Source organism: Cyprinodon tularosa, unplaced genomic scaffold, assembly GCF_016077235.1.
Source record: "Cyprinodon tularosa strain WSP-4 unplaced genomic scaffold, ASM1607723v1 ctg136, whole genome shotgun sequence".
NCBI lineage: Eukaryota > Metazoa > Chordata > Actinopteri > Cyprinodontiformes > Cyprinodontidae > Cyprinodon > Cyprinodon tularosa.
Window position 1 is genome coordinate 385,682 of NW_024038178.1, and position 72,089 is coordinate 457,770.

Sequence of the window (72,089 nt, forward strand, 5' to 3'; positions counted from 1 at the left end):
CTAAATACTGAGTGCTGTACATGCTCATACTTTTCATGTTCATACTTTTCAGTTGGCCAACATTTCTATAAATCCTTTGTTTTTATTGGTCTTCAGTAATATTCTAATTTTCTGATATGATGAATTTGAGATTTTCATTTGTTGTCATTTGTAATCATCAAAATTAAACAAAATAAACATCTGAAATATATGAGTTTGTATGTAATGTATGAATATAATATACAAGTTTCACTTTTTAAATGGAATTACTGAAATCAATCTACTTTTTCATGATATTCTAATTTTATGACCAGCACCTGTATATATATATATATATATATATATATATATATATATATATATATATATATATATATATATATATATATATATATATATATATATGTGAAGGACAGAGCAATAACGACAATCAGGCACAGGTGTAGTTTAAAAAAACTGGGTATATATATATATATATATATATATATATACATATATTTATCATTTACGTCATCAATTTAGCCACTTTTGTGACATCTTGATTGTCTATGTGAGCACGTGGGTGTGTAATAAACTTAATATCTGACTACAGTATTATTATGTTCCATTAACACACTAATTTTGTTGTGATGGATTTGTACAATGTTATATTACATGATTTATAGATTTCATGGACTTCATACTGAATATGTAATGTGATGTGCCTCTTTTTACCTTAAATTAAATTAATTTACAGATGCTATAAAAAAGCGTGTGTGTAAAAGTAATGACTTTTTTTGTATTAAAAGTCTTACGCTCACCTGAAAATGAGAACATCATTGTTGTTTGATGCTGTAGTGAACGTATTGTTAACAACCGGTCTTACTAGAGAGAACCAAAATGGCAGGTGGTGACCTCAAAGCACCGGTAACTACCAACGGCCTATCGGCAATGCAGTGAATAAATAGAGACCAGTGTGACATGCTGTAAAAATACTATATCAGGAAAAATGTAAAATACTGCTTTAAATAGTATTTTTTTTAATCTATAGAAGCAAAATTCATTTTATTTTATTGGAATTTGATGTGATGGGTTGAACAGTAAGTAATACAAGGGAAAAATATGTGCAGTTTCTTTAGTCTTTAAAAGGTACTTAAACTGATGCAATGCTTTGAACTTTGACCTCATTACTCTAAGCCAAAATACAATTTTATTGTCTGCTTTACCTGCCTGTACTGCACTTTGTTTAGAAGTGCTATATAGATAAATATATTATGAAATGATTACTACTCAGCTGGTCCAGTCAAAGTTCAGTACAAATGTGCACTCATGTCTTGGGTATAGAGGATCTTTGGCTCAGCACTCTGCATCATTTTTTTAATTTGGAAAAGGTATCTTTAACCTTTAGAAAGGGGCTTTTAAAGTCGTGCTCACAATCTCACCCAGCAGTTGAGTACAGATCATCTTAAGGCAATGTTTCAATAATTAAAAACAGCAGTTTTTTACGTCAAAAATCCTGTTTCTGATAAAGTCTCAAGAGTTTGAAAAAATCTCTTTTTCTCAGAACTAAACCTTGAGTCATCTGAGTTAATACCTGGTTCCTTTCTCCGAGACTCTTCTAACGGATGTAATTGTAGGGATTTATTCCCCATGAATGGCAGCGTGAAGTTTTGGCAGCATCGCTCAGTTCCACCCACTCTTCTTTCTACGTGTCGTCGACTGACAGTTTTTGGACGGAAGATTCAGAAGTAGCTGCAGCAGCCGGACTTCTCCTTCTGTGACTCAATATATTCATGAATTTGGAACTTGGATTCATTGGGATGCCGGGCAGCGCGATGCTTCAGTTCCCTAAAGGACAGAAATGGGGAACTGCTATAAAAATGACAAATGAAATGTCCCAGTTACAGCTAGGAAATCTAAACACTGTTAAAATTAACATGCACTCATTGTTAGAAAGTTATTCCAGAAATGCTTCTCCAGGATCTGAGAAATACAGCAGAAGTTTCAAGATATAAACTGACTTCAGTTCAAAAAGTTAAAGCATAAAAATGGAAAACAGCAAGCTGCATAAAACGATCATAGCACTGGAAAGAAGTTATACCAGGATTTAAAAAAAGGCAACCTATTAAAGGGATTTCCCATCTGAGAATTATAGTTCAAAAAAGCATTCCTCTCCCAAAACTAAAACATTGTTAAAAAATTATGTAAGATATGACATATTTTCATGTGCAACAGATTTTGCAAAATCAAACAAACAAGGTTGAAAATCTTTGTAACTTTGAGTCTGGAAACTGAAATTTGGGGCAAGTTCAATTTGAGGCAATTTAAAATCCCACAGAAACTTTGATGTCACAATAGTTCTTACATCACTTCACTCTATGCCTGTTTGTCCAACAATAAATGTAAAAATGTATATAGCTCTATAAGGTGAAAAGCACTAAGAGGTCTTGAGAGAAAATTAATTTATTTTCTTGTCCGTCTTCTTGTGCTAACTGAGTGCTTCCAGGAGTAAAAGCTAAGAAAAAATTCCAAGACTTTGAACAAAAAATCTGATTAATAAATGATTCAATCCATTTGCTTCTTCTGTTCTATGAAAGGTGCCTTTTATCTTAATTCGCCTTGTTTGTTTGTTTAATTTGTTGTTAGATTATTTGTCAAAATGACCAGATGCATAATTCATGACAAGCAGTTTGCTTAAAAACCTGATTGGAAAAAAAAAAAACTTTCTGAGAAAATATCTTAGTCTAATTAAGGAGCTAACTACTATCCTGGCTTTGCATGTAAAAAAAGAAGAATTTGAAGTGGCCTAGTTAAAGTCACACCTTAAGCAGGTTGTCCATAGATTAAAACTAGTGCAGCTGTATAAAGATATGGTGGAGAGGATTCAATGTCCATCTTCACAGGTGCAAAACAACAAAAAAAGCAGCTGAATGCCAAAAAGATGAAGGCATTAAGGAGTAAACCTGCACAGAAGATGTAATAGAAAACAACAAAATTGGAAACACACAAACAAAGCAGGTAACCAATGTGGAAGGGGGATGCATAAAATGTAAGAACATTTAAGAGAAAAACAGAAAGGCAGTGCAGCTGAGGGAAAATTGACTACTTACCCCAGGGACTAAACACAAAAAACACTTTATCCAAAGGCTCAAAAAAAAAAAATAAGTTAAAGATCTAAAAACTGGCTTGTGTATCGAACACTGGGAGTGACGTAAAAAAAAAAAAAAAAAAAAAAAAAAAAAAAGACATCTCAGAAAGAACCACAAAAAAAACAAAAAACAAATAAAAAAAACAATCCCAGCTGGTTCCTATGTTTAGAAAGCAATCCCCTTTGCTTAGAACGGCAGCTTAGTTTGGATTTGGTTTTTCACTGAATCTCAAAAATGCATTTTAGATTGACTCAGTTTTTTTTGCCTGATGTTAAAGACATTTTGGTGTTCTGAAATGCTCAATATATGAAGAGCGACAGCAGAAAAAACATGTATGGTCTTAAATACTTTTTCACAGCAATGCACTGTAATAAACAGTTACTCTGTCAGCATTAGGTTATTATTGTGTAATAAACGGTGTCATACTTGGCTACAGCTGTGAAGGCAAGCTCTACGTTGACTCCCGTCTTTGCGCTAGTCTCCATGAAAGGAACCGAATACTCCTGCAGGGAAGAAGAGGAACGGACAGCAGTAAGTAACAAACCTCAACCACATCAGTCGTGTTAGTACAGTTTGGTGTGAAGCCGACTCACTCTGGCCAGCCTTTCTCCTTCATCTCTCCTGATCGCTCGCTCACTGCTCATATCAGCCTGAAATATCAACACATCACAGAGACGCTCAAATTAAAGCAGGTTTAGATTCATTTCCAAATATTCTGCACAGCTCCTCTGGTAATTAATTTAAAAATGTATTAAGAATTTTTTGTATCGTCATCTTTCTACACACAGTACTTTGGTCTTAAGTTGACAGGTTATTTCCAACTAAATTGATTATAATTAAACTAATTATTATAATGTTGTGTTCTTCTCTCTCATCTGTTGATTTGTCCACTCAAAGAACCTCTTAAACCTCTAGTTAAATTCCCAAAAATATGCTAAATTTTCAACATTCCTCAAAAACTTTTCAGTTATGGGAAAGGTGTATCATAATGTGTCAGTTATTTCACCAACTCATATTTCTGTGCAGAATTATTGAAATCATATAGACTGAAGTTAACTCTAAGTTATTATTTTTAATTTGTCCAAGAGGTCAATAAAGTGAGACAGACATCCCTGATTGCAAAAGGAAGAACTGAAAAAAAAAAATCTGTTTTTATGTGTATCAATTAAACATTACATGTAAAAAATAATATATGTTCTTTGTAATTGGTGGTCAGCCTGTTACAAGTAGGTATTGAATGGTTATAATCAAGACCCATGGTTTAACTTTGAAATCATCAACAGGTCCTAATGACCCCTGAAACATTAATGATAATAAGTATTAAAAATTCAACTTGAATCAGAAAATCAAGACAAGTCATAAGTAATTCAGTCAAAGACAAGATGCAATTCTTTTCTAATGTAACCAAGTCTAGTCTGAAGTCATCAAATCAGAGACTGGAATCTGAATGGAGTTTTCTCAAGTGAACATAAACACCTCTGGCTTGGAAGGCCTCTATGCCATCACCCTTATCCTCAGATTAGGATTTAAATTGAGCTCAATGTTAAGTGAATGTTGATTTTAAACCAAAAATTGCCAGAAAAATTAATTTTGATCATATGGTCAGTCATTCAATTTTTAATCTCTTACTCAAATTTTACTTAAAATTTGAAAAGCAGTTAAATGTTAGTTAAAGCAAAAATTTTTTTAGAGTAAACATGACTCCCCCTGGTGGTTGCAGAGGGTAGTGGAGGGTAGGCACAGAATTGCTAATTGCTTCAAACACATACTGAGATTTTTTTTTTTTTTTTTTTTTTTTTGCACTTAGAAACCATTAAACTGATTAACACAATATTATTTTAACATAACTGAACTGATAAAACAAACAACAACAACAAAAAGTTATGAAATAATGTGCCAAAAAAATCAATTTAAAAATGATTTAATCACAATAGAATAACTGGTTCACTTGTAGCTGAGATCAGTGATGCTACTGCATGCTAGCTACAGCTAAAAAAAAATGCACCAATGAAGATTTAACAACAAAGTTACAGATCTATATGACTGCAACTTCTGCAGCAGTTGATGGGCAACAATTCAGCTGGTGCAACAGCAGAACCCCCAATCCTTTATATCACAATCTTCTCAAGATCATTAGAAACTGAAACTCACTCTTTTCAGATACTAAAACCAGTTTAGAGATCTTAACTAAATGATAAGTTAGTAATCTTAGGAACATTATGTAAAAAATATTTATAGCATGTGTGATATATTTTTTCTCAACTTCTGATTTGGTTTATATTTTTCAAACTATAAAAGTCAATCTATCTGATGTGTATTTTTGGAATGCCACAGTGCCTAAAGTGCATAGACAATTTCTTAATAACTGGTATTGTATGGAGCTAAATTTGGGCCATAAAGTTTGTTCATACACAAAAAAAGTAAATCTGAAAAAAAAAAAGACTTTGTTCAATAGGAAAAAATATATATCTGGAAAAAAAAAGGTTTGTTCAAAAGAAAAGAATATATACCTGGAACAGTTTGTTCAAAAAAGAAAATCAAAACTGAAAATCAAAGTCTGTTCTTGCCGCTATTTTAAGATTTTAGTCATGATTCTAAGGCCCTGTCCCCCAGGCTAACACAGGGACAAAAAAAAAACAAAAACAAACAAACAAAAACAAAACAAAAAATGAATTATCAAGCTCGAGATAAAAATCTCCAAGTTCAAAAAGAAAAAAAGAAAAAAAAAAGAATCTGACACGTCTTTGAAATTTACATTTTTTTGGGTATAACTTTTTTTTTTTGAACAAACTTCATGTTTCCAATTTATCTCCATAGAATGTTTAATAACTTTTTCTTAGACTTACACAGCATTTATTGTCATTTTGTATACACTTTGTGTATACGAAATTACATTTTTGTATAAATCTTCACTCAATATGAATATTATATTGCAAACAATTTATACTGTATGTCTTTAAGTGAAGCACAAATTCTTAGATTCACTTTTAATAGGTCATTGTTAGTCCAAACATCCATCTATTGCATGAACTGGCACAACATTTTTGAGATGATACTAAATATTGATTTTAGTTTCTAAACTTCTGTAAGCAGAGAACCAAGCTGAATTTGTCTCCTACAACATTCCTAGTTAATTAAAACATATGAAAACCATGTCTACTTCTGGAAGCTCACTCAGCATCAGTGTAGTTCACTAAAGACAGTAAACCATCTTTTTCTTCTAAGCCTTTTTTACATTAAATACTGAGGTCTGAAAACATCTCACCTTGTTGCCGAGCAACATGATGACTACATCAGTCTGTGCGTACTCATGGATTTCTGTTAACCATGCCTGGAGAAGAAAACACATGTGAGATTGTGGTTTTGTTACATCTTGCAGCCCCCTGCTGAGTTTTGACCTCAGATGCTGCAGGTAGGAACCACTCAGGATTTATACAACCCACTTTAACTCATGCAATGATGACCTCACTAATTTATTTTAGTTTAACTTTCCTGTCATCAGTTTCCTTTTTAAAACCAATGAGGGAAAAAACAGAGGTTGGTTTAGGTTTAACAGTGACCTAAGCTGTATAGGTAACAGTGGGAGAAGACAACAATGAAACTTACCCTAATATTGTCAAACGACGATTTGTTGGTGATGTCATACAAAAGCAGCAAGGCTTTGAAAAAAGAAAAAAAAAGAAAAGAAACAGACAAATTACATATATACCGAATGCATCACATCCTGGACGCAGAGCACAAGCGGAACTTTGTAATTTATGTTCTGATTCATTGGTTCTCACCATGCGCATCTCGGTAATATGCATGAGTCACACTCCTGAACCGTTCCTGTCCTGCTGTGTCCCAAATCTGTAACAGAAAACACCATGATCTGCTTCTAATCAGCTGTTATCTTCACTTGCAAAGCAAAGGAGACTAAAAAGAATCTCATGAAGTAAATCAGCCTCTCATTGAAAAAACGTGCACACTTACCTGTAGTTTGACTTTCACATTATCAACAGTTACTTCTTTATTCTGTGGAAAATACAAAGGAGACAATTATTGCAAAAGGACAAGGTTATTAAAATCATATATATATAGATATATATATATACTGTATATGGTGCCATTTTGAGAGACATAATCTAAAAAGAAAACCAGGAAATCACAATCTATAATTTTAAAACTATTTATCTCTATGATACAGCTGCAAATAAGTATTCAAACACATGTCTATCAGCTAGAATTCTTCTTCTTCTTCTCTTCTATTATGGCGGATCACAAGCAACTTTAAGGTGCATACCGCCACCTACTGTACATGAGTGTGTAGCAGCGTTACTTCACATCTACAGGTGCTGGTCATAAAATTAGAATATCATGAAAAAGTATATTGATTTCAGTAATTCCATTTAAAAAGTGAAACTTGTATATTATATTCATACATTACATACAAACTCATATATTTCAGATGTTTATTTTGTTTAATTTTGATGATTACAAATGACAACAAATGAAAATCTCAAATTCATCATATCAGAAAATTAGAATATTGTGAAAAGGTTCAAAATTGATGGCCCCTGGTGCCACACTCTAATCAGCTAATTAACTCAAACCACCTGCAAAAGCCTTTAAATGGTCTTTCAGTCTAGTTCTATAGGCTACACAATCATGGGGAAGACTGCTGACTTGACAGTTGTCCAAAAGACGACCATCGACACCTTGCACAAGGAGGGCAAGACACAAAAGGTCATCGCTAAAGAGGCTGGCTGTTCACAGAGCTCAGTGTCCAAGCACATTAATAGAGAGGCGAAGGGAAGGAAAAGATGTGGTCGAAAAAAGTGTACAAGCAAGAGAGATAACCGCACCCTGGAGAGGATTGTGAAACAAAACCCATTCAAAAATGTGGGGGAGATTCACAAAGAGTGGACTGCAGCTGGAGTGAGTGCTTCAAGAACCACCACACACAGACGTATGAAAGACATGGGTTTCTGCTGTCGCATTCCTTGTGTCAAGCCACTCTTGAACCACAGACAGCGTCAGAAGCGTCTTGCCTGGGCTAAAGAGAAACAGGACTGGACTGCTGGTGAGTGGTCCAAAGTCATGTTCTCTGATGAAAGTAAATTTTGCATTTCCTTTGGAAATCAAGGTCCCAGAGTCTGGAGGAAAAGAAGAGAGGCACTTCATCCACGTTGCTTGAAGTCCAGTGTAAAGTTTCCACAGTCAGTGATGGTTTGGGGTGCCATGTCATCTGCTGGTGTTGGTCCATTGTGTTTTCTGAGGTCCAGGGTCAACGCAGCCACATACCAGGAAGTTTTAGAGCACTTCATGCTTCCTGCAGCTGACCAACTTTTTGGAGATGCAGATTTCATTTTCCAACAGGACTTGGCACCTGCACACAGTGCCAAAGCTACCAGTACCTGGTGGAAGGACCATGGTATCCCTGTTCTTAATTGGCCAGCAAACTCTCCTGACCTTAACCCCATAGAAAATCTATGGGGTATTGTGAAGAAGAAGATGCAATACACCAGACCCAACAATTCAGAAGAGCTAAAAGCCACTATTAGAGCAACCTGGGCTATCATAACACCTGAGCAGTGCCACAGACTGATCGACTCCATGCCACGCCGCATTGCTGCAGTAATACAGGCCAAAGGAGGCCCAACTAAATACTGAGTGCTGTACATGCTCATACTTTTCATGTTCATACTTTTCAGTTGGCCAACATTTCTATAAATCCTTTGTTTTTATTGGTCTTCAGTAATATTCTAATTTTCTGATATGATGAATTTGAGATTTTCATTTGTTGTCATTTGTAATCATCAAAATTAAACAAAATAAACATCTGAAATATATGAGTTTGTATGTAATGTATGAATATAATATACAAGTTTCACTTTTTAAATGGAATTACTGAAATCAATCTACTTTTTCATGATATTCTAATTTTATGACCAGCACCTGTATTAGATTCTATTTTTTAATTTTGAATTCTTAAGATACATAAACAATGCTTTCCTTAGTTTATGAATATCTGTTATGTTTCCTTCATTTCCTAATATTCCTTTAAGATTCCATTCATGCCCTATACTTCTAACTATTCTCTTTAATTTTTCCCTTTCGTGTTCATATAACTTACAGTTCATCAGTATGTGTTCTACATTTTCTTTTTCACCACATTTCTCACATTTATCACTATTTTTCCTCCCTATTAAATAAAGCATGTCATTTAAGTAGGTATGACCTATTCTTAATCTACTAACTATTATTTCTTCTCTTGTTTCTTTCATTAATGTTTCGAATTCGAACTGACTTTTGCACTTCATATAATCTTCTTACTTTCCTATCTTCGTTCCATATTTTTTGCCCATTCCTCCATTTCTTTACTTTTAATAAGTGATTTCCCTTCCCCTTTTCCAAAAGGAATTGAAATCGTTATTTCCCCCTCTAAAGCCCTTTTAGCTAATTTATCTGCCTTTTCATTGCCTTTTACTCCTTCATGTGCTGGCCTGGCACCCAACAAAACCAAACATCAATGCCACCCCTATATAATCTAAGTAAAATATGATGAATTTCTAATACCAAATCTTTTCTATTATTTCCTTCTCCCTTAATACTTTCCACTACTGCTTTAGAATCTGTGCACACCACCACCCTGATTGGTCGAATCTCCTCCACCCATTGCAAGCCTAATATAACTGCCACCATTTCTGCTGTAAAAACCGACAATTGATCTGATATTCTTTTATGAATACATTTTTTAAACTCTGGGATATATATTCCTATACCCACATAACCTTTTAGATTCTTAGAACCATCTGTATAAATTTTAAGGTAATTATTATATGTAGTTCTTAAATAAATATCAGTTTTTATCCCTATTTCATTTATATTCCAATCATTTTTCATTGTATTGATTTGCAAATCTACATTAACCTCAGGTATTAGCCATGGAGGAATAACGCTAATTGGGTTAAATTGAGCTATTTCCTTGTCTTCTAATCTATACTTTTTAATCCATTTCCTAACCATCCATCCAAATCCATTACTTTGGAACTTCACATATTCCCAACAATTTTGCAGAATAGTTGAATTCACATGATCATCTATATTACTTTTAATTTTCATCCAATATGCTAAAGCTAATTTAATTCTCCTCATTTCAAGTGGAGTTCCCCCACTTTCAATTAATAGAGCATTAATAGGTGTTGTTTTTATTGCTCCTGTACATATTCGTAAAGCCCTACACTGTAATCTTTCTATTTTTTGTAATGATGTTTTAGCTGCTGCTCCATATATAATGCTGCCATAATCTATTATTGCTCTCATTAGAGCCCCAGCTAGAATTCTGACCCTCAAACACCTGTTAGTCTGCCTTCAAAATTTCCACCTCCACTCCATGTATTATCCTAAATTAGATGCACCTGTTTGAGGTCGTTAGCTGTATAAAGACACCTGCCACCCCATACAATCAGTAAGAATCCAACTACTAACATGACCAAGACCAAAGAGTCGTCCAAAGACACTAGAGACAAAATTGTGCACCTCCCTAAGGCTGGAAAGGGCTAAGGGGGAAATTACCAAGCAGCTCGTTGAAAAAAGGACCCCTGTTGAAGCAATCATTAGGAAATGGGCTATTAAGCTAAATATGACTGTCAATCTCCCTTGGACTGGGGCTCCATGAAAGATCTCACCTCGTGGGGTCTCAATAATCCAAAGAAAGGTGAAAAATCACCCCAGACCTACACAGGAGGAGCTGGTCAATTACCTTAAAAAATCCGGGACCACTGTTTCCAAGGTTACTGTTGGTAATCCACTTTTCTAAATTATGCTTCTCACAGTGGACATGCGCCTACGATGACAACTTCAGACCACTCCGTGATTTCTAAGTGGGAATACTTGCAAAATGGCATGGTGCTCAAATACATATTTTCCTCACTGTATATATAGGGCTTTTTCAGCATATTTCTACAGCCCATGCTCATTGTTGCAGACCCTCACTCCATTTCAACAGACTGTCATGCTCCTCAGCCGCTGACTGTAAAGCCATTGCTCCTTGCAAATCAAAACATCACAAAATTGCAAACAACTCAATTTCTTCTGTTGTTTTTGGTTTTTAATTTATATGTTTGATGAAATTTTATAAATCTAAAGGAAGAAATCTTTTTTAAGCCGGTGGATTCTGCTGTCTGCATGCGTATGCACTACATCCCAAACGTACCGTAAATCCGATTCCAACTGTGGCAGAAAAGGAGCCCGGGATGAACTTGCCCTGGTCAAACTGAACTAGAAGAGATGTCTTCCCTACTCCACTGTCTCCAACCAAAATAGTCTGCAAGAAAGCAAAAGACAAACAAACAAGCTTTAGAGAAAATGAAGGACTTTGTTAATCTCCTCGTATTTCTGTCAAGCGACAGCTGACAGTTATTTCTCTCTCATGTTAGGCCAACAACGAAGCTATTGCTCCTATAAACCCTGTAAGTTGGGACTTTTACTGTCAAGAGGTATTGCTGAATGCAATCCACTAGTTTCCCCTTCAATTGAAAACGTTTTGACAAAAGGCCTTGCATTATTACATAAACTGGCTTTGATTGTTCTCTATTGGAATAACAATAACATGGAATAAAAAAGAATAATATCCATCCATTTTCCATCACGCTTATCCATGCTGTCAATGGATGAGAGGCGGGGTACACCCTGAACAGGCAACACAACGACAAACAGGACAAACAACCATTCACTCACACCTAAGGAGAATTTAGAGAAACCAATAAACCTAACAGTCATGTTTTTGGACAGCGGGAGGAAGCCGGAGAGAACCCACGCATGCACAGGGAGAACATGCAAACTCCCTGCAAAAAGACCCCGGGCCGGCAATTGAACCCGGAACCTTCTTGCTGCAAGTTAGCAGTGCTACCCACTGCCCCACTGAGCAGCCCTAAGAATAATATAGTGACAAAAAAGAGACGAATGGCAAAGAAACATTTGGTCACGTTCCCAAACCTATCTGCTGGTATGACTTATCGTTTTGTATCTTTTACCAGGCCTGGGGACTTGAGGGTTCAGAGCGTATCCTTTCCTGAGAAAGCAAAAATCCAAACAGAGACTTCAGAGGTTATTCCTATAACCCTCTGCAGCCTCAAACCCAAGTTCACATTGATTCCTAATTGATTCTGTAATTTTGTATTTCAGCTACTGATATTTTTGAAGCTTTGTTTGGGCGGTCTGCTGCTCTCCTTTCTCCCGTATCCACCCCCCCTTAGGTCCACCATTATTTGTTTATTCCTTGGTTTTGACAAATTGTTCAGCTATCATCAGTCCATTTATCTGAATCTGGTAGTTCAAGCAGGTGTCTGGAACCTGCAACCTCAGATCCTCTACAACGGCCTTATGATATAAAGAAAAAAAAAACAGTATAATACCATTTTACAGCTTCAGAAGCATTACTGGTTTTTAAAATAATATATTCATTGAATTTGAATGAAGAACCACAAATCTGCTTTTAGATAAATTTTTCTTGTAATTTTTTTGTTTTGTTTTGTTTTTTTCATTCAAATAATATCATGCGAAGAAGATCCATACTTCATCCTTATAAAAGCTTTTTCCTTATTTTTGAAGTAAAAAAACACAAATACACTGTTAGTGGTTCAAAATGACATCAGTTTTCCTATGGAAGATATATTTTTTACAAAATTATTTTTACATATATAAGTTTACATATTTTTTTTTTTTACAAAATGAATGAGTAGAGATGCACAATATTAATTCTTCAGCTGTATTTTTATTTATTTTACAACTCAACCAGCAGATAACTGATACTGATATTTTTTATTTCTCCAACCCCGAAATCCCACATACTCCGTCTGCGCTCCGCTCCGCTCCGCCCCGCTGCGCTCCAGACCGCCTGCACAAAGCAAAGCCTACAGCCGCCGCTGTTGCTCCGTCCCCTCCGCTCTGAGTTCCTTGGAGATCGTAGAGGGCATGCGCCAGATGAACCAGGGTTTCCGCGGATCATTAAAAATAATTACAATTCATTTTTTTTTACAATTCTTTTTTTAATCAAGGCCTTAATTGGCACTAAAATTAATTAAATATGTTTATCGTTGCATTTATGATTCTTTAATAAAAATGCTTCTAAAAACAATTTCGTCAGATATATTATATCGCTATTAATTTGCGTGGAACTCAGCGGCGTAGGAAGCGGGGGGGACGGGGGGGACATGTCCCCCCCAATATAAAAGCCAGGTGGATATGTCCCCCCCAAAAATTCTACCGCAAAATATTAGATTTTGACAATTTTTTAACTATCGTGCTTTTATTTTGAAGGCGCAGCATAGCGTTACGTCACTGTACTCCCCCTCCCCTCTGTGAACTGTTGAGTGTTTGAGCACTCAGAAAGGAGGGAAACAGCGATACAGAAAGTCAGAAACTTGTTAATGAGGTAAAATGGTCTGTCGGGAATGCTGCTATGAATATTGCCTATTTATAACGTCTTGTTGTCAGTTCACTTTCATATATAGAAACTGAATCTTTTTGGTTTAGTCATCTTAGTCTTGTAGGAAGAGGATTAGGGCCACTGAAAAAAGTTAACTGATTTTTAATTTTTTGTTTAGTTTAACATGGGGGGAAAAGTCAGAATTCTGACTTTTCTCAGAATTCTGACTTTAATCTCAGAATTCTGACTTTTTTCTTCCGACTTTTTTCTCAGATTTCTGACTTTAATCTCAGAATTCTGACTTTTTTCTCAGAAATCTGACAGATGATTAATATTTCTAATCAATTTACAGTTTTTTTTTTTGGTGGGGGGGGGGGGTACTATACAGATATATAAAAACAAGAAGTCTAACTAAAAAATAAACAGAATATATGTTTAGAGTAAAGATTGACTACTTGTGTTTACACAAGCACACAATTTCAAATCTGCTGAGCTTGCTGTGCAAGAAAATGTAAAATATACGTATAAAGAAATATAACAGGAAGTACTGCTAAAACAAACTAAATGTTAAATAATGTAGATATTGGTTTAAAAAATTCTTCAGATTTGGAAATTTGGAAGGAATACATAATTTTGAAATTAATCAACAAATCTGTTAAAAAATAAAAATAAAAAAGTTGCACTTTTTTACTTGAGGAATTTGTTGAATAACTTCATAATTATGAGTTTAACTAGTTGGAGGTAATGCTACACTTCTCTGCTTCCTGTCCTGCTCATAAAAGGTAAACATTATAAACCCACCATTAATTTTCTACACTATTTGGAAAACACAACACAAATGTAATATAACAAAAGTATGTTTAACAACAAACATGTTAGCATCAAGCCATAGCCATGTCTCTTTTAGAGACTAGCTCTCTTGTTTTAATGACCTTCTGCTCCTCCATTAATGAGGGGACCCCTCAGGCACGTAAAAAGTTGCCTAATTCTGTCATTTTCCACCAATGTGTCACTGGCCACCTCAAACAACTCACATCTTTGTTTGTGAAGCTGAGTGCTCCACATCTCTGCCTTCATGGTGCCCATTTACATTAAGATCCAAAATTCTGAGAAAAAAAGTAAGAATTCTGAGAAAAAAAAGTCTTAATTCTGAAAATAAAAGTCAGAATTCTGACTTTTTTCCCGTATTAAACTGAAATAAAATGTAAAAATCACTTAATTTTTTTTTCTCCAGTGGCCCTAATCCTCTTCCGTAGTCTTGGGATGATCACTCATCCAATATTTAACTGCTAACTTTCTCTAGACGTTTGCCACGCTAGCCAAATTGTTTTTTTTTTTTTTTTTTATATATCTCATTTCAGTACAATGCCACCACCAACTAAAAGGCTGAAACAGCAGTAGGACTTATTCAGATATTTTTTAAAGAGAAACGTCAGTGTGAGTAACAATCACCTAACACAACTTGTGTTGAAATTAGCCCGGTCTGGGTGTGCGTTTTATGAGGATTTTTTATTTTTTGCATGGTTTTGATTCGCGGAAATGGACAGATGTTATACCTGCCGCGCTCCTGATCGTTAGTTAACCACAGGGAGAATTAATTCTAATTCTTAGCAGCGGCGGCCGCATTGGTCGTGCAGCGGACTGCTGCACAACCACTAATTAACCAACTAATTAACTTCTGCATCTTTATTTCCTCAAATAAACTGCTGGCTCCTCTTTTTACACTATAAACAGATTAACACAACATTGACAACTCTGTAGTTTTCTCTGTTCTGTACTGCAAATTGGAATTAAAGGCTTCTACCAAAGGTCTGGACAGACTGGCCACCTGTCTAGGGTGGACCCCGCACCAGCACCTCCCGACCCCACTAAGGGACAGGGTGTACAGAAAATGGAAGGATGGATGGATTTCTACCAAAGGTTTAGAATGCGTTTTTGAACCAGATGCTTCAAAGCGCCCTGTCCCTAATTCTTCAACACACTGTCAGCTCCCTCTGTCAGTCAACCTATATAAATTCATTTTTGACCATTATTGCAAGTTTGACAAAATAAAACATATCAAACTTTGCACTTGTGTGGCCTACTGAATTGTTTTGATTTTCTAGTGCGTATGCGGACACTAAATATGCCAAGGGCCGAAGCCCTTGCAAGACATCTCCCTTTGCTTAATAAAAGACTCCAGTCATTTTGTTTGGTGATATGCTCACATCTTATGAACAAATGCATTATGTTCATTTTAAATGCATTATTTTTGCAAACACATTTATAAAGGAATAAAGAAAAAGATTAAATAGCCTTTTTTTTAAGTAGCGTACTTAAGATATGTTTCTGTTGAATATTTACGAATTTCAGATTTCCGACATGTGTCCCCCCCAATTGTAAACATATTCCTACGCCCTTGGTGGAACTGTTTATAAAGCCGTATGTTCGGAAAGGAAGCTCGAGGCAGAGAAAAAGCTAGAGAATATATATACGTATATATATATGTGTGTGTGTGTTTACATACATACAGGAGTCTTGGAACTGTGCTAACAGCTCCTTCATATTTCATGTACACTAATAACTTGTGTACATGGTTCTTGTTGATGGCATTAAAATCATTTCTAATAGCATTAAAATAGCATTAAATTAGAGTCACTCATTCCTGTATGAACCCTGTGAGCGCTTAATTTAATATGACATATTAAAAAAATCCCACCATCATCCAGCATATGTTCAGTTTCTGCCCAAATATATATATATATTTGTAGATTTTTGTAACAGAGATAAGGATAATTCAATACTGCTTTTTTTAATGAACTTGTTCTCTACAACTCAGCATCTCTTTTCATTCCTGTAATAAGAAGCTTCTTTTGAATGGATTTGATTAAACTTTAAGTCCCTCGGTATAAAATAAATATTTTGATGGAGATGAGAAATCTGCTTCCTCGTTGGTGAATAACCAATAGTTTGGTTATTCACCAAACTATTGGTTTAAATAAACGGTGTTAGTTTTTTTTTTTTTTTTTTTTTTTTTTTTTTTTTTTTTTTTTTAGAGATTTATAAGAATTGTGCTATAATTTCTAGTCACCAATCTGTTGCTACTATATTTTAATTTGACGAACCGGAATTTGTCGATGTTCTTTTTCCTGTTTGGTGCGATTGCAATTGCGGATCTTGACCTGGCCGGACCGGAACGGAGCAAAAAATAGCTTGGCTCCGTAATTTGTCGGTGACGGACGGAGAAGACGTACGTGGACGGAGACGTGCGGAGGAGTAGCGGTGGATGTGGAACAGCTCTCATTGATTTCCATGAAAGACAAGCGCTCCGCACGACGTACGTCAGCGGGGCGGAGCGGAGCGCTGACGGAGTATGTGGAATCTGGGGGTTAGACCTACTTACAGAAACTGTGTCTTCTCCCTACTGTCCTTTCAGGTTAATGCAGATAGCCGTCCAGCTATCTGTTTAAAAACATCAACATTGACAACATTCTTACTTTGGAATTTTCTTTGTGACAGCTTAAGCACTAGTTGGGTTTGTGTGCACCACTGAAATCACAAAATTTTCACAATTTTATCTCAAAATTAATGGCTTATTTACTGATGAATTATATTGTGGAACTTTCAATGTCCGTCCGACATTTAGTTTTGAAGCTAATATCATTCGATATCATTAAAACGCTGAAGATATCATTCATTCCTAATTATAAACTGTGATTTATTAAAAGGTCATGTCACAGCTACAGCTACAAATGACTGACTTGTCCGGACATGGGGAAAAATGGCTTTTCGGATTTTTAAGGTTTTAGACTCCTGTTCTAGGGTTCGAGATGGAGGGTCTCCATGACGTGTTTTTGTCTGCCCAACCACTGAAGCAGGTGAGTCCAATCTTCAGAGGGAATTAACCTGGGCAGTTTGGACTCTCCTGATTCAGTGGGTGGGAAAAAAAAAACATATGGCATAGATATGACTTGCTGGCACCAGATCCCCCATCTCTGTTGGGAGATAGGCCTAGAGGACCGACCAACTGATAGGCCTAGAGCAGGGGTGCTCAAGTCCAGTCCTCAAGAGCTACTATCCTGCAACTTTTTGACGCACCTCATTTTTAACACACCTGAATCAAATGAGTGGCTCGTTACCACGCCTCTGCACTGGAAAAAAAATCGAAATCTAGATAAGTCATTTTTAAAAAAAATAAGTGCATTTGTTCATGGATTGAGGAGGTAAAAGTGACAATTTGGCAATGGAACAAGACAAATTACACTTAAAATAAGAAAACGCAACTGCACTGTCATAGTTCAAGTACATGTTATCTAATTATCTTATATTAAGAGTAAAAATACTAATTCCATTGAAAAACTATCTCATTTACCTACTTAACTTAAGGGTAAATACACTTAGGGCCGGATCTATCAAAGGTTTGCGTGTATAAAAACGTGAGCTATTTCACTGCGCACGCTAAAAAATGTACAAACTGATCTATCAACAGCGTGCTAAAAGGATTTGGTCTTTAAAACGTGCTAAATAGCGCCTCTTATCCATTTAGTACTTTTTCTGCTATGAATATGCAATATGGGGCGTTTACACGCAAAAGTGCGTCTTGTGGGAGGAGAACATGTAAATATATTAATTTAGCACTCGCAAAGTGATTTATCAAACCTGAACGCAATTTTGCTAACGGTATCTGACTCTATATTTAACACGTTTCAAAAGAAGGTGCAAATGGTCTGTATGCGTAATTGCGCACTAATGGCAGCGGTTATTGTCGCAAGAAGGAGACATCGAAATGAAGCAAGGAGACGCAGAGAACGCATTTTTTCACTCCGTGTGAATATTTTTGGAATGAACGAGGAAACAATCATCAAAACATATCGTTTATCCAGCATTGCCATTTTGGAGCTGCAATTCCAGTGATTTGCTCCTCACAGAGCGTCAGCTGTACTTGTTCCTCAATGCTGGTCAGAGGCATCTCATCTACTGTGCCCCCTCCTATTTTGTTCGCAGATGTTTTGTTATATGCCAGTTTTTCTTTGGTTCGACTTCTAATATCCTGGCATCTTCTTTTTACTTCATCCACTGTTCGCAAGGTTCCCCAACAGCGGTTACTTTATTACAGATTTGTTCACATATAGCGTTCCTCTGTGTGACAGGCACACTTCTTTGCTGTAGCTCACTTAAATGTTTGTTGGCTTCATCCACCAATACCTCCATTTCCATGGGGTCGAATTTCCTTTTGCGCCTTCTGCTGTCCAAACTCGCCATGCCGTAAACCACAAAACGCGCAAAACCATCATTTAAATAGGGCGTCTCCAACAGTTTTGCACCTGCCACCAGTTACGCAATCGCTCTTGTTAAATCGCCCGCAAACCATGGTTCAGCCCCTCGCGCAAAATTCCAGTTTGCGAGCGCAAATTACTGCACGCAAAATTGGATCTTGATAAATCCGGCCCTTAATTTAAGACATTTTTACTGATTTCTAGATCCCAGTGTGCTAAGCTAAATGAGGGGATTGAGCCTTTCTATTCAGGTGTGTTAAAGAAGACATGTCTTGAGGACTGGACTTGAGCCCCCCTGGCCTAGAGGACCTATCAGTTGGATGGTTGATGCATAGTTTAGAGCACAGGTGTCAAACTGGTTCCAGAAAGGGCAGTGTGGCTGCAGGTTTTCTTTCAAACCAAACAATAGCACACCAGACTCCATTCATATAATCAAATCATGTTCAGATTGGACTCCCTTGATGAGATGACTGGAGTCTGGTGTGCTAGTGATGTTTTGGAAAGAAAACCTCCAGCCACACAGCCCTTTCTAGAACCAGTTTGACACCCCTGGTTTAGAGTTTCAGAGTTCTGAACTGATGATCATTGCTTCAAATGTCCTTTTGACAACCTTGGGTGAGTGGTGGATATACAGCACTGTGTATGATGATGGGAAACAGGACATTCTGATGAGAAGTGATCTACTCAATCCTAGGTGAAGACATATACAGAACTGAATTTAACAAATTAGTAAAGTGTGGCATAATAATTAATTTCTAAACAAAGACATACTAGATTTCAACTTTTTCCTTTTTTTCCAATTTGCACAAATAGTAATATATTTTCCAAGACCCTGGCTGTGTATAGCTCTTACAATATGACTCATAGATGGGGGAGATAACCTTTAAGATAATAAAATCACTGAAAGGCAGCATCCAAGTTAGTCAGCAGGGCCATCAGTCAATATTTTGTCTTTGTTTGAGCTTCCTTTCATTTATAGAGTCACACTGAGGGTCCTGTCCCGCCCTCCCCCACAGCCATAATGCTGCCCAACTGAGTCACACAAATAGTCAGTGAACACAACCAAGCTGTTCTGTCTCCTAAGAGGCATTCGAGTTTCGATTCAGATGACGCAGATGGAGTCTATTCTCTTTTGATGGCTAAATACAAACTTTTATTCTTCTATAGATAACAGTTGAATTTTAAACAGTACCAATTGTCATATTCACTGACTGTTAAATAGCATCAAAACATTTAATGGTTTTCACACCATGTAAATCAGTGGAATATTTCTAATTTTTAGGTCTTTTATTCCTCCTGGTTTTATTGCAGATAATCCAGTTATTCTCTATTGATATACCCTGGATAGATTATGAGTCCATTACTACTAGATCTAAATGTTCTCAATAACGTATAACTTTTTATAAAAATAATTATAACATTCAAAGTTTGAAAAAAAAAAAAAAGTCTGTAAGCTGACAGGCGGTCCTGGCGAGATCCAAGCTGGGGAGATTGAATGAGCTTTCCCTTCCCTTTGATGTCTAAACTAGTAAGAATTTCACAGTGCTCTAATGCAATGGTAAATAATGAGGTACCAGATAAAGAAAAAGAATAGCAAGGTCTCTGAAATCCAAACAAAAAAGTTACACAATCTGAAATGTGTGTACATTTAAGTCTAAAATTGTAAAAAGCCGGCAGGATCAAAGGGAATTTGACGTAATATGAAGACTATTGCGGTCACAGCAAGTGACAAACAATGATGACCTCCATTTGATCGTCAAGTGTGTGTTTGTGCTAAGGGTCACTTTATTTATACAAAATAGTTTTCCATCAATTGATTTGTTGGAAAGCATTTTAACTAGACAGAGGTCTGGACTTTGACTGGGCCACTGCAGCACCTTTTTTTCCGTTTCAGCTTCTGTGTTTGGGATCATTGTCCTGTTGATGACCGTTTGTTTCTCCCACTTTGCTAATTCCTGTCCAAATTCAACTTTTCAAATCAAAGTCACGCTATCTCATTCTTTCTTGTCTACTTTTCCACAAATCAGGAATATTTTTCTACTTGTTCTGCAATCTGACATGTGAAAAGATCGCATCTATTTTATAAAAGTGGTAATTACAATATCTTAAAGAAGTCAATTAAATCCACTAAATGTGACTAAGTAAAGGCTAACTGTAAAGTATGCTCCTGAAATGAACAGTATGTGCACACATGACTTTGTTAGGGCACTTTGGATGCATCAGTGCAGCACATTATTGTAGCAATCCACAGCTGAGCTGTTATAGTCGCTTTATTGGGAGCCTTAAACTCTTCTACATCACTGAGTCGGGTAAAGGTTTGCGAACGTCAGTACAGTCAGAGGTGTCAAACGTAATAATATTTATTAATCAAGTAGAAGAATATTTTCTGACTGTTTAAAAACACTTTTGTAGAAGTTTAAACTTAGAAGAGTATAAACTTAAGCTTTTTACTGAAGAAAAAGTGTAAAAGTACAATTTTTAAATCTACTTACAGTATAAAAGTTAAAGTATTGCAGGAAAAAGTTTTAAGGATGGATGCTTTCCTGCACTACACTATTAAAGGAACATTTTTCTGAAATTCTGGATGATAATTTCTTTATGCTTCGTTTTCTTAGTTTTATAACTACAGTAATGGCAACAGTGTAAAATTTTAATTTGCATCATCTTGAAAAACTATTTATTTTGGTATGTGGTAAAAAAAAAAAAACAAGTTGGTGCAGCAACGAGTCCAACCACAAAGAAATGAATTGTCTGAATAAAGCAAATTATTTTTATGGTTTTTATTTTCTTTAAATACCACCAGGCCATAACGACAATGAGCTTAAATGACACAAAACTAATGAAAATGTAAAGAGTAGAAAATAGAGATAACTGGGGAACAAATGTAAGGAATAGAAGTAAAAAGTTGTCTAAAAAATAATTAATCCTATTAAAAATTAGCAAAAATTTCTATTTTAGTAAAGTAACTAAGTATTTGTAGTTTTAGTTTTATTTTCTGCGAGTTCCATCTAAATAATCATGTATTAATATACAGCATTATTCCCAACAATAACAATTCACACCAGTTACATCAGAATGCATTAGAAAAAAAGGGAAACCATGATGTTCCTGAACTTCTACAATATGAGAAACTTTGGTGGAAAAACACCATAATGCTCATGACTGCGCTAATAAACAGTAGAGGGGAATTTAGTCTGTATCCTCAATTCCCTCTGGGGACGGGAGGCACTTTGGCAGAATTTCCACAGATGTTCTGGAAAAAGGCACTGATTATACTTTCATGTGTCAGAGAGGAAGAAAGAAAGACTTAGATTTTACTGAGCCTCAGGGTTCAGAGAAATTAACTTTGTGTGAAGTCCCTTTTTTTCTCCCCAGCTCCAAGATCAGTTAATAATAAAAGTGGAGTAATTCTCTATTTCATGCTACAAAAAAGGATTTTTTTGACAGCTTATTTCTGTACACTTAGAGTCAGTCTGCCAGTGAATTGCAAATGCCAGAACACGTCATAGGACGGCATTTTGCTTACTGCTTCTAATTATTGCTAGATGGGATTTAAAACCAACAGCTCTTACTTTTCCATCCTTGGATCTGTCAAATTCACAGTTGGGGTAACATGAGTATCATATTTATGTTCTTACATGGTTTAGTCTACCAGTTGTATATGTAGTTTTATTGCGTTTAAACCCACACTTTGAAAATCCCTCAAAGAAATTCTATCAGTCGTGTTTTATAACAAAAACTGATGGATCCCTAAGTGTATTATGTCAGCAAAGCAGCCAATGGCGTAAATATCAGTAAACAGAGACAAAAGTTGCTTAGGGGCAACGACCTCTTAGGGGCCCTATCACTGACACAAGGTAGGCCCCCTACGCAATTGTAGGCTAAGACGTCTCTTTGCAGATATAATGGTGCGAAAAATTCCTCTTAAACTCACCTGATACTGAGGTGACCGAGCAGTATTCATACCGGACAGTATTCATACCACAACACATGCTAGATTTCAACATAATGGTGAACCGTTTAAGCACGACACCAATAGCAAAGCAGACAGTGGTACTTTTAATTATTATGTTAATAACTGTATAGTTCATTAGACAGTTGGTAAAAAAAGCTCTCATATAATATGTTTCAAACCACAATAAAGATCTTAAAAGAACGATGTATTTAAGTATTTTATTTTTTACACCACAACTTGGAATTAGGGGTAACCCAGAGCATAGATTAAAACTGTTACGTACAATGTGTTAGCGACGATGGATACCAAAAAGAGGCACTTAAGCGGATTACAGAAAAGAAAAAGGAAAAAAGAGCTGCTGGAAGAATGGAAAAAAAACTTCCCAAAATAAACACGTTCTTTCAAAGAACCAAGGAGGGAATGGTGAATGTTGCTGCTACTGTGAGTGAAGATTGTGACCAGGAGATGAATGGAGAGAGCGTGAGTGAAGAGGGGGGCTGTGAAGCTTAAGGTAGCCTGATAAGACTCATTTTACTGTAGAATATACTAAAGTATATCCATGTTTTGTGAAGGTGAAGAATAATGAAGTGTGTATGTATGGGGTACGTTAAGCATTTCCCTCAAATTAGTTTTTGGAACATGGGATGTCTGTAACATGTGGTAGTGCGCTGTCACCAATAGTTCCATTCAAGGTGCGCAGTCACTATTTTTCCGTATGTGATGTGTGAACATAGACTACAGAGAATTGCGTAATCGTATCTTCTTGGCCGATTTATGGAACTGTAGCCGTATCCTGAACCTTTATCACATGTTGTACTTCATATGGAGCTCACCCAGATAATGTTGCTTACAGGCCTATTGTTGTGTCGTTACGCCATTGAAAGCAGCTATCAGCCAAGATCCACAAAAGCACGATTTCTACATAATAATTTTTTCCCCTTTAAGATCTTCATATTGCTAAAACCAACTGAAATGAGCTGAATGTTGAAAAATTGTAAATCATTTCACAGTATCTGCATCACACTGACCATATCAATGCATTTATTTGCACCATGTTTTTCTCCCAATCTTTACATTGATCACTGTTGCACTTTAGGGAATGGAAATGTCAAGAGAGCTGTACAAATCTCATTTTTTATAAACTGTGTATACAAAATGACAATAAAGTTAGTCTAAGATTAAGTCTAAGAAATACCAGAGTCAGTCTACAAACAGCAGAATCTATTTATAGAGATTATCCAAAAGATATTCAGATCAGGTAGGTTTTGGGTTTTATTGCCATTTTACTTAAGTTTACAGAGGCTTGTGGTTAGATGTAGATGTTAAAATGATCTAATATACAGTCTAAGTAGTCAGTACTTGGCTAGGTCTGGTTTTGCAGGATTATTACATCATTGGCATGTCAAGAAGATCTTCAGCCTGTGGCACTGCTAAGATTTTAAGCTAACCCTGGATGCTTTATTAGTGGATTTTAGCTCATCTGCATTTTTTAATGCTGCTGCCACCTGTGTTCCCGTTGATGAAACTCCAGTTATTCATTATGGAGTTTAGTTCTGGTTAGTTTGCTGGCCAGTAAAGCAGAGTGATACCATATTCATTAAAGCAAGTATTTGTTCCTTCAGAGGGGAGGGAAGGTACAAAGTCTGAGAAGAGGAGTGAAAGTATAAAGTCTACCAGAACGAAATCAGCAAAGCCTGAAGAGCTCTTAAATATATTTAAGAATGGCTGACCCAATAAAACAACAGCATCAGATGACAAGATTCTCCAAATAATTCCTGACTGTTGAAACTTTGCAACAGGCCTGTCATAATTGTTAAAGGGTCGCAAACGATCAGATGAAAAAAAATAAATGCAAAGAGAACTAAAATGCTTAAATGTGAGGATTAGAACCGAAGAACAAATATTGCACAAGAAGAACATGACATCGAACCTTGGCCATAATTGAATATGCTACCAGCACTGAACAAAGGAAAACAAAGAGCTTAAAACTGGAGGAGAGTGAAGAAGCACTTAGAAACCAAGGAGACTAACCAAAAGGGATGTAGAACAGCTGGGGTAAGAGTGAAGAGCAGGGACTGAGGAAAGGGGCCTAATTCACTCTAACAAAATACAAAAGGACATACATCCTTAAGGTAAAAATATAAAGATGAAATACACAGACAGAATAAGGAATCAGAAGGGCGCTAAACACTTAAACATTATCATCAAAATTAACAGAATTAAAAATGAATATTTTCTATAATCATTCATCTAACATTGGAGGTTTATTCTTTATTTAAGTAAATGAATAACAAAAAACTTTCATTGAGAAAAACTTTCTCAGAGGGAAAGTAAGTGAGTCAGAGGGAAAGGAAAGAATATATATTTTCTGGGGAAAAGATTCAGTGCATATGAGAGCCAGAAATAGGACTTATAGAAGGATGCAGGCCGACATTGGCAGACTGGCTGACTTGTAATTACTGGCCTTGTCTCTTCAGAAAAACAACAGCTGGCTTTACTATAATTTGCTATTGAATGCACCTGCTGAGGCCACATAGGAAATAAGTGTGGCTTCAGTATTAGTGCATCAACAGATAAAGGAGCCCTAACTGAAATAGGATAGCATAGATTCAACCCTGGAGCCTTTATATAGCATTCAACGAAAAAATGCAATAATGATACGATCACAGTCGAATTTAATAAAAAAATCCTAACAACTAAAGGCTGTATGATCTGCAGAGGTACTTTTCCAAAAGTGTGACTAACAGCAATTTTCTTAACCAACCTGTTTCTTAATAGATTTATATCTTCATATATTATTTATCCAAATATCATGCATAGCATGATATCAACAGGTCTCCAGAATGTCCAAAAGGATGTAAGACATCACTTAATCTTCCTCCTACCCACACATTTGGACTATTAGTGTGGAAATCCTGATCCAGTTTCTCCCACTTTTTCTCCTCCTCATCATCTAATTCAGTAATTAGCTCATTATTGCCACCTCTTCTCAAGTACCAGAAAGTTTGATCAACAAAGTTTGATGAAAATGCTTTTGATATTTTTCTCCATGGATCTCTATGTATGAACCAATTACATCCCTGAAATCAGTCCAATAATTTGGTATGAAATAAAACAGAACAGAGAGGACATTTGTGGATTTGTGGTCTCAACCATGCAACCAAACTAAAACTGCACTTTGAGAGGAGCCTCAAACATTTACTAATGACTTCCAGCATCATGAAAACATTATTCAGGCCCTGCAGAGGATAGTGAGGGGAACAGAAAGGGTCACTAGAGTCCCTACTCTCTGTCAAGGAATGAGACTTTCAGACAGTTTTTTCAGTAAAATGAAGACAGACATGAAATCAAAAACTAACCATAAAAACGCTGCTCTATGATAAAACAGACATTTGGACCACTTGATTCTTTCACATGTATCCTTTGCATTGTAAGTTCCATTTACTGGCTTGAGTAGGTTTTTAATTTTTTTATTTGTTTTGGTATTGTTGGCTCATATTGTAGTTTACTATGAAGCACTTTGTAATTTTCATGTTTGCAATCTTCTTCGACAGACTGATTTTCACAGTTGGAACCAAATCCAACCTCATTTTGCCTCATGTTTTATTAATAAAAAAAATGTGAATCAAATTTTTTTTACAAAAAAAATCTGAAGGAAAGCTCAAAATGTATCCGCACTCCTTTCCTTTCCTCCATCTTTGTACTTCCTCCATCTTTCCTTCATTAGTGCATCTAAACCTTTCACCTTGTTGGTAGAGATGATCATGAAATGTAGCTGCAAGTGTCATTTCATCTTTTTCACACAGAAAAAAACTTTGATTCAAAGTGTCTGTATTTGTGTGTGCTGAATGGACCTTTCTCATTTTTGTAAAGCACCTTAATATGACAGTTTGTAAATTCACAGGAAATAAACAACCTAAATGTCACTCTCTATGACATAGGATGCAATACCATGATAATTGCATGTATGTTTGTAGTGGTCCCCATTGTTAATATATGACAAGCACATCCAGCCCTTATTAATTTAGCAGTCAGTTTGCGGATACAAGTGAGATAAAGTGATTTACTTTAACTGATAACAGAACTGTGCTTTACTGCAGTTTTAGCCAGCGGAGAAACACAGTGAATCACGCACGAACACACTCCTACACACACAGCTGCAGAGGTCATTAGACACATTTAGTCAAAGTGCATTTGGTTAACATACAGGGCCGGATTTATCAAGATCCAATTTTGCGTGCAGTAATTTGCGCTCGCAAACTGGAATTTTGCGCGAGGGGCTGGACCATGGTTTGCGGGTGATTTAACAAGAGCGATTGCGTAACTGGTGGAAGGTGCAAAATTGTTGGAGACGCCCTATTTAAATGATGGTTTTGCGCGTTTTGTGGTTTGCGGCAAAGTAGTTTGTAGTTTGTGCAAACTAATGCATTAAGAAATTTAAATCTTACAGTGATATATAAAGAAAATTCCGTAAAAATTCAAAAAATATCCACTGGACTTGGTTTTTGAAAACCAAGTCCAGTGGATATTTTTTGAATTTTTACGGAATGACTTTGACCTGGATGACTGAGAACCTTCATCAGTATATAAAGAAAAAACTTTTGCAACCTTTATTCCCTAAGGTGGTATGTGGCTGAATTTCTACTTCACTGCAGTAAAAAAAAAAAAAAAAAAAAACAACAACAAAAAAAAACAAAAAAAACAGGTGTTTTGTATTGGCCTGTAGAAAAATGCACATACCAAATGGCTCACAAGAAGTGACTGTGGATGAGATTACGCATCCCCGCAGCATTGGCATGTTGCTCCACAGGCGCAGGGGGAGAACCCCGACCCCGTCGGACAGCACTTCTGAAAAACGAGATTGGGAGATCCGAGCTCTCGCTGCAACCGTACGCTGGAATGACCCAGATGCAAAAACGTGCAACGTTGCAAGGAGTTTTGTGATATCTGGTATTGCGTGGGTCCTCCTTGTGGCTGGCTCCAAATCCATTCGGAGTTCCCCCAACAGCTCCAAAATGGCAATGCTGGATAAACGATATGTTTTGATGATCGTTTCCTCGTTCATTCCAAAAATATTCACACGGAGTGAAAAAATGCGTTCTCTGCGTCTCCTTGCTTCATTTCCATGTCTCCTTCTTGCGACAATAACCGCTGCCATGTGTGCGCAATTACGCATACAGACCATTTGCACCTTCTTTTGAAACGTGTTAAATATAGAGTCAGATACCGTTAGCAAAACTGATTTCAGGTTTAATAAATCACTTTGCGAGTGCTAAATTAATATATTTACATGTTCTCCTCCCACAAGACGCACTTTAGCGTGTAAACGCCCCATATTGCATATTCATTGCAGAAAAAGTACTAAATGGATAAGAGGCGCTATTTAGCACGTTTTAAAGACCAAATCCTTTTAGCGCGCTGTTGATAGATCAGTTTGTACATTTTTTAGCGTGCGCAGTTAAATAGCTCACGTTTTTATACACGCAAACCTTTGATAGATCCGGCCCACAGTGTCTAATTTGACCACTTTTCAGAAAGCATATCCCTCAGAAACATGTACATCTCTCAGAAAGAGTGCATTAAGTGCAAGGACACCACATCCAGTCAGTGAGATGTTGGGTTTACTGTATATGGCGTGGTGTGTGAAGGAAGTCATGTGGTGCTGAATGAAGACAGCTAAAGGCATTTAATTTAGCTCCCAGACAGAATGTTTCTGCAACAGAGCTTTTAAACTTAAGGTGACATTTGACTGGAGCCTAGAAGGACTTTTTTCTTTATATTCACTCAAATGACAACATGGCCCTCAAGCCAGTTGAAGGAAAGTGTTTTATTGCACTTTAAAACCACAGGCTAATACAACTAGTATAGTTCAGTGGGATCTTGAGTGGGAAGAATGAAAGAGAACGTAATAAGGTTTTTCATGCAATTTTCGTAAGTTATTAGACCTGTTTTCTTTTTTTCCACCTTATTCAAATGGGCTTATGTAGTTTTGTAAATTTTGTATTATTATTTTTATCATAACTTGTGACTTTTATAGAAGGAGTCTTATCTAAATCCTCCCTTTATTGTATATGAACATTAAACTGACAGCTTGCCCTTTAGAAGAAGGATAATATTTTGAGGTCTAATGTCTGTGCGAATCTGAAGAGTCACTAACTCCAGAGAAACTGCATCAAAGTGGGGATCAGCACCATGGAGAGCGCCAAGCTTGAAACGGAGGCGATGATACTGCATTTTAAGGAAAAAATGACCAATTGGGAAACAAACAAGCAAAAACAAAAGAAAACAAAACAAAATACGTAAACAAAAAGAGGGAGAAATATTTTCGCCATAAAGCTTTCTTTACCTTGTGCACCAGGTCTTCATCATAAGTCGGGGTCTTCGCCTGGTTCTCCGTGTTTTCTCCGGAGCCGTAGCCGCTGTCGGGCTTGATCTCCGGGTAAGCGGTGGTGTAGCTCGCCGAGATCGGCTCCATTGACTCCATCCGCTCCATCCTGAATCCCCTGCTGTGCCTGTAGAAGACCTTTAAGGATCCGGAATATGGAGAAGAAAGAGCTGAGATACTGCGCACACCGACCAGTCCTCTCTTCCTCCGGGCTGTCCACGCTCCTAAATTAGCTCCTCCTTAGGAGTGAATCACATTCCACATCACTTAACATTTAAAAAAAAAGACGTGTCGTGATGGTTTACACGCACGACGTTTGACGCGATGGGCGGAGGATGGGGCATTGTGTACTTAATGTGGATATTAGAATGAATGGGGGAGAGTAGGTTATGGAAATACCTTTTTGGACTTATTCCTTATCAAGAATGGATTCCCTTTACTATTACATTTGGTTCCCAAACATTTCAGCCCGTTAACCAGAATTGAGGATCCCATGAAAATTCATATAGTAATTTCCCTCAATATTGATTTATTTATCTTTTCATAATATAAAAAAAAAAAAAAAAAATCATTCCCATGATAGATAAATGCAACTTAAAACATATGAATGAATAGGAGCAGAACGAAAAAAATTCTTATATTACTATTATTATTATTATTATTATCTTACACAAAAAGTTAAATCAATAATAACTTTAAGTGATAAATGCTGAAACATATTCAGATGCAGGTCGACCAGCGGGTGGTTTACAGTCATGTGAATATGTCTAGCATTTCACGCTTTGTTTAAATTGTAAATGTTAAAATCAAGCACCAAGAACTAATACAATATAACGCAGTTTATTAGATTTTCATAACATTGTGTCTTACATGTTTTTTTAAACACAGTAACTTATTGGGCTTATTTTAATTTATTTTTCCAGACTATTCTATAAACTGACTCCATACACAGAAACATATCACTCTAGATGTTTAGTTATAAGCAATAGTTTTAAAAATACTTCACATCCTTTTAAAGCACATTTACTTTACCCTTTTTCAAATGTGTTTTGGATATTACTGTAATGAATGGGACAGATGGACCCAGTATTCAAGGTGAGACAGACTGTGAGAAAGTTCAAAACATTTATTTACACACAGATGGAAAACAAAAGTACGGAGCTGTGGATCTGCGGACCGCAGCGGCTGCAGTGGGGGAGCGGGGCACCACCCAGTCCATGACACTCTGGCGGGAGAACACCGGTAAGTGACCACAATCATCTGACAGGATATGATTATCCGAGTGAGTCACTTAATGGTTTAACAGTTCAGTTCATCCTCTCCGAGGAAGCCAGGATCCAGCTGATGGACTGCCAAAGGAGCTGCAGCGCAAGGCCGCCTAAAGTATCCCCGATATACCAACCTCATTAAGCAGGCGGGAATCTGGTCCAGGTCAGGATACTGATCAGACAGGAAAAGTTCTGGAATCCAGGAGTCTGAAGCCCAGTCAGGGGTTCCGATCCACACAGGAACAGACAGATCCAGGGTTCCAGGAATCCACAGAGCGTGAAGGCAGGTTCAGAGTTCCATGTGTTGAGCAACGAGCTCAGACAGAAACGCACAGATGCAGACAGGCAGGCTGAGCATTTGAGGGACAGAGACAAGACATGGTACCAGGAGAACTGCAAAACTTTAAACTGGTCTCCACATAGGAGCCAGGCTTACTGGACCTAAAACTGTATTCCCACCTACAGTAGGGGCCAGGACAGGATCAGGAGACAAGACAAACACCAAAATCCTCTCAACCCACTGGCCTCCAGGGACGAGGACATGAACCTTGGAATAAACCAAACTAACGAAAGAGATCATCAATGATCTGGCCCTGATAGCTGGCCTGAGCCGAATATAAAGCAGCAGGCGCAAGTGGATAAGATAATGAAGGGTTAGGAACCCGGCAGAGTTAAGCAGATGAATGAAATGAACAATTAAGGTCAGCTATCAGGACAAAACTAAGAATACTGATCTGGCCCCGATAGCTGGGCTGAATATATAGCAGGGGGAGCAGGTGAATAACAATAATGATGATAATTAGAGAGTGGGGAGGGACAGCAGATGAATGAAGTGAGTAATAGAATCAACTACCGGGTCTGCGATCATTACAGATAACATGTTATATGGGCTTCTTACATCAGTTTAAAAAAACTACAATGAAATCAACACATTCTAATAACTGCAATTCAAAGAATAACAGATTTGATGGCTCTCTACTTCAAATCACAATGCATTTTTATTGAAGCAATATTTTGTTTCATTTTATACAACAATCTTTTGAGCTATTTTTGTTTCTGAACCATAAAAATTTGACTTCCAGGAAATTTATGAATCAATAATAACACCCAAAATGATTTCAAAAAAATCTTTGGGATCCTTTAATGTTATTATTAGTGTGGAAATGCACTCTTGCTTTCAGTCCTTCCACAATCTACCACTAGAGTTTGCAAAAGACTCAGCTTCAAATTATGTTCTGTTCCCCCAGGGGGAAGGGGACTCACCCTCTCTCTCCACATGGAGTTAATATTTACTCACTTGCTAATCTAACAAAAAGTACAGTAAAAAAAAAAACCATAGAGACTGTTTCCTTGTAGAAACCAGGGATCCTTTTTAAAGTTTGTGATATAGGCAAGAAACAAACTGGCAGAACAGAGAAACTAAAGCTGTTTTCTCTTTTTTTTTTTTTTTCTTGCTTCTGGCTCAAACACAGACTCTTGCCATGGACTCAGATCTGCTGACTGTCATTTTGGCCTCAGGTTAGTCTTTTTTTCTTGGAATCCGTTCTTCATTTCTGTGGACATATAAATATGAAGGGAGAAGGATATGATGCAGGAATTTTCTGGATCACTCGGACCCTCCTGCTTTAAGCTAAAAGGAGCCTTGTTTAACCCTAAAAAAATGAGCTCAGATTTACAGCGTTGGTTGCAGAATGATAGATCATAGAATTACCAAACTATGTTTTGTCATTTTGAAAAGTTTAAAGCAGTTTAGTTTTCTTATTTTTTAATTTCCATATTTAACATTAGGGACAGATTACTCTATATAGGACAAAAAAACAAAGGAAAAACTGAAGGTAATATATTTTATCTTCTATGATCCTCTTTGACTGACCTGGATGAATCATTCTGAAAATCTGCAGCAATGCAATTTTAGCATGTAAGAGGTCAAGTTCCTAAAGTTTAAAAAGGAAACTTTCTGTATCTGTTGCACTGATGTGAGAAAACCTCAGATATATCTATGAAATCCACAAAGAATAATTACAGTTGCAACAAAATTGAGCTTAGCATTACATTTGTACTATGGCTGGGCTATGCATCGTACTTTTCTTTCTGTTAAAGCCGTCTGTGTCTTTGCTTGATCTCAGTATCCTGTGCAGTCTTCTGTTTAGTGGTACTGATGCTGGTGGTTGCAATCTACAGAAGGGATCCACTTTGTTGCAGACTCAAACCCTACGGCACACAGGAATATGTGGTAAGAATTTATACCAAGTGCACATAACAAGGTGTTTGGATCTTAAACAAGACATAAAGTTGAATCAACCCTTTTTAACCCATTTTAACCCTTTATATAGCACTTAGTGAAATATTTTTAAAATAAAAAATTCAAGCTAAGGGTTTTATGGTGGTGGAGAACAAGAGCTTATTACTTTTTGTAGCATTTAAAAAATATGTATATCTTGGTTGCAAAAATCAATGTTAATGTAATAACAAGAAAAAGTTATTTGCCCTAATCAGTTAAAAAACAAAACAACTAAAAAAGTGCTTCTATAAAAATATTCAGGAAAGACACTCAGCGAGTGAAAGAAACACTTTTATGAGTTACAAAATAACCGTAGAGCTTTAATGCTGATACAGGCACATACATGTTTTATCTTTTTAACTGAGCTTATTTACATTTTAACTTTACTGTTTAACTTTCAATTAGCTTATTACTTTTAAAATTTAACTTATTAATTTTCTTTAAACTTAATTTACTGTAGGTAACATATTATCCAAGGGCTCATTTAATTGGTCAAATGCCAAAATGACATGTACAGCCACATCGTAATATCTTTGCTGATTGGCTTGGTATAAATCTTTGGCTTCTAGACTTCACTGACGGATGGGATGGATAGGGTGGTGTGGGGTTTTGGGGTGGTGCAGTGGATAAGCGGGGGTACTCCATTTGTAAGGGAAGCCTATACAAGTGACCAACACAGGTACCTTATCGTAAAAAGTTAAAACGCAAAGCAGCCCCAAACCATAACACTTACACCACCATATTAGAATAATGTTCTGTTTTTCAGATTATCTTTCTTTCCCTCTAGATTTATAATTTCCTAAAGACTAAGAGACTATCATTTAAACTTTTATATATATATATAAGTATATATATATACACTATATTGCCAAAAGTATTTGCTCACCCATCCAAATTATTGGAATCAGGTGTTCCAATCACTTCCATGGCCACAGGTGTATAAATTCAAGCACCTAGGCATGCAGACTGTTTTTACAAACATTTGTGAAAGAATGGGTCGCTCTCAGGAGCTCAGTGAATTCCAGCGTGGAACTGTGATAGGATGCCACCTGTGCAACAAATCCAGTCGTGAAATTTCCTCGCTCCTAAATATTCCACAGTCAACTGTCAGCTGTATTATAAGAAAATGGAAGTGTTTGGGAACGACAGCAACTCAGCCACGAAGTGGTAGGCCACGTAAACTGACGGAGCGGGGTCAGCGGATGCTGACGCGCATAGTGCGAAGAGGTCGCCAACTTTCTGCAGAGTCAATCACTACAGACCTCCAAACTTCATGTGGCCTTCAGATTAGCTCAAGAACAGTGCGCAGAGAGCTTCATGGAATGGGTTTCCATGGTCGAGCAGCTGCATCCAAGCCATACATCACCAAGTGCAATGCAAAGCGTCGGATGCGGTGGTGTAAAGCACGCCGCCACTGGACTCTAGAGCAGTGGAGACGCGTTCTCTGGAGTGACGAATCGCGCTTCTCCATCTGGCAATCTGATGGACGGGTCTGGGTTTGGCGGTTGCCAGGAGAACGGTACTTGTCTGACTGCATTGTGCCAAGTGTAAAGTTTGGTGGAGGGGGGATTATGGTGTGGGGTTGTTTTTCAGGAGCTGGGCTTGGCCCCTTAGTTCCAGTGAAAGGAACTCTGAATGCTTCAGCATACCAAGACATTTTGGACAATTCCATGCTCCCAACTTTGTGGGAACAGTTTGGAGCTGGCCCCTTCCTCTTCCAACATGACTGTGCACCAGTGCACAAAGCAAGGTCCATAAAGACATGGATGACAGAGTCTGGTGTGGATGAACTTGACTGGCCTGCACAGAGTCCTGACCTCAACCCGATAGAACACCTTTGGGATGAATTAGAGCGGAGACTGAGAGCCAGGCCTTCTCGTCCAACATCAGTGTGCGACCTCACAAATGCGCTTCTGGAAGAATGGTCAAAAATTCCCATAAACACACTCCTAAACCTTGTGGACAGCCTTCCCAGAAGAGTTGAAGCTGTTCTAGCTGCAAAGGGTGGACCGACGTCATATTGAACCCTATGGATTAGGAACGGGATGTCACTTAAGCTCATATGTGAGTCAAGGCAGGTGAGCAAATACTTTTGGCAATATAGTGTATATATATATATATATATATATATATATATATATATATATATATATATATATATATATATATATATATATATATATAAGTTTATATATATATATAAGTTTATATATATATATATATATATATACCTATATATATAGATCTATGCATCTATCTATCTATCTATCTATCTATCTATCTATCTATCTATCTATCTATATATATATATATATATATATATATATATATATATATATATATATATATATATATATATATATATATATATATATATATATATATCTCAATAGATTTATATTTATATTTATATTTATATACATATATTCAGGTTGTCTGATATAAAATTTTCTGTTTTTCAGAATTAAAAGCAAAACCAGAATAAATTAGTAAACTAGATATACAGTGATAAAACTTCTGAAAGATTTTTAAAATTTGTTTTTAAATAGATCAGCTATTGAAAAAAACTAAAAGACATTTTGATCTCAATAAACAAATTTGAAAAAACAATGAAACATGTAAGGATTTAAAGTCATAAGGATTTTAAGTTGGAACAAAAAACAACAACAATTATTCAATAAATATTCATCAGGATAGAATTCCTCTACAGGCCACAATAGGCAAAAATAAAACAAATAAATGCACTGATTAAAAGAGTTATCACTTGGATCACTAAATGCATCTTTAACTATAAGTAAAAAAAGGAAATTAGACCAACTTAAAAGAAAGAAATATTAAGCTCAGTATTAGGATCCAAAATTAAGGGTCTTGTTTTGGTGGAATTTGTTAAATAAATCATCAGTATTAGCCTCTCTTTTCCTGTACAAATAATAAATAAAGTATTATTCCCTTATATGGTGTATGCATGTTGTGACCACCCCATGAATAAAAAACACAGACGGGTCACTTGGATCCATTAACTCAGTGGTTATTATCTTATTTCCTAGAATGACCTGCCTCATTACAACAGCAGACGTTCTCTAATCGGCATCGCTCATGATGAGCACAGTGCCTCCTTGAATCAGACAGTGATTGGGTCACAGGTGCGATGCTTCGGTTAAAATCTTCATACATGTATTGTGAACGAGAGCTAAAAGGTAAATAGCTTTTTTTCTGCTGTTAAGCTTCCTGGAACGCTGTTTATTATCGGAAAGCCAACCAACTACCACCTGACGGGCCCGCTGCCACGGCTGCCTTCCTATGAGAGCGTACGGAAGAAGGACCGTCAAAGGCAGGTCCACAGCATGATAGCTCAACGCTTTGGCCTCAGAGGCTTCCATGAGGAGGTACAAAACTATGAAATCCACCAGTTCACCCCCAGTAAACAATCACTTTATTAAGCAGAAGGCTTGCAAATACCTTTTTGCGAGCTATTATATGGCTCTAAACCATGGAAACCAGAAAATAAAGACTAACAATAAAACCGATCCTCAAGAAAAGGTGAACTCAGAGTTCAGTCACTATCACACACAACAGAAAAAATTATGACGAACCATTTTGCTCCAATAAATGGCATGGATAATTAAAATTAGTGGAACTAAATCAAAGACCATCGATTACTAACTGACACTCTAATCATCTCTGATGGGATCTTGTGTCTGTGCTCCTCTGTGTATAATGGTGGGTGTGAAATAGGAATTAAAGCATTAAAGGATTTTCCAAATGGCTGTCATCACCGTCGGGTCAGTCGGGTCAGTCAGGTCTTGTTAAAATCTTCATAATTTTGTATAAGCAGACTAACCCAGCACCATTTGATCTTCTATCAGTGGATCAGACTAGTGCCAGTGATTTAATGCTGGATATTTTCATTTACTACCCAAGTATGGCCCTTATCCATCCCTTCATACCCACAATATGGGATCACAAACACATCACTAACATCAAACCATTGCAGTCTGCTTTCTATATGGATATGGGCATATCCCCTTCATAGGATCAGATTATAATCTGGGTGAGGCAAACTGGAAGATTTGCTTTAGATATGTGCAAATCTGCAAGAATTGCCATCAAATTTGTATGCCAGAAATCTTAGGAAGGTTTCTTATGGACCTTGATGAATAGATGCAAGGATTGGTTCAGTCATTTCAGAAGGTAAGCCTAGCATTAGCATTGTGTATCTAATAAAGTGGCCAGTAATTAATTAATAATCTCTGTATTTGCTTTTTTTTAATGAGAAGATACCTCTTAATGCCTAAACTATTAGTCTAAACTAACTTTGCATCAAATCCTTTGTAAAAATGAATCTTACAGTCAAAGATCAGCTCTGTGGGTTGGCAAACACAAATATGTTTTGTCTTACTTCATTCTAGCCACCACCAACGTATGAGGAAACGTTTTACTCCACCGTGCAAGCACCTCCGGCCAATGTTCCAGGTGTGGACATTCACCGGCCCACACATCCCTACAACGAGTCCCCACTCTCACGTGAAGAAACACTTGCCTCAGCTGCACACAATTCCATGTGCAGGTCTTCAAGTTTCAGGATCCTGTCTCCCTGATGGGTAAAACACCCCTGCAAGACATTTCCGCTGTTGAAGGCACCTCAATGACACAAGGGAAGATTATCTGCCAAATGGGACACCTTTGAGTTAGAGAAGCTGATAAATCTGTTTCATCTCTGGGAATTTGCAGGATCATGACTCAAACTCAAGCTTTTCCACTCCTCCAACCTGAGAATGACACCCCACTGCACTTATTAGAATATACATATTTGGTTTCCTGTAGCTTCTGATTAAATATCCACATCTTCTGTGTTTCTTCTGAATCTAATGAATAAAAAAAACATTTTTTTTTACATATTCTTTAATTAAAGCCGTTTTTTTTCATAGAGGTTGAAAATAATTTGTAACAGGTACCAGTCAGTAGAAGGCTGCCAGAAACAGCAAACCAGTTAGATAAAATTGAGAAGCCACAAATCATATTGTCCCATTCACATCATTTATAACTTGGCAACAGAATGTGGTTTGGTCTCATGAAACCAAACCTGGACTTTTGGACCATGATTACAGACCTCAATGTTGATTAACAAACAAATGTCCAAATATGGATGTAATCGTGGTAGAATCACGATCTGTTTGCATCAAAACATTCTAAATACTGGTCGGTTTTCACGCACAAAACAAGAAGAAGGGTTATATATCCCGGTAATATAGACAAATTAATATGAGATTACCATCATCATAGGAACGGCCAAGCTCCAGTCCTGAACTAAAACAGAATAAAAATCTGTGAGCTCATCTAAAGAGCACGCTGGTCCATAAAAGTCTTAGCGATCTGATCAAACTTGATCACAGCGGAGAAAAATATGCCAAAAGTAAAAGAATTACAGAAAAAGAAAAATGGTATTCTAAAACCTGTTAAGTGATCTTTGAAGTAATTATTTTATTTATTAATATTGCTGCTCAAATATTTTCAATATTCAGTCCTGTACTAAATCCCAACTGATTTTAGATTAATTTGCTTATTGCCTTCCCAAGTGGGTTCTGGTAGTTTGACACAAAGCCCACCTGCATGAGTGGATTTTCTCCAAACACTCCGGCTTCCTTCCACAGTCTAAAAAAAATTACAGTTTATTAACTAATTAGCGTCTCTAAATTGCCTTTAAGTGTGACTGTTTGTGAACATGGTTGTATGTCTCTACACAGTAAGTTTTGCAGTGTTAAAGTAACACTTTAAGAGTGCGTTTGGTCTCACTCTGAATTAGTGTTAAATTAGAACTCTACGTAGTGTATATCTTACTCCAGTTGTTGTTGTAATGACTCTAAAAGAGTCAATGTACTTTGACACTACATATTTAACTCTGTGGAATTTACTGTGTACCCTGTGACAGACTGGCAGTCTGTCCAATATGTACCCCGCCTTCTGCACATAGAGCCCTGGAGACACTGTAGGCAGTAGCCCCACATCGGATCTTGATGGATGAATCAAATATTACCTTTAGACTCTGCAATGTCTGGCACTTAAAACATTAAGTTCAACCAAGTGTTACTTGAACACATACAAAGTTAAATATAACTGTTTCCGATAAACATTTGGTCCCACTCCAAATCAGTTTAACTTTACTCTATAGCCAGTGGCAGATTTTTAGAGTTAATTTTACTCATATTAGTGTCAAAATCAAGAAGAACTCTCAGAAGCTGTCGGGTAATTGACATCATATAGAGTAAAGGTTACACTGCATGGCTGTCAAATATCTCAAGGATTATTAACTCTTTAGCAGATTTACACTCAGTATAGTATAAATACTCCATGTAGAGTTAAATAGGTGAACTCTAAATTTTTAAAGGTGATGATAAATAAAGAGATTTCGCTTCCCATTCAAAATATAAGAATTAGCGTTGAGTTTGAAGCTTTATATAGGAGCCCAAAAACTTGTTTTGGCTTAGAAAACATGCAAATTGAACCAGAGGAATGAGTCCCCCCCCTTAGGAATGAGGAGTCGTTTTGGGTTCTTTGTTAGCCTGAAACACCCAATACTGGTCTGTGCCTCTAAAAGGGGGGTTGTTGGGGCAGAGAAGCGAAACATCTCCAAACTTGGAAACAAAGTCCAGTAGGTGTTTTTTTCTACTTTTTTGGAATAAATATGACCTGGATGACTGAGAATCTTCACCAGCATGCTAAATAAAGGCATTTCTATGTTTTCTGTTGTAGATACTCCTTTAAAGCTACAGTGTGTAATTTTCAGCGACATCCAACGTCCAGACTGCAGACCGCAGCAACATGAACATCTCCCCCCCACCGCTTCTCCCCCCAACAGTACGGAGAGCGTTACGGGACAAAATGTCTTCCATGACGTCCGCATCACCTACCTTCTCAAGTGATGAGGTTTGTTTACATAGATAATTTTACTTACTTGTGGTAACTGCAGGGACATGCCTACGGACCGGGAGAGGACATGCTGTGGCCAGGATCCAGCTCACTGTGCGTAATGGGCGATCTCGCAATCGCTAGTTTGTTGGCTCTGCGCTGCCGTAGCGCAGAGATGTCTGCCTCCATGGCTGCGAGACCCGCTCCTATGTAATTATAAATAACGAATTCTAAGGCAATGCAAATATTAAGGTTAAGAGGCTGAGCTCGTAGATGATGATAAATAACATAGTTATGTATAATATATTACATTTCTGACTGTATATCCCTGTAATTATTACACACTGTAGCTTTAAGTATGAAAGGTGGGTTTCTGAATTAAACAGCTTGTCCATTAGAAGATGTTAAGGTTTGAAAGTCCAACTATTTTCTTGCCATAAACTCTGTCGATATTAGCTGGTGACCTGGTCTTTCTGTGCTGCAGAAGGAAAAGCCAGTCTGGTGAGTTGGTGTTTGCTGAAACTGTTAAGAGGGAAAGTGAGGAAGTTACTTTTTAACTGGGGTCAAACATTCACCACAGGAATGAAGGTACAGCCAGCCAGCTGCAATGGGATACATTCCAGCTTCTCACTTTCATAAATTAAAACCACAACTTCCTATATATCTTTTTTTCAGTTTTAGGATAAGGAAAGGTAAAGCACTTCATAGTTAAAATGCTTGATTTTTTTTTTTAAGATAAGGTCTGAAAAATGTGCCATGTTTACTCAAGTGTCCTCACTGATTAGAAGCAAATTTTACTGCATTTAAACCTGTGGGTTTTTAAGGATACATCTGTACCAGCTTTCTACATACATCATTTACAACTTCCTCTTTTTCTTAAGTACCGTAAGATTAGTCACACCGGATGGATATTGCCAGTAAAAAGCCGTTTTCAAGCTTTGCCACAGATCCTTCATTAGGTCCCTAATCACATACAAAAATATATTTACATAAATTATTTAGCAGGTTTACTAGTTTTCCCCATTTCTAGCCAATCGGTGGAACTGAGCTTTACAAGATATTAAGTGAGTTTAACAACTTAAGTTTGCTTTAACCTGAAGAATGTGGAACCTAATCATTTGTGTTTGTCTCCCCAAGCCAATAATGTTGACTTTTGTATTCGTAATAAAAACAGCCGAGGTTGTTTTACACGGAACTGTAAATGCAGATAAGCTAAATCACTAGAATCTTAAACTATTGAAAGCAATGAGCCTGAAAATCTAGAATAAATGGAAAGAGGCTCAGTTAACCAGAAAATCAGAGTAGGCTCCAATGTAGAAATATTTCTGACCTAAAATGACCCAAAAACAAATTTGACCCAACATGGGTGCTACTCCTCACATCAATCATTCCCTTCTTCTCCAGGATAGCATTCCACCTCCCTGCTTTACACCAAGTGTCACCAACACACTCCCTCTGCATACCACCGAGCTCACAGATAACTGCAGCTCTTTATCTCCAGTTCTCTGTGAAAAAAAAAAACATTTGGAGAAGAGAAACCGCCAGGTCAATGAGTCTTTACTGTTTTCAGCCAGTTTCTCTAGAAAGATTTGTTAAAAGTCAGAAAAAGTTTAAAAAACATGCTTAATAAGCCATATTTAAAAAAATGGGATGTGCCACCTACTGGCTAAAGTAGGTATTCACCTTTTCTAGCAACAGTAAAAGTGTGGATTTTGCCCTCCACACCTTCTAACTTCACCCCTCTAGAGAAAGAGATGCATTTAAGACTAACTAAACAGATAACTCATCCTGGCTTGATTTGAAATGGAATTAAGTAGATTCTACATATTACCAGTCCTTTCATGGTCCAAATTCTCTTTACATGGGGAAAAAAAACAAAACAAACCACCATTGCAATATATTTGTTTATTGTGCAGCTACTCGTTTAAAAACAGTGACTGTGCGACACCTGGTGGTTAAATGAGGGAATGACTAGTTCCTCTCTTCTATACAAGTTTGCCTTAAAGGGAAAAAAAAACAAAACAAAAAACTTGATTTTTACTCCAAATAGGAGCAAATGCAGCGACTCAAATGTACTCACCACAGCCACCCAAAAGGAAACCCACTCAAGGCCAAAAGTTTTACATAGAATATTTTATTACCACTAATCCAAGGCTCAGAAATGACCTTAACATGGAGAGAAATCTGAATTAAATGCCACATCTCTCTAATCTGTCTCATCTGCAATTATTCTGGAGCTGTAATAAATACGCTGCTGACAGAAAAACCTCTTTTTCAATGAGAATCAGCTCTGAATACAACAGTATGTGTTTAAAAGTTAGTTCTTCAGGGAGGTTTGTTCTTTCTGTTCAGTTCCAGAGGGAGTCAGAGCGGGACGGTCAGTATAAGCAGAAACAGACAGCCAATCAGAGTCTATCCAGTCCATTGACTTCCTGTTATTGTTCTGTGAATGAGTCGTCACTGAGCTCACACTCTTCAGACCAGGTCCACCAGTTTAAATTTCCCCTCCTGTTTCACTGGCAGCACGTTGATGAAGGTCTTGTAGAGCACGGCTCCTTTGGGCAGCTTGGTGATGACTCTGGTGACCTCAGCGGTTCGGGGAGGGGGGATGTAGACCTCTTTGGTGAACCTGACCAAGCCATCCTCCAGTGCAAATATGGTATTGTTGGTTCCCATGCCAACCTGCAAGACAGAGAGATTAGAAACCTTGTTACACTCCCTATGATACAGTTTTTTTTTAATGGGAAAAAAAAAGTTTGGTATTATAATTGCTCGTTTTAAACTCTAATGGTGCATTCACACAGGAAGTGGTGACAACGGCGAATGCCGTGGATTCAAAAGAACTCCTTATATAAACCGCTTGAGAAGGGCGGTGAAGCGGCGAACTCCATGCGGTGACAACCTCACTACCACTAGATAGAGCTGAGGTGTTGTCAAACAGCAGCGCCGCATATAGAGAGGAGTGGTGATTGATGAAGTTGAAACAAGCTGAATGTTTCTTTGAAATCACGGCAGCCAATCAGGGACTGGTTGTAGGTGAAGCTTTTTCAATTAAAATGGGATACAGAGATAAACAATATTAATAAAAGCATAAATAAACAATGTGCTCAAGGGGTTTTTAGGTGTTTTTAAAAAATAAAGCTGCTTTACTTTAGTCCTTGAAGGACTGCTAATCGTCCTCACTTCCCCCATCACTCACTGCCCAGCATTGGTGCTTTCTGAGGGGTTAAATTTACAATGAAGTCACGAATCAGACAAAATCAGAGCTACGTCGGGATAAAACCAAACTGGACTCTTTGTTTCAGAGCTTTTCCGGCTTATAAAAAAGAATGATGGTCTCCCAAGGTGATTCAAAACTTGTTCATAGAAAACAATTTAGCATTAGTCCATGATGTTAAGTATCACCTGTGCTTTTATTATGAAATGCCAATAAACACTGAGACCTTGACAGGAAATTACACAGATTTGCCAAGGGTGAGAGTAGGTCCAAAGAAGGGGGTTTGGGAGGCTGGTGATCATTACAGCCTGTTGTTAAAGATAGGCTATGTGTCTGCACCTTGAAGCTCTATCTCTCTGGTTCTTTTTCCTGAAAAGAACTCGGCACAAACTCTTATACTACTAACTTATATGTATTATATAACCAGGAGACATGACAACACTCAGATCGGAGAAATTGCTTAGAGTTTACAGAAGGCAGCTGCTCACCTCTGGGCTCACTTCTCAGGAAGTTGCTCCGATTAACAGTTAAAAAGGCATTTTATACATCTCCAGTCTGACATCATATTTTATATCATACACATTAGCAGATGATTAGACATCCATGGCTCCAGCCTTATCAAAATATTACATTCCCTCTTAGCTGAAGGACAATGAGATTCCATTCCCAAATCTTTGCCACATACAGAATGAAGATTATAACTGGATATCCAGACACAGAAACGTCCTAATTAGATAAACTATTGTGGAAAACATCAGTTCTGATATTAGTAGGCAGCCAAGGTCTAATAAACTCACACATCATCAATGATAATTATCCTAACACACTAAATAAGGATCAGGAACCAGTGAAGTGCTACCGACTACTACAGGGGTGCTCAAGTCCAGTATCAAGAGCTACTATCCTGCAACCTTTTGATGCACCCCATTTTTAACACACCTGAATCAAATGAGCGGCTCGTTACCACGCCTTTGCTGAGCTGAATGATGGGATTGAGCTTTTCGATTCAGGTGCGTTAGAGAAGAGATGCATCTAAGAGTTACAGGAAAGTAGCTGTTAAGGACTGGACTTGGGGCACCCCTGGTCTACTAGGATGGCGACATCATTGGTCCATATTAAAAATAATTATATTTTTTATGCAGTCCAGAGTGTAAACTGAGCATCTGAAATCCTCATCTGAACTACCTGCAGAGCTCCTGGATATCCCTGCGTTTACTGGCTGCTGTGTGAACGCACCATAAGAACAGCATTTAAGGAATGCTAAAAACATTTAACACACATCAACAGATATTTAATCAAACCAATCAGGACGGCTCTTTGTTTTCCTCTGAAACTGGTTTAGTATTAAACTTTCCTCCCTGCAAATAAAAACCTAAAAAGGGTAACTCACATGTGCTCCGGGGTGATACCTCATCTTCCTCTGTGTTGCAAGGATGTTCCCAGCATGGACAAACTCACCTTATGAGCAAAAGAGGAAAATATTTAGCACAAAGAAGAGGGGGTGCATTTCAAAAGCAGCTTTCAGAACCTCAAGAGCTGCTGATAGTAAAAGTTGATAATAGCAAATATAAAGTGTAAAACCAGCAGCGATATTCAGAGCATACGTGTGGAACAGTCAGATCCTGTGACTTATGCCATCAGGAAAATAAAACTACTGAGAAACACAGATGATGGAAACATTTGAAAACATGTCCATCTGATTACATTTGTTGTTTCTCATCATGACAGAATGTTGCATAGATGTGACTCAAAAATAAACAAAACTATTTATCCCTCATCAGAAACCAATAGACTCTAAAATCAAGGACCTTAGCAGGAACACTGCTCTCCCAAGGAATTAAGGCATGGCATCTCACTCTCTCTCTCACACACACACTTTTTATAAAAGTATTTTTTTTTTTAATAAAGCATTTTAAATGTCACGATAATCACATTTAATGAATTTTAATGCCAACTAAGGCCTTAATATAAAAGACAATAATTCAATGATTTTTAATGACCCGCAGAAACCCTGAATATACCTCCCTACCCCTGTTACAGTGTGCCAAGGACTTAAAAAAAACAAATACAATGTGCAAATATTGTACATTGCATTTGTACAATATGTATACTGTTGCCCGTGTATACTGGAAACACGGGTAACTTGCAGGCTCACCTACAGAGGCACCACACTGTCAAGCTAGCAGCACCAAAGACACAACAGCAACCTGTAGACCCGAAGCAAATGACCTCAGACAGCACCACTTTTATGGGTTTTTATCTACCTCGACCAGTGCCATCGGGATTACCGACTCACTGGTGCGTTTTATCTGCCTAGATTTGCGTCCTTACTGCTTGGATGAAAATAGAGGCTTATCGGTGCATGGTAAATACACTGGAGCCATTACCTCATCCCAGCCTCTCGCCAAGAAGTACAAAGAAGTCAAAGAACGTGTCAAAACTTCTCTAAGTTCAGCTGCAAGAGTGGCCCTTACGTGCGATGGTTGGACGTCTCGAGCCACAGAATCATGTGACAATAACGTCATTTCATTACCAAGGTCTGGGAGCTAAAACTGTTTGTTTTACAAACAAGAGCCATGAATGAGAGCCATACGGGAACAAACGGCGCTGGATCTGTGGGGCATAGCATCCAAAGACACAGATAATGCAGCTAACATGACCATCACAGCTGTGCTAACTGATACATTACATTTCAATTGCTTAGCCCATACCCTTAACCTTTTTTTTTTTCTTCCTGATTACAACATCAGTGTAAAAAAATATTGTAAATAAATATAATATTTGGCTGATTTTGTTGAGTGAATGACAGAATTAATTTGTAAGTAACAAATGTCGATATTGGAGTCAAATCCAATAAAGCTAAGCTACATCGAGAATCGTACCGTGAGCTATGCATCGAGAATCGTATCGTATCGGCTCATTCCAGATGATACCTAGCCCTGGTATCAAAACAGTATTAATACAGTTTGCTAACGCTTCATGACGCCTCATGAACCCATCACTACTTATTAATCTACGGGTGAGTAAAATCAAGCATATCTGAAAAGGTTATGTTGACTTAAAATAAGGTAATGAATCAAAAACCACTCATGTTTAGGTGTGTTTCGACTCAGTAAAAAAATCTACATGTGGACGAAAAAGGAACCTTCAAAAGGGCCAAATCTTACCGTCCAATTTCTTAAAACCAAACCTCCGACCAGGACTCTTCCCTCCGAGGTTTTTGCTGCTGCCTCCGGCCTTCTTAGAAGCAAACCTCAAAGAGTCCAGCAGACAGTTCTGACTGGAAACCAGCACACCTGAAACGAGCAAAGCAGGGATGCTTCAGTGAGTTTTTATAAACTAATTTCACTGTCTGTGCAGCTAGCTAGCTAGCAAGTTAGTTAGGTCAGCTTCCAGTAAGAAAGCCTGCTATAACGGTCACCTTTACACCACACCAGACACGCATTTTTATTTTAAATTAAGCCCTTTTCCTACCTGCTCTGGACTTGAGCATCAAGGACGCGAACGCCGCCATTTTGAACGTCACCAATACGCAATATCCTAGACGTCATATCCGGATCCTTCTGCTGTGTTCAGCGTGGGAAATACGAGTTTCAAAATAAAATTAAATAATCTCACCTATATTGTCTATTAACTCCCATTATCACGTATCTACGGAAGTAGGATGGAGTATTAGGAATACATTTTGCTGCTTATATTCTATAAACTTGATGATTATATTATATAAACATGATAACTTTAGTTATTTCGGATTGTAAACACATTAAATAGTTTCAGATCAATCACTTATTTTTATATTAGTATAATTAATAGATTAGGATATCAACAAAGTCAGGATAGTACCATCAGAGAACTGGAAGAGATGTCTCACTGTACCATGCAGAAGAATGGTGGCCTGTGTAAGGTTGCGGCCACCCCCAAAATATTGGTTGGATGCAGATTCTATGCAGAAGACAGCAGATATCATAATAATTCATATTCAATTCAATTCAGTTTATTTCTATAGCACCAATTCACAACAAATGTCATCTCAAGGCCTTTTCGATTTTACCAGATCACACAGTCAAATTGATTCAATGTTTTCTATCTAAGGAAAACCAGTTGATTGCATCAACTCATTGACTCGAATGCAATCCCTCACACTAAGCATGCTTGTAGCAACAGTGGAGAGGAAAAACTCCACTTGTATGATTAGAATGTAATAAGTATTCACAGGAACATCAGCATTTAAAAATTGGATCTTCAATGATAAACCTTTTAGGAATCAAATCTAATTCTGCTAGAAATCAGTTAATTAGATAAAGAAAAACCCACTGGATTATTTAATCGTATTTAAACTAATAATATAAGTGTGGGTATGCATGTGAATACACATATGTAGGTTTATATATATATATATATATATATATATATATATATATATATATATATATATATATATATATATATATATATATATATATATATATATATATATATATATATATATATATATATATATTTATATATATATATATACATTGATAGATAGATAATATGCAGATTAATGCATACCATTGAGGTATGAATTAATAAGTTCCATCTGACATCATTGATGACCACACTCCAGTCTGGTAGGTGGCGGTAAATGCACCTTAAGGTAGTTGCCATTCGCCAATAAAAAACATAAGAAGAAGAAGAACTCCGTAATTAAAAAAGATTTTTTTTTAATATATTTTAACATAACACAAAAATAAAAAATAGAATATAGTAGGTTGAACTATAGAGCTACACACTCATGTACAGTAGGTGGCGGTATGCACCTATAACCTGTTTGCAATCCACCAATCTAACAAAGAACAAAAAGAAGTCTCAAATCCGATGGTCAGTGAATGCCGCATAACCCGGGGAAATCAAACATCGGCTCACCATGATGTATGTAGCCACAAAAACAAGCTTCGGTTTGTAGTTAGAAGTTAGTTAAAGCGCTGAATGTTTGGTTTATTAGAAACGGGTGCAGCAGGGTTCGCCTTTTGTTGTTTAAATTGAACTTAGCTTCTCTGTGTTATCTGTCGTTTGTCTTTCTAAGGAAACCTTAATGCTGCGCCAAACTCAATTTAAGAAGTAATTTCTGTCTGTCCAGCGAGCTCTTTTTAGGTGCCCGACTAGTAGCTGGAAGTTTAAAAAGCAATTATTTCTGAGGCAACAGATAAAGTCACTCTGACAGACTTTGTGTAAATGGTTCCTCCTTATCTTCTAACAGCAGAGTCTGAGGTGGCAGTTAGTGAAGCTCAGTTAGACACCAACATGAGATTGGTTGTTGTTGCCTAATTTACCAGCTCTAAACTAACCTTTATCATCAAGACAAACTGTAAATGTTCTGTTTTTTTTGTGTGAATGTGTTAAACCAGAGGGGAAAAAAGCAAGAACCTGACTGATCATCCTGTTTCTGTGCTTTATTTGTAGATGTGATGGTTTTGAAGGCAGCAGTGGTTCAGATGAGGAGCTTCCTGTGTTTGATTTCCTCCAACCTCGTCCAAACACCGATGTGGCTTCCCAGAAAAGCTCAAAGGAACCAAACCAGAACTGCTTTTACTCTAAACCCTTCGTCTCCTCATCAGTTCAGGGTAACTCTGGATCTGTTGACGTGATGATGATCAGCAGCGACTCAGAGGATGAGTTACCGTACGTCCCTCTGGCTCAGAGACTGAAGCTCAGACAGGACAGGGCCGTCCTCACTGAAAGAAATGCACCCAATGAGCCAGGATCTGAGTCGGAGCGCTTCCTCACCTTGCATCAGGAGAGAAGAACGACTCCAAAGAAAGTAGATAACCCTCCTCTCAGGGCTTTCTCTACATCTGAGAGCGGAGACCCCTCTCCTACTCGGACGAAAGCCCCAAAACGGACAGCTGAGGAGATTCAGGCTTCCAGGGAGGAGGCTCTGAAGAGGAGGCAGGCCAGAGAGAGACAGCAGCAGGAACAAGAAAGGCAGAGAGCGGAGAGGAAAGCTCTGGCTGAGGCCGCCAAGGCCCTGAGGCCAGAGGAGTGCATCAAGCATATGGTGGTTGCTGTGGATCCAGGTAGAAAACCGAAACATCTCAAATCTGATTCATTAGAACCCGGATTGCTTAAATGTTTGTTTCTATTGTAGCTCTGTTGCAGCTGGAAGGAGGCGGGACCCTGCTGGCAGCGGTGCAAGCTCTGGGCTGTAGCTGCTCCATAGAGAAACAGGAGCTCCCACGCAGCATCACCTGGGCGAGGAGAGCTCCCACTACACAGGTAGTAAAAAAAAACACCAAAAAAACTCAAATGCTTTGAACAGGTAGCAGTTCTGCTTGTAACAAAACCCTATCTCAGCTCCAACTACTCCAACCGTTTCAGCTGGGCGATGCAGGCTGTGTGCCAGAGCCTCATGTGGTGATGCAGATGACGGTGGAGGACTTAATCACTCTCATTCACAACTATATTCAGGTGAGCTTGAGAACGCTGGCGCCTGGAGTTTGGAAAACGGCCTCCAGCAACTTTTCTCTGACTGTGACTAACTGGATGTGCTCTCTTCATCCTCTGACATGGGAGCTGGCTCGGTGCTCGTCTGCCTGGCTGTGTGTTTCCTGGATGGGTCCACCTTTTACACCTGCTTTTTGTATCTCTGCTTCTGTCTCCTTGAACCCCAATCGGCCTCGACAGATGGCTGCTCACACTGAGCCTGGTTCTGCTGGAGGTTTCTTCCTGTTAAAAGGGAGTTTTTCCTCCACTGTCGCTACAAGCATGCTTGGTGTGAGGGATTGCATTCGAGTCAATGAGTTGATGCATTCAACTGGTTTTCCTTAGATAGAAAACTTTGAATCAATTTCACCGAATGATCTGGTGAACTGTAAGGTGCCTTGAGATGAATGTGTTGTGATTTGGCGCTATAAAAATAAACTAAATTGAATTGAATTAATAGGAAGGGAAACACGAGAATAACTGGAATAAAAAATAAAGATGCTTGGATGCTTAGGAAAATTATGGGACATATACAGAAATGGCATCATACTCAGATGTTAAACTTCAGTTTTGTCATTAGAAGGCACTTCTCCTGGATGTGGAGGAGGAAATAACAATGTGTTTCCTCAATATGTGTCTGATCTGCAAAACCATTCGACCCCTCCTTGGCTTTTTTTTTTTTCTTGCCTTTCTGACTTGGAGTTAAAATGGATTGAGTTTTTTAATCTGCTGACATGCTGCCGGTCAAAAAATTCCATTATAGATGCCTGCTTTTCAGGGCTTAGTCCTGTTTCTCTCTTAGACATATATATGGGCTCATCTGTTTAACTGTTTCTCTCCCAGACAGACATCCTGTTTCAAGATTCAAGATTTCAAGATTACTTTATTTTTAACCCAGCCTTGAGCGGTGCTCCACTAGGGCGAAATTTCAGTTTTGGTAAAAAACATCCAAGATATGGGGGGGACAAGGTGTCGAGCCCTTGCTGTCGTAAAAAGGTGCTGTCCTTTGCATTAAGAAAAAAAAAAAAGGGAAAGGAATCACAATCGGCGAGGGGAGGAAAAAAAAATTCATACTTCAAAAATTGCAACAAAAAAAAACTCAGCACTTGCTCCAACAGAAGACAAGATAAGTAGGGTAGCAGGGTATATGTTGTTCTTCTTGAAACTCCAATCACCTTATTCTGCTGGAAGTTTCTTCCTATTTAAAAGGGAGTTTTTCTTCTCCACTTTCGCCTCATGCGAGTTCAGGGTGAGGGATTGCTGCAGAGTCAATGACACAATACAAGTTAATATCTACAGTCCTTGCCAATAGTCTTGTCACTTTCTAGAAACAACGGTGTATTTCCTGATTTTTAATTCATCCACTGGTTTCAGAAATTGCTCCTATGAGAACTTAAACTCTCCCAGATTATAATCAAGTTACCTAAATAAGTTTGCTTCACTTAAGAAAGTTCGATTATTTGGCAGATTTCAATAAATTATCAATCTTTCATCGTTTTAGCAAATTCCAGTTGATAGATTGAACATCATTTGGGAGGGTTTAGTTCTCACATGAGCCAAGATGTTCCTAGAAAATTGATAAGTGACAAGACTATTGTCAGGGACTGTACTGTCGCTATAAGTTCATCCAGGAGGAGCAAATCTTGCCAAGTCATTGACTCCATTCAAGAGGAGTTTTTACGATAAAATTTATTTTTTTTTTAATCAATCAGCCCATATCATCCTGACTTTCATGACTCATCAACCTCTCAGTGGTGTTGCAGCTGTAAAAGATGTGTTTAAACTGAACTAGTTATTTAACTTTTGAAGGTTGTTTTTTTTTGGTTGCTCCAGAGTAAGCACTCTCTAAAGCGGAGGTCTTCAACGTTTTCCAGGCCAAGGACCCCCAAACTGAGAGCAGAAACCCATAATTATATAAATTGTATTATATCAAACTGGTCCTATAGTCACTCTATTACAGTTGGAGTAATGTAACAAAAGTAATTTCTCCCTGGGATTATTAAAGTATTTTGATTCTTATTCCTCATTGATGGGACAGGTGTTGTGAATGAAATGGTGCCCAGCTTGAAAGAGCTCCTGTGTGTCGCTGAATGTGTGCATTGATGACTGAAAGACATCTTCTGCCTCCATTTATCTGTTTAATGCAGTGTGTTGAATTCATGTTAATGTGGATTTAAAGATATTTAAAATAGTGGAAAAAATTGCAGGGGGAACATAAAAAAAGTCTAATCAACCAAAACTTTCGCAACCCCCATGCAGTACCTCCATGAACCTCTAAAGTTTATGAACGTAGTTCTATTCTGATTAGAGAAAATTAACAAAAATAAATTTTAGTCTTAGATACTATTTTCTGAACAAGACCTTAAACTCTAACAACAATAAAGCAGCAGAATGAATATCTTTAAGAGGCATTATTCAGGATAAATGTGTATTAATTCTGTCTTTCTGCCTGTTTTAACCCAGGTGGAGAGGCATGGCAGGTCAGACTGCAGTCCCACCCTCACGTCGTGGGTCCAGGGGCAGCAGCGGCGTCATCCCGCCAAAACACTCAGCCTGGCAGTCATCGAGTTGGAGAACTACTTCAGGTGAGTTGGCTCAATGAAGAGGTTGAAAAAGAGGTTTTTATTGAATCAGATACAAATTCCTTTCATTCATCTGAGCTCAGTGGCAAAAAGTCAGGGTCTAATTTTCCTTTGTAGCTAGAAAGCTTGTAGCAAACGGATGAAGTTAGTTCTTGTACAAAAATACAAAACTCAATTTGGAGAAAATAATGATTTCCAACTATCAATCAGTTTACTATCAACCAAAAGAAGCAGATGGCTCTCAGGGGGAGGGTACAGCTGAGAACCAGAGGGAAATGCTCACTGGGGTAGATAGAGCAGCAAAAACAAAAAAAAAATCACATTTTAACTGTATAAAAAAACATATTTTTTTTGTGGATTATATACCACAGTTTAGTTATAACCTTTCTAACTCGTGTTTAAACTTGTCATTTTTTAGCTTAAGCTGCTGTTCGCCTAACTCTGCAACGTTACCATCCGATTACTTACCTAAAATAATGTTCTTTCATAATATTTTCTTAGGTCCAACCTGGGTGAGATCATCCTACACTGAGAGAAAGCATTTCCCTTAAATTTTACGATATATGTATTTTTAATACGTAACAAATTCCCATTTACTTGTTTTTAGATCATTTTAGCAAAAAACTATAAAATAAACCTTACCTGATGCATATTCATGAGTTTACTATAGATTATTTTATTCAATACATAACAGTCAGGTTTATATATGTAGTATTGATGAAGTATGATGCGTGCTCTATAAATGTGACTTAATGAGTGAATTACATAAATATAAAGAAATAAATGTATGTATTACAAATAAATAAGCTTTATTATACAAAGGAATTTGGACCATGTTAGGTGTATTTAATAGGTTTGGTTTAAAATGAGCTGGAAAAAAGAACACAGGAATTTTGTATGTATTAAAATTACATAAATCTTAAAATTCGGGGGAAATGTTTCTGTCAGGTTACATGTAGCTGGAAGAACATTTTTATTTGCGTTAAAAAAAGTTTTTTCTATCCAAGAAAGTTATTTTTAATGATTGATGACCCAAAGATTTAAATGAGATCTAAATCTAATTGATTTATTATAAGATTTAAAAATCAAATAAATGTCTGTTTTTATGGATTAATTTTTAATTATTTTAAAATAATTCATTCCTTCATGTATTTGCAAACCTAAAACAATCGCAGATTAGTTTCTATGTACTTCAGTTCTTAAATGGGAAACATTTAATGTAAAAATCCTAGCTGGTGCTTCTTGTGCCAGCTCTGGCTGACATCAGTGCTGCTATAAATGCTCGCTTTTAAAGGTTTCCTGCCAATCAGAAAAAAAAGTTGATTTTTTCCCCAGAGCTCAGAAGTCTAACAGCCAGAAGAGGTTCAGAGAGGCTGTTGCTGGGGAAGAGCCAAGAGGAGGAAAAGAGAAGAAGAAACATAAGAGTGGTCACACTGGGAAGCTGCCAGAGGTATCCAGAGTTGAGGTGGAGGAGGTAGGATGGTCATCTGAGAGCAGAAGAAGAAGCTGAAACAAACTCTGTTCACTCTGCAGATAAATGTAGTCCTAAAACTATTAAATAATCCATTATTAATGCGATAAAGCCACTAAAGAGGTTTTTTTTTTTCCCTTTTGAAGTCGGGTTGTTTGAAGTTTTTTGAGTAGTGCATGCGTGCGTTGCTGCTGCGTCAAACAGCTATTTAGTGCTTTTTTTTTCTCAGCTGAAGAGCGCCTGTGTTTCTCCACATCACTGCGCTTTATTGTACAAAGGGCAGAGAGAGAGAGACTGATGTTACAGTTTGGTTCAGTCTATTATCTGCTGTTCCTTTCAGCCCTCTGCAGAGTCACTGCAGGTCATTATTTTATTAGATTTAAACTAAATAAATGTCTACTTTTTTAAGTATTCATTTTTTATTCAGATAAAATAATTAATTCTTAAGAAAATTAAATCCGTTTGCCATGTATTAATTCTGACTGATAAGTCAGATTTCATAAAATAGCATTTTATTCCAATAGCTTAAATGCACTAATACATTTTATACTAGTGTTGCTTAATACTAGTACAAAATAGCAGCTTTAACCCTCACCTTTCTTTTTCTGTTTTAGATTTAAATAAATTCAAATTTTTCCCCCTAACATTTTACATCCTAAATGATTTCTCTGCAATGGGATGTTTTAATTTCTTAATATAACTCTACAGTAGAAAATGTTCCACACTATGCAGCTCATTTTCTCTAATCAATGTTCTGATCTTCAGGGGGTTTAAAAAAAAAGATGAAGGCACTCATCTGATGGTGATTAGATAATCACTTTCTCTGGCTGGGGGGGAGGAAAATAATCACAAAGTGTTAAATCAGAACCAGTAAACAGCAGCCACAATCAAACTGGCTCGTTGGTTCAATTAGCCTCAACGCTGTTTGAACATCTCTCATCGGGTTGCCTGAAAGTTAGCTTTTGTGATCCAGGTAACCTGAAATAGTTCCAGCATGTCCAGTAGGATTTTCACAACAAATTAGGATTTAAAAAGTAGCAAAGAGCTGTAGATGTGGCACTTGGAAGTAGAAACTGCATGACTACCAGGATTTTTATTGTTTACAGGAGAGTCTGACCAAGATATAAGGTAGAAAGAACGACCTGCTGTAATGTTCCTTATATTGGCGCAACGTTTTTTTTTCTTCTTTTTAGAAAACCTTCATATCTGCAGATCCAAAACAGTGTACCCGCTCCCGAGAGGGAACGCCTATTAAACGTGTGCGATAGCATTCACGAGCCCGGTCCTCCTTGTGCACCCTCTGGTTTAAAGTTGCTGCTTGTATCTCTCATAGAAGCTTACTTTCCAAAAGAAGATTTGCAATCTTTCCAGGCAAAGGACCCCCAAACTGTCAGACTCACCACTTTTATTACAGTCTGAAACCGTAGCTCACCACAGATATACTGTACGCCTGAAAGTGCGCATGCACAGAAAAAGACAGCTACCTGAGGACGAAAACGTAGGACGGCCTTACCTAAACATATCACTTGCTGCAGATGTTCTGCGGGGAATATACGTGCTCTAAGCATGATCCAACATTTCCATTGCTAATTGGGGACATAAACAAGATTCAATTAAACAAAAAGAAAAATGTGCAAATGCTTCATATTGTAGCGTGGTCTTCTTCCTGGACGATGACGTGACTCCTCGGACAGGAAAACAAAGCTTGCATGCATAAAAAACAACCAGCAGCTATAGTAGTTTTTCTCTATATGACGTTAAAACACCAACAAAACCATGTTAATCTGGTGCTCAGCATATGGGTAAAACAACCATCTAGGAAGAAAGGACCGTATCTCATTTTATCACTTCGAGGTGTGTCGCTGCCCTGAAGAGAAACAGCTGGTGACCAAATACAACTAGCAGAGTTGGCAGCAATCACTTCTTAAGGTTAGTTGTTATGCTCTAATTATTGTTGTAGATATTTCTTTTCATTTAGCCAGATGTGGGAATTGCCTCAGACGCTGTTGGGTCATAACATAATGCCATTTTCAGACTATTGCTTATCTGCTTATCATTTCAGATTCATTGCAAAGCTTTAGAGGCATAAGAGGGAAAATCATGGCCCCTTGCCGACTCACACTTGACCACAATAGTATACCTCTCCTATCATATATATAATGCCAGGACTTGGGGCATTTTTAAAAGCATGTACATGGCTGCATAAACCATGTATTCTTTGCACGTGCAGCTCTGCTACATAATTAATCATTGTGGAAACCGTTCACTCTCCAGAGGTAGATGGATTGGTCTCAAACTTCAGTCTTTTAATGCCTCTGTCCTGCAAGTTTTAGATCTGTCTCCTTGACAAACCAGATACAAATACACAGCCTGGCCAAAGAGTTAAAAAAAAAGGCACCTAAATTAAACTAAATAAATATGCACAAGTAAGTATTTAGTTAGCCCGAGCTGAAGCAATTACTTGCTCCTTTTTTCTTAAACAATTCTACATTTTCTACATTTTCCTTAGGAGCATAAAGACTGGACTCTGGAGGACTGAAAGATGTTGTGATTTCAAGAGTTTAGATACTAGTCAGGTAGATGAAGGGATCCACCCATCTTACCTCGTGCCTACTGTAAAAGCCTGTCGGGGTGAGTGCAGTTGGTTAGGTTCAGGTTCAGCAACATTAGTTCCCCAAATGAGGACGGCTGACTACCGTAATACACTCAATAACCAGGTCATTCCATCAATGGACTTATTTTTCTCTGATTCTAAGATGACAATACCAGCATTCATTGGATGAGATGCTCAGGGGGCATGAGACGTTATTTTTATACATTTTTTGACCAGCACAGTATGTCGATCATAACTCCATTGAGAATTCTTGAAATGTACCAGAGAAGGCTTTGCACGGAGGTCAGAGTCTCCCATCATGTATACAAGATATAAAATTCATGCAACACTGGATGAAAATGAGCTTAAGCCTGTTCTAGGAAACACTAGTTTTTAAAAGATTGCTAGCTCAGCTGTTTGATTCGGGTATGTTAGACAATAACTTGCAAGGCCAGATTGATAATGTGCAGCACTATGATTTAGTTCTTCCATTGTTTCTGTTTTCTCAAAGGAGCAACATTCAGCACCGCCTCCTGAGCCAGTGCTGTGAAACAATGGCTAGTGCCCGCCTCCCAGGTTTTGGTTTTAGCCAGTCAAAATAACAAGTAAAAGTCTCAGCAGACGCCATGAAAAACCACAGCAATGTACGCATGGAGGTTCTTTCTGTTACTCTTTAAGAGATAAAATCATGGATTTTATTTGGATCTCCTCCTGTGTAGCCATGTTTATGTTGGTTCAGCTGTGGGCTTTACAGAGCTTTTTTTGTCACGACTTAAACCTTACCCCATAACCCTTAAATCCCCCGCTCTGTTCCGCTCCACTGTGCTCCAGACCACCTGCGCAAAGCCTACAGCGCCTGTGGTTCCTACTGTCCTGCTCTGCACCGACTTCCTCAGAGCTTGAGGAGAGCATACACGATATTATTGTTAAATTCATTGGAGAAAAACATGCGGAAATGAATGCTTAATTTAATATGACACATTAAAAAATTCAGCATCCAGCATTTGTGCAGTTTCTGCCCAAACATTTTCTTTTCGTTGTGGATTTGTGTAACAGGGATAAATAGGATCATATAAAATTCGTTTGTATGAACTATGTTTGTTCTCGACTTCCAGATTCAGTATGTCTACATTCATGCCTGAGATAAGATAGCTGCGCTCTTGGAAGTTTTTGTGACTGGATTTGATTCAACTTTTAAACCTCTCGGTATAAAATAAATATTATGATCTACATGAGAAATCTGCTTCCTGATTTGTTGAAGTATCAATAGTTTGCTTCTAATTAGTAAATTGATTTAGATTTTGGGAACATATAAAAATCTGTAGTACAAAATCTGAAGTTACCATATTGTAATTTGACAAACAGGATCTTCTCGCCGTCCTTTTTCCTGTTTGGTGCGATTGCAATTTTCGATCTTGACCTGGCCCGACGAGAGTGGATCAAAAAACAGCTCAGCTCCATATTTTGACTGTAAAGGACGGAGAAGACGTCTGTTTCAAATGGTTGAAGCAGGAGCGGGACCAGATGGATTCTCATCTGTTTGCAAACACACAAATGCAGTGAGAATTCACCCTGTAGGAAAGGTTCTTCTGAAAAGAGACACATCTACAAAATGAGGCACGCCTGCTTTTGTAGATTTAATTTTCTAAGTAACTTGGTTAATGATCATCTGATCAATTGGAGGCCTTGGAGGATCAACATTTTATTAAACAAAGCTCTCAGAAAAGTAGCATTTCCAGCCTGTAAGCAGCCGCACACTGGATTCCACGTTACTGATTCAACTATACGGTCACTATTCGAACAGGAAAGCATCTAAAGCAACAAAGATACTTCAACAGTTCACAAAACGGGCTTCAGTTTATTTTTTCCAATTATTTTCATCTTAAGTTGTTTTCTAAACACACAGCATGTTAAACTTGCTTTTTGATTAATCATTTACATCAAAAATATGGGAACCTCTGAGGGACAAAATGGAGTATGATTTGTTTTAATTTATAGAGTTTTTGAATCATCCAACCATCTTTAAGTTCATGTTGTCATACTAATACACTATTTTCTTGTGTTTAAGCTGATAGGATCTTGTATCTTAGGTCATTTTAATCCCAATAATGTTAACACAGTCAAATGTGCCATATTAATGTGTAAATTCAGCCTCATTTGCTAATCAAGCTTTAACTTGTGAAAGAAATTTAAAATGTACTGATGTTATTTAAGAGTTTTTTAAATTAAGAAGTATTTTTTGTTCTCACACTAATGAGAGTAACTTCTATGTGTTCGCTTCTATAAATGCCTGTGCAACGTTTTTTTCTTTCTTTTTTTTTCTCCATCTTCACTGAAGCATATCTAAAATCCCTTCAGGCTATGGTCCACCTCCAGCTTCACACCGGCGTCTCTGTCCACTTCTTATCTACCTGGAAGGAGTTCTCAGACCACATCACCATGACGACCAAAGCAGTCGCTGAAGCCCCTTTCAAGTGAGCATCCCATAGCTCTCTTGTCTCTCTCATCACGGCTTGGCTGAGCGCCGCCTCTGCCGGATCATACGGTCACTTCCCACACGCCTCTTGGTTGTTTTCAGGAGAGAGCGAGAGCAGACCGGCTTCTCCTTCTACCTGGAGAGCGAGTGGGCGGGAGGCCAGCGGGTGGACAGAGCCGGGAAGGGCCTGCTGCAAGTGTGGAAGAGACAGATTCAGCAGTTCAACAGAGTGAGCCCAGATGTGGCCGCTGCCATCTTGGCAGCGTATCCTTCCCCGCAGCTGCTCAGGAAGGTTTGCATTCACCTTCATTACGACCACCACAGATTTAGTTGCTTTGCAAAAGCTTGGAGATGCAGAAATCACAAACAAAACTGAAATATTTTTCTTCTCTTTAATAACAGAGACAAGTAGTTTTATGTAATTTAGATGTAATCTGGGTGTCTTAATAATGAGCATAAATGTTGGACGTTCTGTCACTAATTATCCCCCAGTGGGCCACCAGTTCAGAGACATACTCTGTATTACCATAGTATCTACTCAGGTGTTCTAATGCCTTCCATGGCTACAGGTGAATAAATCAAGCACCTCTGCTTACAGAATGTTTCTATAAACCTTTTTAAAGAATCAAAATTTTAAAATTCTAGGTTGGTGTTCTGATAGGATGTGCAACAGGTTTAACTGTTAAGCTTCTTCACTCCTATTTTCAACCATTAACTGTTTTAAAACAGAGGATTTCACTGAAAGCAGCAGCCATGAAGTGGAGGGCTTCTTAAACTGATGGAGCGGGGTGAAGGTTGGGTGGAGAGAGGACGGCAACTTTCTATGGCATTTCACTACAAAGGTTTAAATAGTTTAGAAATTTTTATTAGTTTATATTTTCTGGACTATAAGCCGCTACTTTCTCCCCATGCTTTGAACCATGTGGCTTATAAAAAGGTGCTGCTTTTCTGTAGATATTTTCTAACCGTCAGAGGAGGAAGTCAAAGTTGGAAATGAAAGAAGGGGCTAATTTCTTTTTTTTTTAGCACAAGAATGTGCTAGCAGCAGGCACGAAGAATTCAATTGTCCTGAAATCACACATTTTGTCATTTATTTGCTGCATTAAAGCCGCCGAACCAAAGAGACTGGGCTCAACTCCTGTAGAGTTGAAATAAATTGGTTTTATTTTTGTAACCAGGTTGCAGTGTATCTCTGCCGAGGAACCCCTTGAAAATGAGATCCAGATCTCAACAGGGTTTACCTGGTTAAATAAAGGAAATAAAATGAAATTAAATATATACCAGGGGGCAAGACTAAAAACCCAAATAATACAAATAAAATCCCTGATGAGGACAGACCGCTGCAGCAAAACAAATGACCTGACTGCCGTACTGCCATCTCGTGGCGTAATGCAGTACAGCAAAAAAAAAAAAAGCGAAAACAACAGCTGTAGACTAGATCTCGTATTAATGCTGTACGATAAAAAACAAAATTACTTTTGTAAACTCTTATTACAGTTTTTTTTTTATTTCAGTTAACCAAAATATTTTCTAATTGTAGTTTTCCCCATTTTGTTTGTTTTAGTTAGCGATAATAACCTCAATCACTACAAAGGTCCAATCCTTCAATGCGGCCTTCAGATTAGCTCAAGAACAGCTTCATTCTATGGCTGAGCAGTTGCATCCATGCTGAATGCCTCAGCAGACCAAAAGGTTTTGGAAAGTTCCAGCCTCCTAACTTTTAGATATCACCTTCCGCATCCAACATGCACCAGTGCACAAAGAAAACTCCTTAAAGACATGGATGAGGTGCTTTGATGTGGATGAGCCTGACTAGCCTGGATGGAGCTCTGGGATCAAATCAAGCAAAGATGGAGACTCGGTCCTTCTCATTAGGGCTGCAACTAATGATTAATTTGCAAATCGATTAATCTGTTTTATCAATTAAAAATCAGATAGCAAAAGGTTCCCTAAAGAAGATTTTTCACAGAATGAGGTGAAACAAAAACTTTTCCACCTGAGGAGTTCTGGATAGAGCATAGATTAAAATATATATATATTTTTTTTATCTTAAATGCAAATATTCTTAAATAATTTTTTACATGGCCTTGTGGTTAGGGCATAGAGCTTGGAATCCTGAGGTTGTGAGTTCAAAACCCACTCCCAAAGACTGAGCAAAACAGGGGATCCCTAAGCAAAAAACCCTTAACCCTGCACTGCTCCCCTAGAGGATGGGTAAATGCAGAGAGTGAATTTTATTGCACTGTACTTGTGACAGTTTAATGATGATGATAATAAAACGCTGAAAAAAAAAAGTTTTGGTATAATTACTGCTCTAAGTGGGTCGCTCTGTCAGCTAAAGGCATGTCTAATAGAGTCTCCATACTCCAGTTAACGATTAATCTATTACTGAATTAGTTGCTGAATATTTCAATAATCGATTAATCACAATGAATCTGATTAATTGTACTCATCCAACATCCTTCTATTACTACAGTATTATGTGTCTGGAAGAATGGTAAAATTATCATGCTGCTATAATGTGTGGATTTTGGGGCATGTTTTCTTCCCAGAAAAGTGGAAGCTGTCATATTGAACCTTATGGATTAAGTTCATATGAGAGTCGAGGATGAGCGAATATTAATATATAATAAATGGGTTCAACAATAGACCTGGTCATAAAGGTCATAAAATACAAGAATCTTTTGAAATGACTCAATTAATTAGTATCTGTGAAGATACTTGTTAGTAGTCAGTATCTTACCTTTAAAGTTTTGCAATAATAGAGGCCCTTATGGAGCATTATAAGAAAATTGGTCCTGAAAAACTTAAAGTTAAACAGTTTACATTTTATCACTGCTGCATTTTACTAAATGGTAATGTTCATTTCTCTGCTAAGCTTCTGCTCATTTACTGTCTGAAAGCTGTACAAAACAAAATTTCGTTTTGTATCTGTATACAAAATGAAAATAAAAGTTGTCTAAGTAATGATTTTTAAAGGTTGTTTCATTAATTTTTATTTTTACTCCACAGCTTTACCAAGAAACAACAATATCACAGAATTGAATTAATAAATAGCCAAACGTTTTTTAGTAAACATCTTTTATGAACACTTTTATTGTTTAAATGAATTGAAGATTTTCTTTATTTAAATCAAGTACCAGGTAAAAAATGAAATCACCATTTATTGTGATGAAATGAAGCCAAAATATTCCTGATTCTGTGTCTGAGTCTGCAGAAACAGAGCGCATGTTGACCTGCATGAACTGTTGCTCTGGGCTGATTGTCAGGAAACAAGAGAGCTGTCAGAAAGACAATACAGTGGTTAGAGGCCACGGTGGCAGAGATTGGTTTCCACTCAGCTGAGCCTCACATTTAAAAAAGGCTAAGTCCCCTCAGGTTTAAAAAAAAAAAACCTCAACTGAAGCTATCGATAAATAAGCAGAAAAAAAACAGGGTTTCAATCCAGTTATGGATCGTGGATAATGAGATTCGGTCGATCAGAGTGAAGAAAAGGGCAAATTTCCACTGTCATGGATGATGATGATGATGATGATGATGATGAGGCGGCTGTATGTCAGCTAAAAGGTGCAGCTTTTTATCTTCTTCATACTTATTGATGTCCGGCAATGATTGGAAGTTTTATGAGATAAGATTCTCTTACTAAATCCATAATTTTGGTTATTATAAAAATATTGGAATTGCAGAAATTTCTGCTATGAAATAAAATAAAATAATTTTCTCTGTTTTCTTTTGTCTAAGTAAAGTCCTCTATAAGACTTTTATAAAACTAATCTTTAAGACATCCTTCCTTAAAGCTCATGATCTCTCTGCGTGTTCACAGGCCTACAGTCAGTGTAAGACTGAGAATCAGAAGCTGGCTCTTCTGGCAGACCTTCTGATCCGCCGAGGTGAAGGCATCACCTCCACCACTCGGCGAGTCGGCCCGGAGCTTTCCAAACGTCTTTACCTCCTGATGCATTCCTGTGACCCTGAGCAGATTCTGGATGCTGCTGTTTGAGCTTCCGGCGTTCTCCTAACTCTGCTCTAACCCTTCAACTTTGATATGTCATAATAAATGGAAGTTGGAGATCATGGCATTTCTGACTAATTGATCAGTTCATTCAGATTGTGTCTTTCTGCAATAAAGTTTTATATCAATACAGTTCTGGACTACCTTCCATTTCTTTTATAGAGCCTCATCTGATAAAAATAGAACCTTCTTTTGTTCAGTATCTAATCTATAATTACTGGAACTAATGATGCAAACGTTCAAGAGCTGAAAGGTTATGTGACTGTTCAAAGTTCAAAGGAACATTGATGCACTGATGATCAGATGTTGGTAGGATGCAGAATGAGTTGCAGATTATTAAGAGGGCAAAAGGAGTGCTGGAAAGCATGCTGTAGGGTAAATACTTTGCATTGAATCTCTGCTTGCTTTTATATTAGTCTGCTTTAATTAACTTTCAATGCCCTAATTTTTTAAGTATGATATGAAGTGAAATACCTAAGATCCAAAAGCTCAGTGGGGATGATAACTTCCTAAAGGAACAAAGTGAAAACTCCGGTTTTACTGTATCAACATCATTGTGAGTTCATCAAGATATGTCAGGTTTTTGCCATGATGCTTCCAACATTTATAATCTGACCGTCCAATGCTTAGTTCCATGTTTTGTGTGATGCTGTAGTTCTACTTGTGCTTAAATAATGAATGAAGATCTAGCACATTTTAAACTATAGAAATAAATAAAAAAATGCTTTTTTTTTATATATATATAATTTTAAGTAAAATAATATATATTTTTCTCCAAATAATATCAGTAAGCTATTATCAGGGATCAGAAAGTTGGACCCAGAATTCAGGCAGACTTAAGTGATTTATAAAAATGTTTGACTGCATGGAGAGTACATAGGTAAGCAACCAGGACTAAATGGCTGGAACCTCTGTAGCGGGGAAAACAGGTTAGTGAGCATGTAACTCCGACAGATGACGATAACAAGCATGTGAGTCACTAACTTGGTTATAAAGTTCAGTCTGAGCCCAGAGAGTTCCAGGAGCCTAAGCCAAGAGGGCTGCAGAGCCAAGGAGGCAATAAAGTGCAGACGGGGAAGAGCAGGAGTTTCAGAAAGGAGAAACCAAAACTGTTGTCGACGAGGAAGCAGAAGTCCAGGCTAGAAGATCAGAGATCCGAAGAGTTACTGTTGGGAAATTCAAGCCGAGATCGGGAGACAGATCTAAGGTTGTGAGCAGGCAGAATTAAAAGGAAGTCCGAAGACAGGTCAGGCAAACGGATCAGAAGAGGGGCAGGCAGCCTCAAAGGTCCTCGAGCAGAATCTAGTCAGGATCAGGCAGTTTAAGTAGGAGCTGGAACAGTTGGATCTGATGAAAAGTAATGAAAACTATGCAGAGCTAGGCAGGTGGATGGAATAATAATAATAATAATAATGAAGCTATAATCCAGTCATCAGTGCCAGGATCATGACGGCTAGTATAGATTTGTGTTAATGAGCTGATGTCAAAAATATGTAATTTTTTATTTAATTCACAAAGCAAATTAAATATATCAGAAATGTATATATATTTATCTTGATATTTATCATTTTCCAAGTGGGAACAATTTTGGGTTTTCCAACATAATTTTCCAATAATATTAGCAACCAGTTAAAAATGTGTTTATTCTCTATTTGATTTCATTATGAAAACCTAATATGTGAACTAGCATGGTGCTTGTTAAAAAAAGAAATACAAATCTGCATTTGGTAGATATAAGTTATCCTTTTGTTTCTGTTAAATTGAACTGAATTCTGTGAAATGTATTTATTGATTGCCTTATAATGGAATTTCTATAGCAGTGTTTTATGTGTGAATGTAGTGTGACACATAGTTTAGACTATTTTAGATTAGATTAGATTCAACTTTATTGTCATTACACAGGTACAGGTACAAGGCAACGAAATGCAGTTTAGGTCTAACCAGAAGCGCAATAGCAGCAAGAGCAGGATAAATAATGGTTCCATAAATACAGGACATGGGTTTCTACTGTAATCCCGAATCAAATTTCCTTTGGGACAATAGTTAATCTTATCTTAAATAGGTCATGCAATTTACTCCTCTAAACCACTTTTATTTGCTTGACCTAAGTCGAAAATGGCTCTTTGGATACTAAAGGATGCAGACCCCTGGTCTACAACTTAAACCGATTGAAACGCTAAGAAACAGAAGCAATCCATCTCCTTGGTTCTTCTATCCCATCTTCGCTGTGCAGACTCCACCCTGTCTCTTTGAGTCATAAAGATGTGGCTTCCCTCCTTTCAGATTTAATCAGGTGCCATGTGCAGTAAAACACATCCCTCCCCATGTGTTTTAAATGCTGCCCAATGGATCTGCCTGTGTCAATGCACTCCCACCCCTGTGCGTACGTCGATCCTTGTTTGTTTGGTGGTGTGTGGGGGGAAAAAATGCCGCCACAGATCTGCTCCACTTTGTTTTGCAGTGCCCCACGGCTCATTTCCACTGCATTAGCAAATGTGGAACCTGACCAAGTGGTGATGCGAGCCTGGAAGAGAGGGAAAAAAAGGGGGGGGGGGGGGGGGGGGGGGGTGACAGACACGGATGGGTAACGAGCTGTTAAATGGGCTTAAAGAGATGAGCAACATGCCTCACACACCAGGCTGTGTGCAAAGAGCCACTGTGGTGCAGCAGCCTGTGACTCAGGTTCCTAATGAAGAAGGGGGGTAAAAGATCAGCACTGGCAGAGTTTAAAGAAATGCAATCACAAATATTACCCTGGGATTATTCAATTCTTTAACATAATAATCTGAATTAGGTGTAAGACATTTAGACAAATGAAAAACAAACTTGCAAGAAAAGTGTCAAAACTTAGGAAAGCTCCTGTTTTATAAGAATATCCATGTTACATTAATTGTTCTCTGTTGATTGCCTGTATGAGTGGGTGTATGAATAGATAAATGTTGGCCTCTGTTGCCATGTGATGGACTGCCAATTTGTCCATGTTGTTTTCTGAAACCGGCCCATTGTGAGCTGGGAATATTCATCAGCCACTACGTGACTCTGCAAGGATAAGCAACTGTGGAAAATAGATGGATGAAATTGCCAATATGCCAACTTTTCAATCTGCTCTCTTTGTTTACAAACTATTAACTGACTGTTTTCTGCAACCTGCAGTTAAATGATTTACATCCATATTAGAAAGACAATCAAAGATTCTGCTTCATCTGCTTTTTAAACTTTGGCAACTGCTTGAAACACAATCGCTCCAGCCATAAAGCCACCATTATCTCTCTCTGGTGTTGCTGTATGTGTTCCAGCTTCTAGAAAATACAATCTCTTACGTTCTTATCTGTAGTCTTTATGTGGATTAAATAACCAACTTATGCAAGCTCTATTAGAAGAGCCAGTTTGCTCTGTGCCATGACTGTGCCAGGAGAAAAATACTTTGTTATAACTGACAATGTAGGGGAAGGGGTGAAATTGGATCATAGTGTTTTTTATCTGTCCTGAAGGACAGCTGTCAAGTTCGACGACGGCATGTTTCAGTAAAACCTTTCCATCATCCCTCGGTGCTCCATATAGAGGGCAGTACAGGGATTTGATATGCAGCCAATTTGGTAGCTTTTCCCAATTGGATGTATAAACACTCTGAGTTATGGATTCTAAAAAACAAAATCTGGAAATGAACCATGTCTGATTTTACTTTTTACACCACTAAAAGTAAAGGGATAGTAGATATAACTGGAGGTAGGAGCTTTAGTGCAAAACATAAAACCTGTTCCTCCGTTTCTTCTTGGAAAGAAGCATGTTTACCTAATTTACATATTTTGCTGTTTGATCCCTTTATGCCTGTTGCGTAACCTTGATGTGGTTACTTCATTGTTTTTATTTCTTTCTGTTTTTCTCCTATGCCCACTTTTCTTTACATGCTATAAAGCTTCTTTCTACTTCCCACTGTTTTTGCCTTCTTTGCTCTGACCCTTTGCTCAATTACTGATTTAATTTCTCCTTTACTAAATGGTGATACTATATCAATTTGACCACTTTTTGTAGCTTGTTTTGCATATTTACCCTTCGGTTATCCACTCATTACCTGTATTATCCTGTTTAAACTCATTATCTGTATAAAAACACCTGTCCATACTCAGTCAAAACATTCAAAGCTGTCAACAATTGGTGTGCAAGGACATCAGGACCTGCATAAGGTTCGGATGGACCACAGAAAAATAGGGAAGCAGGTTATTAAGAAGGAATTACAAGAAAATGGAAGAAGTTAAAGGTGTCGATTGGTCTTCCTTGATCTGAGGCTCCATGCAAGATCTGACCTTGCAGAACATTGGTGATCATGACGAAGGTGAGGGATCAGCACAAAATGGAATGGTGAATCTGGTAAATGATCTGAAGAAAGCTGGGGCCATAGTCTCAAGGAAGACTATTTGAATCAAATTACACTTACAATGTCCTTCTGCTAAAGCAAGCACAAGTGTTCCACTGACCACCTGGAAGATCTAGTGACGGAATGGGAGAAGGTCATGTGGTCTGATCAGGCAAAAGTAGAGCTTTTGGGTCTAAACTCTAAACTCTGTTCGAAAGGAGGATTGGTGCAAACCCAGGAACACATCCTAAATGTGGAACACGGAGGTGGAAATATAATTTGGTAATGTTTTTCTGCAAAGCAAATGGGATGACTGCATTGTACTGAGGGAAGGATGGATGGGATCGTATCGGGAGATCTAATCCAACAACCTCCTTCCCTCAGCAAGGACATTGAGGTTAGTCGTCAGCCTTCTTACAGCATAACAACTACCTGAAGCACACAGCCAGAGCATCTAGGAAGTGGCACCTGAAAAAAACAACTTGTTAGATCATATGTTTGATTCGGTTCGGTTCAAATCCGAGAGTAATATTTCTTATAGTGAACGAAAAGAAGGAAACATCTTTAAGAATTTATTCCTGTCACGCAGGCAAGAGGTGCCTCTTCTAAAGTCTCAAGAGTCACCACCACCAAAAAAGGGGGTGATAGAGCCTCTCAGGTCATCATATGTTAACCATCGAAATGTCCCTTTGGCTGACATGAGTAATAACAGAAAATAATGAAATAGAGATAAATTAATCTTCAACAAACTCAAGGTCCTGGAGTGGCCTAACCACTCTTTTAAAATCTTTGGAGAAGCTAAAACCCTAAGTTTCCCCGCGACAGCCCCAAATATAGAAAGATCCAGAGATCTGGATGGAAAAGTGATCCAAATCCCTGTTTCAGTGTTTGCAAACGTCATCAAGAACAAGAGGAAATGTCTGATATAAGTAACTGCAAGCAAAGTTTTCTGTATCAGATACTAAGTTTTTTTTCCTAACGTATCAAATAATTATGTCATGCATTAAAATGCAAATTAATTACTTTGCAAATTAATTGCAAAATGTCATTCTGGAAGACTCTGGCCCACCAGCCATATCCCTTGCTAAAGATTCAGCCAGTCCATGTCAGGACTGCACGTCCTCCAACCGCAGTCATCTTTTAAGATCCTCTTCATTTAGCTCCTGGCCTAGCCCCCCTCCAGCAAACTTTCACCGACCCCCACCCCATCTCCTCCCTCACGCCCAAACAATTTTCAGTCGTCATGATGCTTTACACATGGACATTCCTTGTGCTTAAAATAATGAAGAACTAGCTCATTTTTAACAACAGAAATACTAAGAAAATGCATGTTTTAGCATATTTAGCATATTTTATCCCCTGACTAATTGCATTAAATTTCTAAAAGACAAACAAACATCTATTTTTTTAACATGATTTTTCAAATAATATCAGTAAGCTATTGTCAGGGATCAGAACGTGTGAACCGGAATTCAGGCAGACAGACTGAAGTGATTTATAAAAGTGGTTATTGACTGCTTGGAGAGTCTAGTCCAATTCTCCTGCTAAAGCCAGCACATGTGCAGGCCTGGCTGAAGTTTGCCATCAGAAGAGGTGAGTGGAAGCAAATAAAAAAGTAATTTGGCTGCACAGAACTTGTGGACACTTAGCATAAACCAAATTTTATCTTAACATCTGTTTCAGGACCCCAGGGGGGACTATTTAAGGCTTCCTAGGCTACCGGTACTAGTCCAAGTGAATGTCAATTCACCGCATCAGAGTCTTCTGGCTGGGCCAGAGCGCCAACAATTTTATTTAATTCATGTTAATAACATTTTTCTAACAACAGCTTTTCTCTCTGTGAGTCTCTCTAGGATGAATTACTTATTTTCCCCACTACAGTTGACAATATGTGCAATAGCAGAAGGAACAAGGGTAGGAGGATATTGGTAGTAAACAGTTCTACAACATTTCTTCAGAAATTAGTTTAGTTCTAGGTTAAAAAAAGGTCAAGATCATTAAGATTTGTTGAGTTCAGTCGAGTGATATCATTTCATCAGTTTTAAACAATGATCATTTCAAGGTCACTTTGATTCACATAATGACTTAAATGGGGAAGAGCCAGCATAATGCTATACAGAGTCAACAGACACATTAAATGTGACCTTTCTTTTATTTTCTTAATTTGAAAATCCACTTCCATGACTCGGAACAATAAATATTAAACAGAGATCAGCAGCTTAATAACTGCAGAGTTAATAGCTGCAGACTTCCAAGCTGCATTTTTCTTTTAGAGAAACTCATGAAGCTGCTGCAGAAAGCTTAATAAATACGATCATCGGTCTCTAGAGCAGTTAAGACGGGCTCTCTGTAGAAGTAAAATATTTCTCTCTGTCTGGTAAAATAATAGACGGTAAGATATATAGAGAAAACTGTTTTAGAGGAGTTAATCACAACTCCATCATAATGCATCATTTTGTAAAACTTTGTGGGAATTGTTCGGGTAAGGCTGCTAGTCGTCTTACGTCTGTGCACCAAATTGAGCGAGGTGCATTAATGCATAAATGAGTGAGTTTGGTCTGGAAGAACTTTAGTGGCCCTCAAAGAGTGCTAATTTCAACCTGATAGAGCAGCTTTGGGACAAATTAGAGTAAAGAATGGGAGACAATGTTCACATCTAACATTAATTTATTACCTCATAAAGACACTTCTGACTGGGTGGTTAAAGATTTCCATTAAACATATCCCCAAATGATAGGGGGAAAAAACAAAAAAAAATTCCCAGTTGATTTGATGCTGTAAAGAGTGGGGTGAGGCTAGGTTTTATGAAATCCCAACAGTCTGCTTAGTCTACTATACAAGAGATGAATAAAATATGTACATTTATCTCAGTTCATCTGGGTTAACTGATAACTCATTACTGACTTTGTTGGATCTCTGTACCTGACTTTTATGAAGCACAGATAGAATACTGTGTGCTTTACCACATGCTGTGGCTGGGATCTGTAATTAGTTACAGCATCATTGCTCTGCAGCTGATGTTACATCACTTTCAGGCTACTGCAGTCTGCATTCAAGTCCAAAAAACAAGCAAAGGAAAAGCTTAATGGCAGCTATGTTTTTCGGAACTAATGGTTTTACAATGAAGCATCCATCTGCGTATGATTTGAGCTCCTTTTTCATTTATTCACAGGAAAAGAAAGGGAAAAAAACAAAGCGTGAATGAAATTGTTTTTTCCTCACTCTGCGGCTGTTTGACGTTATGTAAAGAATGAGAAGGACTCCTGCATTGAAGGAAAGAGTAATTAATTCCTTACTCCCCATGACTGAGATCTTAATTAAAAAGACAGTGATATCTAAGCCTGAGACTTTATTGTTAAGGCTTAATCTGTAATAGCATTAAGTTAAGATGCCTTTTTTAAATGATTGTGATAAAAAAGTAAAAAAAAAAGAAAGAAATAAAAAAACCCTCCTCTAAAAAGAAATGCTCGATTGAACCAGTAGGGGCCAGACATGCATCACGTCTAAAGCCTCTACTGGTCTGAAAGAGATTCAGATGGTGGACGATAGAAAAACATGGGTCTGTGACAAGATTTTGGGGCCTGGATAAATGATCAGGCAGACAGAAAATGCATCATGTAAACCAAAGGACAGGAGAAAGATAAATATTCAGAGATAAGGGTGCAGTGGAATCTGATAAATGGCGCTGATAAGTTTGGTAGGATTTCCTATTGGCTGAGATAACATTTCAAAGTGAAGGGCGTGTCAGATGGTGTTTTGTCTCCATATGAGGATGTCTAATGTCTGGTGACTTGGCTGGCTTTTAGCTGTTTAGAGTGTGGCAGAAGAAGGAGGTGTCAGCGTGGATTATCATGAAACAGATCCTTCAAACCCTGCTGTCTGACCCATAAATAATGTATCACCATGAAGTGTGATAGAATTTCAAACTATCAGAGGGGAATAGGCTTTCTGCCTGTGTCCGTGCAGAGAGGTTAGTGTATTAATTTGTCCGGTTCACAAAGTTGTTAGAAAGAGAACCAGATAGAGGAGAAAAGTATGTTTTTATGTTTTCCTGTTTTACTAATTTGTGACATTTTAAGCCAACTACAATGTATGGGAACACATTATACAATAATAACAGTGAATTTATGTCATTTTCTGATATGAGTCTTTTGTCTGTTTAAGATTTGCTTACTAATGATACAATCAAATCTCTCGGATACTAAACAATCTGGCAGATATGCTCCATACAAACCCACTTTTTTACCAGTATTAAAGCACTGTGGAGGTAGTATCATGAGTTGGAGACTGCCTCCCACAAAAGAAGATGACAAAAGAAGTTTAAGTCCACCACAGCACCAAGAAGAAAACAATAGGTATTCAACATGGTTTCAAAATGTGGCTGCAGCAAAAAAAATTTTAATAAAGGATGAAAGTATACATTTAGTTTCTGCAGCTTGAAAATATATTTAAAAAAATGTAAACAGCACACAAGAAAACAAGTTTTAAAAGGGGATCTTTTAAGTTACATTTCAAACAAGTTATGAAAGGTTTAAGGTCTATACAAAACAGGTTTTAGATAGTTCGGATTTCATCTCTTCTTCACTTTTTATGTTAGGCTGTAGCTTCTGATTCCCCCAAAATCATTCTTTACAAGTGGGAGATCTAGAAATGTTGACATGGGGGGACAAAGGAGGCAGAAAATATCGATGCAGACTGGAAATTCTGGGCCTGTATGTAAATTAAATAAAACAAAACAAGAAACATAAAAAAATAAATAAAAAAAACTTTAAAACTTTCCCTCTTTTCTGAAAAACAAAGATAATTTTCGGATACAGCCTTACGAAGATAAATAGTTCAACAAAATAAATATTGAAATGACTACAGAAGACATGTTCTGAAAAAATTACTAAAATCACCCTAGGGGACAGATTTCAGCCGTTACTTTTACGAGTTTTTAAGGTTTGCTATGCTGGGCAGCGAAATGTCTCACAAAGAGATTCAAATCTAACTCCTTTCTGGTAAAATGTATACAGAGAAAAGATCTTAACCATGTGGTTCATTAGAAATCCCAGAATATGTCTTTAATTTTCCTTTGCACTTTCTATTTCTCTTCCTGACCACAAAATATTTTGTCCAAGAATCAGGATTACTAAAAAAAACAGCCCTCTTATTACGCTTTGATCTCTTACTAAATCAATCCAAAAATGATTTATTACATTCAAAAACATATATATTATATATATGATATATGAATCATATGATGTGAATTAATGCTTACAAAGTATTGTTCTTCTAGTATAGTATCATAATATAAAGCAAGCCCCCTTTGCCCCCCGTAGATCCGCCCCTGATCTTTGCACTCTCCCTTG

At 37.5% G+C, this 72,089-nt stretch overlaps 3 protein-coding genes across 5 annotated transcripts; 1 reads left to right on the plus strand and 2 right to left on the minus strand.

The window, feature by feature from the left end:
* Window positions 1–478: 478 nt before the first annotated feature.
* Window positions 479–29,413, minus strand: LOC119778628 (ras-related protein Rab-37-like). Of its 2 annotated transcripts, XM_038277963.1 has the most exons (9): window positions 29,075–29,407; window positions 11,305–11,415; window positions 7,080–7,121; window positions 6,890–6,956; window positions 6,714–6,766; window positions 6,373–6,438; window positions 3,701–3,757; window positions 3,534–3,610; window positions 479–1,806 (listed from the first exon to the last, which is right to left on the minus strand). In XM_038277963.1, exons 1-9 carry the CDS (start codon window positions 29,219–29,221, stop codon window positions 1,701–1,703), a joined length of 726 nt encoding a protein of 241 aa, XP_038133891.1. In that variant the 5' UTR covers window positions 29,222–29,407; the 3' UTR covers window positions 479–1,700. The 2 variants fall into 2 exon arrangements, with proteins under 2 accessions (XP_038133891.1, XP_038133892.1); XM_038277964.1 differs by lacking the exon at window positions 11,305–11,415 and having other exon boundaries at window positions 29,075–29,413.
* A 12,273-nt stretch (window positions 29,414–41,686) lies between these two features.
* On the minus strand, window positions 41,687–46,357 carry mrpl27 (mitochondrial ribosomal protein L27). The gene is made up of 4 exons (XM_038277944.1): window positions 46,260–46,357; window positions 45,953–46,081; window positions 44,176–44,243; window positions 41,687–42,250 (listed from the first exon to the last, which is right to left on the minus strand). Exons 1-4 carry the CDS (start codon window positions 46,297–46,299, stop codon window positions 42,044–42,046), a joined length of 444 nt encoding a protein of 147 aa, XP_038133872.1. The 5' UTR covers window positions 46,300–46,357; the 3' UTR covers window positions 41,687–42,043.
* Window positions 46,358–47,544: 1,187 nt separating this feature from the next.
* eme1 (essential meiotic structure-specific endonuclease 1) lies at window positions 47,545–62,516 on the plus strand. Of its 2 annotated transcripts, none has more exons than XM_038277946.1 (9): window positions 47,545–47,699; window positions 48,231–48,844; window positions 48,916–49,043; window positions 49,146–49,235; window positions 51,714–51,835; window positions 53,168–53,306; window positions 58,255–58,370; window positions 58,475–58,664; window positions 62,196–62,516. In XM_038277946.1, exons 1-9 carry the CDS (start codon window positions 47,695–47,697, stop codon window positions 62,370–62,372), a joined length of 1,581 nt encoding a protein of 526 aa, XP_038133874.1. In that variant the 5' UTR covers window positions 47,545–47,694; the 3' UTR covers window positions 62,373–62,516. The 2 variants fall into 2 exon arrangements, with proteins under 2 accessions (XP_038133874.1, XP_038133875.1); XM_038277947.1 differs by lacking the exon at window positions 47,545–47,699 and adding an exon at window positions 47,751–48,135.
* The last annotated feature ends 9,573 nt before the right edge of the window (window positions 62,517–72,089 follow it).

Coding starts and splice junctions, on each gene's coding strand:
- mrpl27 (XM_038277944.1), bottom strand. CDS start 46,299: ATGGCGGCGTTCGCGTCCTTGATGCTCAAGTCCAGAGCAG. Junction 46,082..46,259: donor GATGCTCAAGTCCAGAGCAG/GTAGGAAAAGGG, acceptor TGCTCGTTTCAG/GTGTGCTGGTTTCCAGTCAG. Junction 42,251..44,175: donor GGTATCACCCCGGAGCACAT/GTGAGTTACCCT, acceptor TCTGTCTTGCAG/GTTGGCATGGGAACCAACAA.
- eme1 (XM_038277946.1), top strand. Junction 48,845..48,915: donor GGTGGTTGCTGTGGATCCAG/GTAGAAAACCGA, acceptor TTTCTATTGTAG/CTCTGTTGCAGCTGGAAGGA. Junction 58,371..58,474: donor GTCGCTGAAGCCCCTTTCAA/GTGAGCATCCCA, acceptor GGTTGTTTTCAG/GAGAGAGCGAGAGCAGACCG.
- LOC119778628 (XM_038277963.1), bottom strand. CDS start 29,221: ATGGAGCGGATGGAGTCAATGGAGCCGATCTCGGCGAGCTACACCACC. Junction 6,957..7,079: donor ATGTGAAAGTCAAACTACAG/GTAAGTGTGCAC, acceptor TTTCTGTTACAG/ATTTGGGACACAGCAGGACA. Junction 6,767..6,889: donor ATATTACCGAGATGCGCATG/GTGAGAACCAAT, acceptor CTTTTTTCAAAG/CCTTGCTGCTTTTGTATGAC.